Raw genomic sequence first — 72,089 nt, 5'->3', positions numbered from 1 at the left:
TGGGCCACTATGTGCCCAAATCATGGCTCATCTGGGTCACAGCGTGGCCACTATGGCTACTACGTGACTTCTGTTTGGAAAGTAATGGTGAAAAGTGAAAGCGGCTCAGTCAAGAAAAAAAACATCAGCTCAAATACAATTAGAACATGAATCCATTTTAAACTGTGGGGTCCTGAGCCCTTACACTCAACCTTTATATAGGGCACCATAGTCTGAGTGTTTTCAGATATGTCATTTCCCTAATCGCCACAACATTCCTGTGATAAATACTAATTAAAAACATTCTAAAAGTGAGGAAATGAAAACTAGTTCCCCAAAACACTCAAAGGCTAGTATCAGGTCAAATGGAGAACGGACTCTTTGGGACCCCATGGGCTATGGCCAGCCAGGCTCCTCTGTTCATGGGATTCTCCAGGTAAGAATACTGGAGTGGGTTGCCATTTCCATTTCCAGGGTACCTTCCCAACACAGGGATCAAACCAGGTCTCCTGCATTGCAGGTATGTTTTTTACCATCTGAGCCACCAGGGAATGTATAGTTTCAGGTCAAATGGAGAACCCAAGTCTCTGTCCTCAAACATAGGGTTTTTCATTTACATCTACAATTTCAGAGTGAGATAAGTATAGGAGCAGATCTTTTTTCTTTCTTTCCACAACATAGAATTTGTCCAAGATTTTCATTGGCAGAAATGAAGCCAGGTTTCTTATCTGCTCTATGTTGTTCAATAATAGTAAGAGTAAGAGTAAAATGAATAATAATAGTAGATATTTTTATTTAACCAGGTGCTTGGAACCATATTCTTTTGTATTACGTATAGCCTTCACAGAAACTCTAGAAAATAGGTGTTATCACCAGATGACATATAGGGAAACAGAGGCTTGGAAATGTTAATTTCCATCTTAGGTAATTAGATCAGGGATGTCTGACTCCTGAATTTAGGACTTCACTAAACTGCCGTGTCCGATTTAATTATGAATACTTGTTTTATTTGTATAATTGCTTGTTGCTTGTTCCACAAATAAGTCACTGATGAGGTTTAATCTAATTTATTTGTATAGAAAGTTTCTCTCTTATTCTTACCCCTTTCATATTCTTATCACTTATTCAACAGTGAATCTGGCCAACATATCAGTATTTTTTTCCCCAAAATATGGCCTCTCTGAAAATAAACTGAATGTGAATACTAAAATATTAGGTAGGTTTCATCCATACATTTCTTTCCAAATTTTCCCTCAGAAAGTTGTTGAGATTACCTAATTTGGCCACATTGTTCATACTGCTTTTCAGGTCTACTATATCTTTCTAATTTCCTGTCTACTCATTCTAGTAATTTTTGAGAGTTTGATACTGAAACTCCAACTAAAAATCTCAATTTATCGAAATAAAAAATAATTTTAATATATAGTGGAACTATATGTAACTTTGCTTTGTATTTTCCAAGTCTGCTGTAAATGTATTATCATACTTTTATAATTTAAAAAATAAAAAAATAATTTGACCACATTTACCAATATGTACACTGGTCACAAAATAGTAATTTAATTATACAACAATTACATCTTTATAGAGTTAGCTTACCCTCTCATTCATGAAGCTTTAAAATGTGGTCAAGAGGAATCCAGTTTATGAGCCATCACTTCAGGTTCTTAAAAAGTATATGTGTATTGTCTGAGATCAAATCAGTCTCTAACACCTCCTTTATTTCAATCTCAGCCAACTCCTTGTTCACTGAGAAGTTAGAATATATCAAAAGAGAACTCCCGCTATCTTCCACCACCATGTACCCACCTTCCAGTATCAGTGTCCACATGGCCCACCTTCCCTCCTGATACCAGGCTGAAACTGTCACCCATTCTCATTGTTAAGGCTGCCCGCTGGTCCACTAAACTCTGATCCTGAGATTCTCTCTATCACCCTCTCTCTTTTGTGGATTAGCGATTTTTAATTCTCGACTAGCAATTTTTAATTCTCATTAGCATAAAATGTACTGAGACTACATCAACCATCTTATAAAACAAAATCAAACAAATAAAACTCTCTACCTGGCTTTTCTCTTGAAGTAGTTGCCCTATTTATCTTTCTGTTACAGAAGGACACTCTGGAATAATAATGTATGCTTTCTATGTCTAAATTCTTTCTTTCCATTCTCTCTTGAATCTACTCTAATCAAGTTTTCACACACATAACTCCACCAGAATAGTTACTGTCAATATTACAAATGATCCCCATGTTACCAAATCCAATGATAAATTCTCAGTCCTACTCTTTCTTGATCTGTGTTAGTAGATTTTACGTGGTCAGCTATTCCTTCCCCTTGACATGGATTTTACATGGTCAGCTATTCCTCCCTTTTGGAGGGGTGGGGTGGCTTGGCCTCCAAAAGCACCGTTTTTGTCTCTTTTCCTCCTGCTTAACTATTAGTTTCTTCTTAATTGGCATATATGGATTCTTCTTATCTCTCAGATTGCATTACTGGAGAAATCCGGAGCTCAGCCTTGGACCTCCTCTCTGTCTATGCTTACTCCTTAGGTGAACTGATTTGGTCCAAAACCTTTAAATGCTATCTCTATGCTAGTGACTTCTGAATTTGTAAATTTGTCCAAGACTCATTTTCAACTACCAACCTGACATTTCCACTTAGTCCCCCAGAGTTCATGGATCTACACAAGCCCCAGCTAATACTCCTTAACCTGATCTTCGCCCAGTCTTCCCCATCTGAGAAAAGAAAACTCCATCCCTCAGTTGTTTTGACCAAAGTCATTATGGTCATCTTTGTTTCCCCTTTTTCCTCTCACATGCCACATCCAACCCATCAGCAATTCTGTTGACTCCAAAGTCACAGTATATAAACAATATTATCCTTACTTCCTTCACACCACAACTTTAGCCCAAAGGACTATCACATCTTATCTGGATTAATAAAATGGTCACATTATTAGTTTCTTTACTTCCAACATGCCCTCTTTAGTCAATTATCAACACAGCCATGAGAGAAATCTGTTAACATAGAGGTCTTTCCTCTGATCAAAGCTCTTTGAGGTCTTTGCCTGCTCCACTGAGAAAAGACCAAAGTCCTTGAAATGGGCCTGTGATCTGAGCCATGTGTTACCTCTCCAGCATCCTCTGCTACTCTTTTCTCCCTTCCTCTCTATCCCTACTCATCACCCCAGTCAAAGTCTCCTGCCTCAACACCTTTGTACTTTCAGTCTTTCTAATGAGTGGTCTGCTCTGACCCAAGATATCAACATGGTTGGATCCCTCACTTTTTAAGACAACCCAAATGATAGTGAATTTTCTTTGGCCACCCAATATAAGGGCTTCCCAGGTGGTGCTAGTGGTAAAGAAACTGCCTGCTGATGCAGGAAAGGTAAGATATGCGGGTTAGATCCCTGGATTGGGAAGATCCCCTGGAGGCGGGCATGGCAATCCACCCAAATATTCTTGCCTGGAAAATACCATGGACAGAGGAGCCTGGCTGGCTACAGTCTATCAGTTCAGTTCCGTTCAATCACTCAGTGGTGTCCGACTCTTTGCGACCCCATGAATTGCAGCATGCCAGGCCTCTCTGTCCATCACCAACTCCAGGAGTTCACTCAGATTCATGTCCATCGAGTAAGTGATGCCATCCAGCCATCTCATCCTCTGTCATCCCCTTCTCCTCCTGCCCCCAATCCCTCCCAGTATCAAAGTCTTTTCCAATGAGTCAACTCTTTGCATGAGGTGGCCAAAGCACTGGAGTTTCAGCTTTAGCATCATTCCTTCCAAAGAAGTCCCAGGGCTCATCTCCTTTAGGATGGACTGGTTGGATCTCCTTGCAGTCCAAGGGACTCTCAAGAGTCTTCTCCAACACCACAGTTCAAAAGCATCAATTCTTCAGCACTCAGCCTTCTTCACAGTCCAACTCTCACAACCATACACAACTACTGGAAAAACCATAGCCTTGGGTTGCAAAAAGTTGGACATGACCGAAATGACTTCTCATCCTCACCCCATGACAAGTATTAGCCACCATCCCTGATTCTGCTAAATACATTTGCTTCATTTTTCTTTTCAGTATTTTCACTATGTAACATACTGTATATTTAACTTATTTTGCTTATTGTCTGTCCTTCACATTAAGTTCAATGAGGGCAGCGACTTTCATTTATTTTGTTTCTCCTCATATTCCCTGCAAGTAGAATAATGCTTGACATACAAAAAGTAGTCAATACATGCTTGTTAAATAAATGAATGAATATAGGCAATTAATGCATTTTAGGTCTCCTCTTTCTCCTTTATTTTTCTTTCATCTTCCTGAAAACTCTTCCCAGGCCTCATCGCTAATTCCACTTCATTGATTTGTTCCCTATAATTTTGGCTCTTATCTACTCACTTTACTAGTTTTCTTGGTCTAATCGCCTCTCAGGGCTGAGACTAACTTATGTGATAATGATTTACACTTCTAAATTAGGAGCATTTTTCAGATTGATCATATTCTTTGCAGCCAAAGATGGAGAAGCTCTATACAGTCAGCAAAAACAAAACCAGGAGCTGACTGTGGCTCAGATCATGAACTCCTTATTGCCAAATTCAGACTTAAATTGAAGAAAGTAGGGAAAACCATTAACCATTCAGGTATGACCTAAATCAAATCCCTTATGATTATACAGTGGAAGTGACCAATAGATTCAAGGGATTGGATCTGGTAGACAGAGTGCCTGAAGAACTATGGATGGAGGTTCGTGACATGGTACAGGAGACAGGAATCAAGATGATCCCCAAGAAAAAGAAATGCAAAAAAGCAAAATGGTTGTCTGAGGAGGCCTTACAAATAGCTGAAAAAGGAAGAGAAGTGAAAAGCAAAGGAGAAAAGGAAAGATATACCTATTTGAATGCAGAGTCTAAAGAATAGCAAGGAGAAGTAACAAAGTCTTCCTCAGTGATCAGGGCAAAGAAATAGAGGAAAAGAACAGAATGGGAAAGACTAGAGATCTCTTCAAGAAAATCAGAGATACCGAGGGAAAATTTCATGCAAAGATGGGCACAATAAAGGACAGAAATTGTATGGCCTTAACAAGCAGAAGATATTAAGAAGAGGTGGCAACAATACACAGAAGAATTACACAAAAAAGAAAAGATCTTCATGACTCAGATAACCACGATGGTATGACCACTCACCTAGAGCCAGACATCCTGGAATGTGAAGTCAAGTGGGCCTTAGGAAGCATCACTATGAACAAAGCTAGTGAAGGTGATGGAATTCCAGTTGAGCTATTTCAAATCCTAACAGATGATGCCGTGAAAGTGCTGCACTCAATATGCCAGAAAGTTTGGAAAACTTAGCAGTGGCCACAGGACTGGAAAATGTGTTTTCATCCCAATCCCAAAGAAAGGCAATGCCAAAGAATGCTCAAACTACTGCACAATTGCACTCATCTCACATGCTAGTAAAGTAATGCTCAAAATTCTCCAAGCCAGGCTTCAGCAACACGTGAACCGTGAACTCCCTGATGTTCAAGCTGGTTTTAGCAAAGGCAGAGGAACCAGAGATCAAATTGCCAACATCCGCTGGATCATGGAAAAAGCAAGAGAGTTCCAGAAAAACATCTACTTCTGTTTTATTGACTATGCCAAAGCCTTTGACTGTATGGATCACAACAAACTGGAGAATTCTGAAAGAGATGCGAATACCAGACCATCTGACCTGCCTCTTGAGAAACCTATATGCAGGTCAGGAAGCAACAGTTAGAACTGGACATGGAACAATAGAATTTCCAATTGGGAAAGAAGTACGTCAAGGCTGTGTATTGTCACCCTGCTTATTTAACTTATATGCAAAGTACATCATGAGAAACGCTGGGTGAGATGAAGCACAAGCTGGAATCAAGATTGCTGGGAGAAATATCAATAACCTCAGATATGCAGATGACACCACTCTTATGGCAGAGAGCAAAGAGAAACTAAAGAGCCTCTTGATGAAAGTGAAAGAGGAGAGTGAAAAAGTTGACTCAAAACTCAACATTCAGAAAACAAATATCATGGCATCTGGTCCCATCACTTCATGTGAAATAGATGGGCAAACAGCGGAAACACTGACAGACTATTTCTGGGGGCACCAAAATCACTGCAGATGGTGACTGTAGCCATGAAATTAAAAGACGCTTGCTCCTTGGAAAAAACGTTATGATCAACCTAGACAGTATATTAAAAAGCAGAGACATCACTTTGCCAACAAAGGTCCTTGTAGTCAAAGCTATGGTTTTTCCAGTAGTCATGTATGGATGTGAGAGTTGGACTATAAAGAAAGCTGAGTGCCAAAGAGTTGATGCTTTTGAACTGTGGTGTTTGAGGAGACTGTTGAGAGTCCTTTGGACTGCAAGGAGATCCAATCAGTCCATCCTAAAGGAAATCAGTCTGAATATTCATTGGAAGGACTGATGCTGAAGCTGAAACTCCAATACTTTGGCCACTTGATGTGAAGAACTAACTCATTGGAAAAGCCCGATACTGGGAAAGATTGAGGGCAGGAGGAGAAGGGGACGACAGAGGATAAGCTGGTTGGATGGCATCACTGGATCAATGGACATGAGTTTGAGTAAACTCTGGGAGTTGGTGATGTACTGGGAGGCCAAGCAGGCTGCAGTCCATGGGGTCGCAAAGAGTTGGACACGACTGAGCAACTGAACTGAAGTGAACTGAACTTCACTCTCCTGAGCTATATGCTCTTTTGAACAGCCTCTTGAAATTTTCACTTTTCTGGTTAAGTTCCACCAAATAGTGTAAAATAAAATTCATTACCTTCTCTCTTCAAACCTACCACACTCTATATCTTGGTTAACCATACTTTGCTGTTGCTGTGTTCAGTTGCTTAGTTGTCTGCCTCTTTGTGAACCCATAAACTGCAGCACATCAGGCTTCCCTGTCCTTCTCTATCTCCCAAGGTTTGCTCAGTTCATATCCACTGAGTTGGTGATGCTATCTATCTCATCCTCTGCTTTTGCCTTCAAATGGACAAGATACACCAAGCAAATAAAAAATGCAATTGGTGTAGACTAGACAGATTGACATTTGGTCCTCAGATCAGGTTAAGCACTGAGTAGCAATATTTTTTTCCTTTAAAAAAAAAAAACACTTTAAATTTTATATTGGAGTATATCCAATTGACATTGTTGTGATAGTTTTAGGTGGACAGCAACGGACTCATCCACACATACAAATTTCCTTTTAAACAGGAGCCTTTCTGTTTTATCTTGAATCTCCTAGACACTTAGGCCATGCAGTACAATGTTCCGTGAAGAGTGACAAGGAGAGAGTAAGATGCTCAATGTCACTTATTATTAGAGAAATGCAAATCAAAACTACAGTGAGGTATCACCTTGCACTGGTTATAATGGCTATCATCACAAAATTTACACAATAAATGCTGGAGCGGGTGTGGAGAGAAGGGAACCCTCTTGTACTGTTGATGGGTATGTCTACTGGTACAGCTACTATGGAAAACAATATGGAGATTTCTTAAAAAAAAAAAAAAAAAACAACTAGGAATTAAACTACCATATAGCCCAGCACTGATTTTTAAGGAGTGGGTCAAGAGAGAAGATTCAGTGAAAGAGACCAAGAAAACCTGATCAGCAAAACTAGAAGAATGTAGTGATTCAGAAAGGAAGAAGCATACGACAGTGTATTGGTCTCATCAATAAGGACTGTAAAGAAGGTATCAAATTTGGAAGTTGGGGTATTGGTGATCTCTTTTGGTGATCTCACCAGAGGCAAATTCAACTAAAGATAAGCAAATTCCTATCTCCCAAGTCAAACAGGAATTCTGATTTTGAGAAGTTTGAGGGAAAATAGGAGAGAGGACTACCTAGAGGTGAGGTTAAGAAAGATGAATATTGTTTTATAATAGGACTCATGTAACTACAGGTTGAGAATGAAGAGATCAAAATGGAGGGGTGGCAACTTCTCTTTTCAGCGACATCTCATTAGCCCCCCACATAAATCACATTCTCTTTAACATGAGGCCTCTCACTGGTCCCTGAATAACCGTATACCTTCACCTCTTTTTGATATTGGTTAGTTTCCAGAACCTTGAATTTCCTCCCCTCTTTTGCCTGTTCTAATCTACTCCATTTATTCTTGCCTGGAAAATTCCATGGTCAGAGGAGCATAGTGGGCTAACGTCCACAGCATTGCAGAGATCTGGACATGACTGAACACACACACACCTGCCCCTCTAGACTCAGCTCAGATATGCCCTCCTCTGGTGAACGTCTGCCCTCTCATAGGTGGAGAAAGCCCTCCTTCTAGCATATCCATTACCATTGCTGCTGCTCTGTGCGACCCCATAGATGGCAGCCCACCAGGCTCCCCCGTCCCTGGGATTCTCCAGGCAAGAACACTGGAGTGGGTTGCCATTTCCTTCTCCAATGCATGAAGCTGAAAAGTGAAAGTGAATTTGCTCAGTCATGTCCGACTCTTAGCGACCCCATGGACTGCAGCCCACCAGGCTCCTCCGTCCATGGGATTTTTCAGGCAAGAGTGCTGGAGTGGGGTGCCATTGCCTTCTCCGTCCATTACCATTAAGTTGGTAAAAAGGGTCCATTTTTCTATAGCAATGTAAGATATTGTTTATAGATGAGATAGGAAACATCCTATCTATTATTTTTATGCGTCATTTCTAGATATGCTTCAAGCCATGGATTTCCCACCTTATAATGAGTCTTATTTTCCTGCTTCTTGTATGCCTGGTAAGATTTTATTGTCTATCAAATAGCGTGAATTTGACCATGTTCAGTGCTTGATATATTTCTGAATTCCTGTAAATATTCTTGATCTTTGTTTTAAAAGACACAAAAGTTCCTTGGAAATAAGTTGATCCTTTCAAGGCTTGCTCTTGCAGCCTTTTTAGGTTGAACAAGGACAGTCTTCAGCCTAGGGTTAATTGTGTCCAGTCCTGATGCAAGGTCCTTAGCACTCAACCTGCTGCCCACTGAACCATGAGATTTTCCACTCTGGCCAGTGGGAACAACTACTGCCCCTGTGGGAGTTTCATGAACTGTTCCTTCTAATCCTTTCAGATGGTTCTTCTTTCCCTGGCCATAGATAGTTGCCTCACATACAGATTCTCATTGGTATTCAACCAAATACTCCAGGGGGACCTGCCGCAGATCCCTGGGATTCCCTATCTGTGCAGTTCTCTCTTTTGTCATGCCCTAGTGGCCCTGGCCTCCTCAGACTCCCAGCTCTGCCTCCTTGACTCAAGATAGCTTCTTCCTCTTCCCTGTGCTACAACCTGGTACATGGGGTTCACCTGGTATCAAGGGCTCATCTCATTTGTTTCCCTTTTCTTGGGTATCACTGCCCTATGATGCCTGATGTATAAAATCTGAAAACAATTGTTCCAACTATTTTTTCAATAATTACATTTTAATGAGGAAAATCAGTAGAGGTCTAGGAGTTGTTTTCAGATAATAAAAAATGTCAATTATAAAGTTGTAAAGTTATAAATATATAAACTATAAAATTTAAATATTACAGAGAAAATTCTAACTTTTGATCACAAGATTTTGCAGACTAATGGTTTTTCTTTTCCTACACTGCTGTTATTACAATCAGAGTCAAGTTTCTTAGATATTAGCATCCATGAAATACATGTGAATTATAAGGCTACTTAAAGGAACTATGCTGTGTGAGCAACAGTACTTTTAATTTTTATTGTTTTTTGGGTAGTGATCAGTTGTGTCATAAGAAAGGCAAATCACAGTCACTAACTGTTGTTTAGTTGCTAAGTGGTGTTAGACTCTGCAACATCCACTAATAAACTGATTATATTAGTATATTTATTATACTAATATCTGGCTCTAATACTTTGGTCACCTGATGTGAAGACCTGACTCACTGGAAAAGACCCTGATGCTGGGAAAGCTTGAAGGCAAAACGAGAAGAGGGTGACAGAGGATGAGATGGTTGGATGGTATCACTGACTCAATGGACATGGGTTTGAGAAAATTCCAGGAGATAGTGAAGGACAGGGAAGCCTGATGTACTGCAGTCCATGGGATCGCAAGGAGTAGCACATGACTTAGTGACTGAACAACATCATCTTTTATTGCGAAAACACAGCTGTTCAGTAGACCTTTAGTAGATTGAATGTAAGTTGATTTTCCTGCTGAGTAATAGCCCAAAATACCTGGTGATTTTTTTGAAAAATATCCACTGATCTTTCATTTCTTCCTAGAAAATGTCCTATTGACAGACAAGTTAGCTGTTCTTAGTATTGCCCATACAATGACATCACAGCTTGCCTGTGGTTTTTCTGAGGATGGTTCATAGAAAATCCTAAGGGAATAAGTTGCTATGCTTGGGATAAAAGAAAATGCTTGGTTTGGGAAAGGAGCTGGATTCTGCCAGATAGGAGAAAAAACATTTCAAGGTGGTAACTTTGCCGTCTGTCTAGGAGCTTCTTAGGAGAAAAGTTTGTTTTAATGATGTTACATACAGCTCAAGCATCTAACACGGAGCCTAGTGTAGTAGCCACTTAAAGTTGCTGAACCAAAGATAAAATATGCACAAGGACAACTGATAACTGTCTAAATTGTATTGCTACCAAATTCCAAATCTGAGCTGTACGTATGTCAAACTAAAGCCACAGAGGGGCATGGGGGCTAGTCACAGGTATGTGCTGTACAAAAATTGGGAGTGGGGAGCAGTCATGGTTTGAAAGGTGGGCTGGGATCAATGTGTAAAAGGTCTTATATGTTGTGACTAGGATTGAAAGTTTAGCCATCAGAGGTTTATAAATAGGAAAGTGACGCTTTCAGATCTATTTTAGAAAAATACTTCTGATAAGAGTGAAACAATGAACTGGCTGAGAGAGACAAGGGACAAGAGGACACCGCTGCAAGAGACAGATAAGGGTCTGAACTTGGCTGTGGCAATGGGATAAGAGGGAAGATATAGACAGCCTTGAGAAAATTCAGGTGCGAGACAACAGGAATGATGACTGATGACTAAACAAGAAAAAAGAGGATGGGACCTGCAGTTGTTCCGGGATGCAGGTGGAAAACCCCGGTAATCAGCTTGTTCTGTGCCGTGCTGAGACTGCATGTAACGTGTTACAGTAGCTCAGTTAGGATTGAACACAGTCAGTGCCTGTGCCAGCTGTCCTGCTAACCCACAGCATTCAGTAGCATTTAACACACTGAACTGTAAGAATATATTTATGAATCTGCTTCCTGTCCCCCTGGCAATTAGGACAAGGATCATTTTTATCATTTTACGTTACCTGTGCCAAATATACAGCTAAATATGTTTAAAAAAAGTTTTACAGTTAATACTGCACTGTTACCAAATTTCAACTCTTTTGAGTTGTAGTTAGGTCCAAATAAAGCTATACGCAGGGGTCAGGAGGAATAAATTAGGAATTTGGGATTAACATACACACTACTATAGATAACCAACAAGGAACTATGATATAGCACAGGGAACTATACTCAATATTTTGTAATAATGGGAAAAGAATATATGGGAAAATAATATGAAATAAACATGTATATGTATTAATAAATCACTTGCTATACACTTGAAACTAACACAACGCTGTAAATTAACTATGCTGCTGCTAAGTCGCTTCAGTCGTGTCCGACTCTGTGTGACCCCATAGACGGCCTCCCACCAGGCTCTCCCGTCCCTGGGATTCTCCAGGCAAGAACACTGGAGAGGGCTGCCATTTCCTTCTCCAATAAATAATTAACTATACTTCAATTAAAAACATTTTTTAAGAAGATGGAGCTGTACATGATACATTAGAAAATATGGATACATAAATCTATTATATGTTGTTTTACTCTGTACTATTATTTACAGAAAAATACAGATAGAAGATAGAATGAGTGGGGGGAAAGCCATATACAGAGATACTATAAAACCACCACCAAATCAATGACAATACTCTCATGAAAGCAGTAGGTGTTACATTCAAACATGCTTTAAGAGAAAAGCTAAACTTATATTTTAAAAGCCAGAATCAACCATGAAGCCCAATAAAGACAAGAGAAAAATCATTGGAGACAAAATCCAGTAATGAAATTGGGTACATTTGTGACTTGCTTAGACTCATGCTTTGAAATGTATTCTCAAAATTCTTTAATTAAAAAAATAATTCTAATAAAAAGCTACATATGAATATCAGTTGTAATTTCTGTTTTCACAGGTATCTATTATTGCATGGGAAGGTATGAAATTCAGGATATAGAATTCAGATCCTTGATACTAAATAGAACAGAAATGGGAAACAGAATTTGCAATTCTTGCAATAGTAAGAATGTATTTGATAAGATGTATACATTTCACAAAGGTGACAGCACCCCACTCCAGTACTCTTGCTTGGCAAATCCCATGGACCGAGGAGCCTGGTAGGCTGCAGTCCATAGGGTCGCGAAGAGTCAGACACAACTGAGCGATTTCCTTTTCACTTTTCACTTTCATGCATTGGAGAAGGAAATGGCAACTCACTCCAATGTTCTTGCCTGGAGAACCCCAAGGCTGGGGTAGCCTGGTGGGCTGCCGTCTCTGGGGTCACACACAGTCGGACACGACTGAAGTGACAGCAGGGCAGGGATACATTTCAAACAATTTAAAACATTCAAAAAACTAAGATCATGGCATCTGGTTCCATCAGTTCATGGCAAGGGGAAGGGGAAAAAGTGGAAGCAGCGACAGATTTCATTTTCTTGGGTTCCCGAAATCACTGCGGACAGTGAGCGCAGCCAGGAAACTAAGACGCTTGCTCCTCGGAAGGAAAGCTATGACAAACTTGGTGGTGGCTTAGTCGCTAAGTCAAGTCCAACTCTTGTGACCCCATGGACTGTAGCCTGCCAGGCTCCTCTTTCCATAGCATTTTCCAGGCAAGATTCTAGAGTGGGTTGTCATTTTCTTCTCCAGGGGATCTTCCTGACCCAGGGATTGAAACCAGGTCTCCTGCATTGCAGGCAAATTCTTTACAGACTAAGCTACCAGGGAAAGCCTAGTGACAAACTTAGAGTGTTATTAAAAAGCAGAGGCATCACTTGGCTGCTGTTTTTCCAGTCATCATGTATGGATGTGAGTTGGACCATAAAGAAGGCTGAGTGCCGAAGAATTGATGCTTAATTGTGGTGCTGGAGAAGACTCTTCTGAGTCCCTTGCACTGCAAGATCAAAACAGTCCAACCTAAAGGAAATTAACCCTGAATATCCATTGGAAAGACAGATGCTGAAGCTGAAGCTCCAATACTTTGACCACCTTATGTGAAAAGACGACTCACTGGAAAAGACCCTGATGCTGGGGAAAATTGAAGGCAAAGGAGAAGGGGGTGGCAGAGGATGATGGTTAGATAGCATCACCGACTCAATGGACATGAATTTGAGCAAACTGTGGGAGACACTGTAGGACTGGGAAGCCTGGAGTGCTTCACCCACTGCATATTCCAAGAGCAGGAGACAGAGCAGGCATTTTGCAATGACATTTTGTTCTCATTCTCTTTGAAAAATATCAGGATAATTCATCTATTATTGTATTGTAATGTTGGTTATAAACTACTTCCTATCACATTAAATCAAAAGGAGTAGAACCCCTCAAGTGTGTACAAATACCAAGTCACTCTTTTTTCTATCAAGTTTTTCAAAGGGTACCTACCATTGGCTTTATTCTGAGAAGTAACTTTTGGTTTCTTTCTGTAGGAACACTGCGACAATAGATGGTGATGCTCCACAGGAGTTTAGTATTTATAAAATGTTGCCTACTACAATTAAGGAATATATACAGAGTGAAGTAAGCCAGAAAGAAAAACACCAATACAGTATACTAACACATATATATGGAATTTAGAAAGATGGTAACCATAACCCTGTATGCGAGACAGCAAAAGAGACACAGATGTACAGAACAGTCTTTTGGACTCTGTGGGAGAGGGCGAGGGTGGGATGGTTTGGGAGAATGGCATTGAAACATGTATAATATCATATATGAAACGAATCGCCAGTCTAGGTTTGATGCATGATACAGGACGCTTGGAGCTGGTGCACTGAGATGACCCAGAGGGATGGTACGGGGAGGGAGGAAGGAGTGGGTTCAGGATGGGGAACACGTGTATCTCTGTGGCAGATTCATGTTCATGTATGGCAAAACCAATACAATATTGTAAAGTAACCTCCAATTAAAATAAATAAATTTATATTTTTTAAAAAAGGAATATATATCCCTCAATATCTTAAAAAAACACGTAAGATTATACCCCGTAACTGTCCTTTCATTTTGTGTCAAAGGTGGAATTGAGGTAAAATATACTAAAGTTGTGAGAGTATCTATAAAGATGTGCTATAAAAGAATTAGTCTTGTATTAGAAAGCATGGAAAGATTAAACTGAAAATTTTAAGCATTCTCTTTCATAAATGATTTGATATTTATATACATCCTCTAATGAAGTCTGTGTTTTCTTAGGTATCTTAATACCTACTACATTCACTTTGTTAACTCAATCTGGAGTCTCAAAATTATATATATACATGTATTTTTTTTTTCAAATGTCAAAGAGAAATTAAGCTTCTGCTGTCTCTCCAGACCACTAAAATCATATATAATCCCTAAGTCAGCAGCATGCAAGAAGAGTTAAAAAAAAAATTATGTGAATGGAGAGTGAATCTAATTGTTGAATTTCAAGTGTGAATGAGTTAACCTTTGTATTTAAGTCTGGACAAATTAAATCCTTTAAAAGAAGTTCATAATCCTTGAGGAGACCCCTTATCACTGGATTACATCTGGTAGTAATGAAGACAAATTAACAAGATTTTGAAAATTCGGCCATATGATAAAGCCCAAGCATATGAAATCATTTTTCTGCTCTTAGTCACTGGTTGTCCCATGAAGGATCAACGTCCTGTCTTGGACTCTGGTGTCTAAATTAAAGGAGGGAAGATGTCATTGCAGTCTGGGTTCCAGGCTTCCGGCTCACAAAACACACACAAAACTCACTCGAGAGAGAAACTTCACCCCCAACATATCCTGTGAGATGAATCTGCTTTTCTAATATGTGTTTTTAAATTTAGTTCAAAGAACTGACAATGAGAAAGTCACACCTTCAATGGGTTAGTAGATTTTACAGTTTAAAGTTTAATGTACTGTATTAACTTCTTCAATGCCCATCTCAAGATTTGCTAAGGGGAAAACAGCTTGATCTAAACTATTAAACTTAATGCTTGTTTCAATTCCTTCAAACTACATTACTTCACTTTGGAAATGTGTAATTTTCTATATGGGTATGTATATATACCAGTCACATAACATTTTCACCTAAACACTGCTTAAAACAAGTGTTTAAAATAATTGTTCACGTTTAAGTAACAGATTCTATAGTGAGTTTTTAACAAGTACAGCCATGATGACCAAATTAGAAAAGTATTGTAATTCTTAAACAGTGTTGCCGGATAGCTGAAGAGTGCCTTTTCTGTAAGAACTGCTTGTCCAGCAGAAAATCAATAAGAACAGGAAAGAATTCCACCAGCATCCCATTACAACCTGGAACAGACGATGAAACCCCACATCTGCTACAGACATTTTAACTACAGAAATGGGCAATAAACCACTGTCTTGTTATAATTAAAGGGATGGGGTATGTGAAACTATCTGGAAATGCACAAAGCATTAGACCACATAAAGCATCATGATAATTAAGGAAACATGGCTTGAGCAGTGATTTAAGCAACGGTGGTTGTACTATATAACACTGGACTGCAACAACACATCTTTTTGTTTGTAGAGTTAAGAAATAAATGAATGTACCTCAAACCTTCATAGCTCCCTCTCATTTTACAATGGGCTTTCACATACACTAATTTGACTTGAGTCTATATTACAACAACCCTGTGAGGTATGAAGAATGATCATTTGCTCATATTTTAATGTGCTGAATATAATTTCCACCAATGTGAGACACAATAATATGAACTAATTATGCCTAAAATGTGCTGAAAACAATGAAGACTGTTATTGGATACATGGGGTTTGGGATCAAAATGAGACGCTTTATTAAGAAGAACGTGCAAAATAAAATGGAGTGACCTCTATTCAAAAAACGTACAAGACAGTTATTGTTTAAAATGCTTTAGTACTCATTTTTGATAAAAAGGAATCTGGCATTATAAAAATACATAAAATAGTCATGGATTTATACCATTAATTTACATTAAGATATTTTCTGCATAAAGCAAAGTTATAAAATAGTAAAGGTATTCTTATATGAAAGATACTCCCAGTATAAAATTTTTATGTCTTTTTGTAATTTTTGGCTATCTATATAAATAAGACATTTTACCCTTTTAAAATTCATAGTTCCATTTAAAAACATAGGCTTCTCTCTCTCTTTTAAATAAAAGTCCACTTGAGGTAGTATGTTAGATCTTGTCCTTGGTCTCATTAGTTTACGTGTCCAAGTCATAAGACTGAAAATTTGAAGTCCTGTGGCTTTCTAAGGTCTGTTTATAGGTACATGTGTGATTTTCTTGCTGAAAATCTGTCCTTTCTTTCCCATCTTCCTCTGACTCATAGTCCAAGTTCGGGGAAGAACGAGCTTTCAAGTGAAAGGCTCTTGGCTGACAATCCGATGACTGCCCAGAGCTTGAAAAGGCATCCAGGTGAGGTCTCCTCAGAGGCTTTCCGAATGTTCCTGAAAAAAAGAAACCCCTTGAGCACAGGGGGCCTTTTGGAGCAATCAACAGAATGCATTTCAAATGAAGGGGCATCTTTCCCCGTAAATATGGGGAGAACTTTCAAGTCCATGTTATGGGATTCCGGTAGATGACTATATTCTTGTGCTATGGAGAGAGACCTTATAGAGTGGGGCTGAAGGCACATGCACCCCTCTGACACATACATCCACTGAATATAAGCAGCCCTTCTTCTCCACTTTCAGGACCTATAGTAATGTTATCAGCAACAAGCTCCCCGATAGAAGTTCTTCCAAATTCTGTATTCACTAAAAGCCCACCATTCTCCACAAAGTGCATCTGGACAGTCATGTACAAGTAAACTGTGCCTCAGTATAGAAAGCTTCTCACAAAATAACCCGTATGTCTTGCCGTTTCTTCCTCAGTAGCAAATAATAATTCTATTGACTCAAATTCTCTCCTAGGCCCTATAAAAATTATTATTCATTTTTTTAAAAAGGGATATAAATAATTATACCATGAGAAAACATGACATTTCTTAAAGTTGGGTAAAATACTTAAAGATTCTGTTTTTTTTAGAAGTTGTGGTTCATTTTTCCGTATTTCCATGCAGCAAAAAGATGATCTCAGTTCTTCCACTCAATCGTCCTCATGCACTAGACTAGAAACTTAAATGAATCTCGGTGTCAGCCAGTGTCCACGGCCACCCCTGTGGGCTTTAGGATTCCAACAGCCTCCTCTGTAGGAGGCAGCCCAGCCTGGCTGACGAGCGGCTGTTGCCAGGTAGGACGCCGTCTGCACTCTGACTGTGGGTTTAGTTATAAGCCAGCAGACATCCCAAACCGCAGTCATGCCGTGCACACAACTCCACCCCAGAGGCTGCTGTAGCCCAAAACCACGTTTTCCACATGACTGGCAAACTGCGATCCTCAGTCACTTCTAAAACTCTTGTCTTCAAGACGATGCCACACACAGAGTTGCCCAGAAAGTTCCTAAGGCTTAGTCTTGGATTAAATACCTAATCAAGTAAAATCCCCATGTCTGCCTCTGCTTTTAGAAACAAGGATACTAATTAATAGGATGTCACGACAGCACAAAAAAGATACATATACACACCAGAAACTATTCTTCACCAGTCTGGCATTCAAAACTCATGGCTCTCCCCCATGCAACTTGCAATGTGGGTCTGGACTCAAGGTACCTAATAATTTAATAAACTTACCCATGAAAGAATTACTCAGAGTAACTGATGGCGGCTCTGGACTTGGACTAAAATCTGCAGAAGACTTGTTCAGACCTAAGTTGTTCATTCCGGGTCCTTCGTGTTGAGCATAAGAAGAGCTGAGTAACTTCTTTGCATGAGAAGGCCATCCTGTATCACTGATGCTCTGCTCGCAGGATTCCTCTGAAGGATGAGGACATGGGTAGCACCCCTTCTTCTTTATGTAACTGGGCTCGTAGTGGTCCATTAAAGCTGATCTCAGGTCAGGACCACAACCTTTTAAAAATGGGGACAGTATCAGAAGACAGAGTTAATGCTTCTAGGGGTCTCTCCAGGAAAAGAACTCAGAAATGAAAACCACATACCTGTATGACAGACTTCAAAAGGATCTGAGCCATACATGTTCCCCTTCAAATACACAGGGCCTGAGGGTCCCAAAAAGGGACAAAGGAATGGGTCTGTGGCAGCTTCCACATCAGCTTCACTGCTGTTGTCAACGTGGCATGTCCCTTTAAAACACATGTCTTAATCACTGAACCGTAAGCTCAATTACCATTCAGCCATCTCTTCACTTTTGACAGTTTCCATATAGATGAAAAGTTCAGACAGAATATTATACAAAGAAAATACTGCAGAAATTTACAGAAAGGTTTTTTCAAAATTTAGCGATGCCTATAGATTAGTGATTAAATAAGTTTATGGTATCTCACTAAAAGAGAAGTTGATGAACCATTGAACTGGGTATGTCAGCCTTATTGCTGACCCACCCCCTGGTTTCCAAGAGAAACCGATCTGCGCATGGACACTGCGGCTGAAGCAGCGATGGTTTGAACCACCCGATGCTACCAGCACTGCCTGCCTCCTCTAGAAAGTCACTGATGACCAGATGAGGTGCTGGCACTTAACCAATGACCTCTTAATGCCCAGCTCAAAGATGAAGTCGGCCAAAAAGAAAAAAAAAAAAAAAACAGAAACCCATCATGAGTTATCTGTGCTAAGCAATCCAGAAATGGTATTCTGGTTAGCAGTGGACCCAGCAGCTGAAGGACAAGAGACATCACGAAGGTGAGAGATGCCACAATGGACCATGTACCTGGGCAGCCGGAACTGGGCAGTCCTTGTGAGGGCTGGTCTCAGCAAGAAGCAAATGTGTAGAATGTGATTCAGTACCACTGGCTATCTCTAGGGCTAGTCTGAGAGAGGCCTGATCTTTAGCCTCAGCAGACATGGCACTATTATGCTCCAGTTCTGTCCCTTTACTTTTTAAAATGCCTTTTCAGTAAACCTGGCTCTATTCAAGTGAGCCTGGGCTTCTGCTCTTTGCAAGCAAATGAGTCTAATCAGAACAACTGCTTTTATGCTTCAAATCTTCTATCTCTATGCTCTCTATCACTGCCTTGTCAAGCTCTTTGCAATTATTTGTTGAATTTTTTGTCTCATTGCTGACTAAACAGTAAAACTGGAAACATTCTTCCCTCCAAACTATGGAGTCCACCACAGAGCATATACTCAATCAACATTTGTGAGAAAAAATGGTAAAATGTCAATAGCTTCTACTTACTAAGCGCTTAATATGTGGCAAGCCCCATATACTACCATTTTCTCTAATGTTCACAACAACCTAATAGGGAAGAATTATAATTGCCCAAGCATACACAGGGAGTAAGTGTCAGAAGTGGGTCTTGAACCAAGCTGATGCTCTTATATTGTGCAGCCTCCATTATAATTCCTTATACAGTTCTTAAAGTGAGAGTCAGAATTATAAGCCTCTAACAGAATGATTTTAAATCATTTGACTTTTGAGACCATGCATGAAACCAGTTAGTGTCACTGAAGTAAGAAGAACATTCAGGGCCAAAGGACATTTATGACAGAAAGAAAATACTACATCGCATGGAAGAATTAAATTTTACCTAAGCTACGTGTCTTCTTTTATTGCTAGAAACAAAGATTTTTCTAGTATTTAAGAGACAGGCTTAGAACTATTTAATATCAGCTTTGCTAGTGATTTGGGGCCAGGTCCTAAATATATGAGTGTATCAATTCCCTGTGGAAATTAACATTGTAATTTGAACTTTCTAAAGGGTTATTTCAAAATGCCAATAGCCCATGTTCGGTTTTAAACACGTACCATTACTATCGTGCTGTGGTAAGAAAAATCCGCCTCCAGAAGAAGTGATGAACTGGTGGTGGCTTCCGTTTTCGGAGGAGACGTACCCGTCCTGTCTGTCCGCTAATGTTCCCTGAGATGACAAATAACTCGGGATATCAGCTGGCAAGTTGGTCTCATCTGTAATCAACAACAGTGTTCTATGAACCAAGAATGGTCACAACTGCCACACAGGCTTCCCTGATGAATGGTATATACCCTTTTGTTTTGTTTTCTGTTTAAATCAAATCAATCTACCCTTGCAAAACCATCTTGATGGACAGCACACCAGGACTCTGCTGCTCTGGGGCACCTCAGCTGATTTTCTGCTCCGTGGCCTGTGGGATACTCCTCTCAAATTTCTTTACTTCTATTTTTATTTTTTTAAATTTTTGTCTGCACTGGGTTTTCGCTGCAGTGCACAGGCTCTTCAGCGCGTTGCCCAAGCTTCCCTAGTTGTGGCACACGGGCTTAGCGGCCCTGCGCCATGTGGGGATCTCAGTTCCCCGACCAGGAATGGAACCTGAGTCCCCTGCATTGGAAGATGGATTCTTGACCTCTGGACCACCAGGGAAGTCCCACTCCTCCCAACTTTCAAAGACAACAAATGCTTACAAAGATAAAAATAATTTTCATGAGACAGTATTTCAGATACTATCTAAGCTTGATTTCTGCCATATTCCTGAGTTTGTATTATTCACTGATACAGGAGTTTGCCTATTATGCAATCAAAGCCCCTTTCTCCTAGATGCCTGCATACACACACATGCACACATGCGCACAAGGGACAAGACAATGGCCGAGTGTAAGCCGCATGACTGAAGGCTGTTTCTGGCCCTCCACCACCATCTGAGGGTGTGCACTACCTGAAGCTCTGCATGGTCTTTCACAGCCAATATGCTGTTCTGATGAGGTTCTGACAAAAAGCACTCATCTTTAACCATCAGCTTTAATCTGGGCCAGGGTGTTATTTTTAGCTAACCACAGTTGCCCAGCTTGAAACAAATGAGTCACTCTTGTGACGTGGCCTCAGACTGCGACAGACACACTCAGAAGCGAATCTCGGCAGGACCACAAGCACACACACGACTCCTGCGCCCCGTGCCAGGCTTCCGTGGACACACCTGTGTTGGTGATGCTGCAGTCTTCGTTCCTCCGCCGTGTGTGGTAGATGATGACCACCCACACGAGTGACGTGCCCACCACGCAGCAAACCACCGCGATGATCACGATGCCCACGGTGGCCCAGCCGTCGCCGTCCAGGGACGAGGCCGCCATCGGAGGGGAGTCGCAGGTGGGGGTGGGGATCACGCTGAGGCGCACGTGGCCTCTCTCGGTGCCCAGGGTGTTAGACATCTCACACGTGTACTTCCCGGCATCGCTGATGTCAGAGTCCACAATGATTAGCAGCTGGTTGCCTGCTGCGAAAAAGTGTCTTTCGGTGACCACCAAGGGGCTGTCATCCTTGGTCCAGTTCAGTCTGGGGGGAGGGCTCCCCCCTGCAATGCACTGCAGGACGGCCGTCTCCCCCTTGGTTACAGTTCGATCTAACAGGGGCCGCAGGAACGACGGTGTCTCTGAAATGACAAGTTACGCTTTTAACCTCTGACATGAAGTTAGGGTTTACACAGCACAAGACCTTGTGCTTCGATTTATTCAAAGGGGAGCTGAAACTGGATTCTCCCACAGCTTCATGCCCATGCCTCTTTAAAACCTTGAACATGGATATGACATCTGGGCTTTCATTTCATCACTTGGCTGTCATCTCCTTATAACACCATTTAAGGATAATATTTACTGTTTTTCTCACTTAGCCTCCCTCATTCTTGGCAAGGTTGGGGAATGATGGAAGTCGGGCAAAGCAAAACATTTTAGACATACTTTAGAAATAGAAAATGCACAAAAATAATATTAAGCACAAGGGTGTGTTGATGGATGAAAAAAATCAGAATGTTTAAATTTTTAAAGGGAAACTTCCTAGTGCTAGATGTCCCCATCTGTATTACAATTCTGAAAATAATTTACTTTTATTATTTGGTTACCCTGATTTACTCTTTCAAAGATACACATATATGATTAACATGCGCACATTTTCAGAAGGCATCTGTTTAGGTAAATGATCCTGATGCTGGGAAAGACTGAGAGCATGAAGAGATGGGGAAGACAGAAGATGAGATGGTTGGGTGGCATCATCAGCTCAATGGACATGAGTCTGAGCAAACTCCAGGAGATGGGGAAGGACGGGGAAGGACAGGGAAGACTGACGTGCTGCAGCTCATGGGGTTGCAAAGAGCTGGACACAACTGAGTGACTGAATAACAACAAAGTAAATGATAAAGGGTGAACTCATTTACAGAGTGGTATGGGAGGCTGAGAAAAAGGGGTCCCTCTGAATTTATTCAGATACTTTTTTATATTCTTTATACTGTTAAGACTTTAAGTACAGACTGTATAATGGAAAGAGTAGAGAAAGTTAATTCTAGCAAAAAGAGAGAGCATCAAAGCATTACTCTTCCCCCTCCTCTGAAGAGAGGGGGCAGATTCATTTCACTGCCCACAGGTCTGAAGGTGTGATGTATTCCCCGACCTGAAAGTTTCTGAGAAGCCACTGTCGACTCCAGGAAAGGGCACTGTCCCACACATCAGCCCTCACCCTCTAGAGTTCTGACACTTCTGAGGGCCTTTGGGTGAGCTGGTATCCTAAAGCTAACATGTATCACAGAATCTGAGAGCATCCACTCACCGAGGACAGTTAGAGTTGCATTTGCAGAGATGCTGCCGGCACTGTTTTGAGCGGTGCAGCTGTACACCCCGATGTCCTCTATCTTCACATCCACAATGAAGAACACATCATCCTCAGGCATCACGTGCATGCGCCTCTCCCTCGCGGCCGGGAAGTCTGTGCCCCCGTCTTTCTGCCAGGCTATCTGAGGGGCTGGGTGTCCCAGCGCAGCGCACTCCAAGCGTGCCATGGCCCCGGCGCGGATTGTGAGGTCCATGGGGGTTTTGGTGAATGAAGGAAGCACTGAAATAAGAAACATAATGTGGGGGCATTAGCATTCTGGAGTTAGGAAGTTCATTTTCATCCCCCCCACGCCCCTGCTTTTTTGGGATACTTACAAATGTCCCTGACATAGTAAGGCAGGGGTTGTTTCCAACTGCAAGAGTTGGAGTGATCAAAAAGCTCCTCAAGGTTACACAGGTACCGAAATGACAGAGTCAGGATGAAACAGGTCACCTGAGCTTCACACTGATGGTCTTTCTGCTATTTTCCAGTCACTTTTTAGTTTCCTTAATAATAATCTATGAGACCTTAGGCAAATCAGTTCATCTGTTTGTACCCTGGCCATTCATCTTTTTTTTTTTTTATAGTTGCTTCTGGCTCTAACATTCTATGACTTTAGACATGCGTTTTGCCCTACAATTTTCTGTTCTATGTGTCAGGCCTCAGCAGTTATTTGTGGAATGAACACACTGATGAGCCATATCTTCTACCAGGGACAATAAAAACAATGAAATGATAAACTGCAAAACTGTCTACTTGCCACACAAAGCACAGGATGAGACACTTGCATCAGCAGCAGCTAATGCTTACTGCATCTACTGAGCACTTACTCTATTCCAGGCATTCTGCTGAGTCCTTTACACAAATTATTTTATTTCACAATATAGGTAGGTATTATTATTCCCATTTGAAAGATGTAGAAATGGAGATACAGCGAGGTTAAGCAACTTGCTGAGAGTCCCACAGCTGATAGCAGGAGAGGCAGGACTCAAACTGAGATCTCTCAGCTAAAGGTGGTGTGCTTTCTGTTGATGGGAAAGTAAACCGGTGTAGCCACTACAGAAAACAGCATGGAGGTTTCTTAAAACACTAAAAACACAGTGACCTTATGACCCAGAAATTCCACTCCTGGGCACATGCCTAGAAAAGACGAAAATTCAGATTCTAAAAGATACATGTACTCCAATGTTCACAGCAGCACTATTTACAATAACAAAGACACGGAAACAAGCCAAGTATCCTTCAGCAGATGATTTAAGAAGATGCGGTATATACATACAATGGAATATGAGTCATAAAAAAGAATGAAATAATGTCATTTGCAGCAATATGGGTGGGGACCTAGAGAGTCTCATACTAGTGAAGACAGACAGACAGACAAAGAGTGTATCACATGTATCTGGAACCTAAACAAATAATACAAATTCATCTATGTATATAAAACAAACAGACTCACAAACACAGAAAACAAACTTATGGTTACCAAAGGGGAAAGGGGCTGAGAGAATGGGATTAACAGATACCAACAGCATAAAACAGACAAGCATCTAGGATTTCCCATAAAACACAGGGAACAATATTCAATATCGTGTAATAACCTCTAATGGAAAATAATTTGAAAAAATACACATATAACTGAATTACTTTACTGCATACCTGAAACTAACACAATGCTATAAATCAACTAGATCTGAATTTTTTAAAAAGTGTTATCCTTTAACTGTTCTTCATGGTCTTCCTCATCAGACCAAGCACACCACGAACTCTCAAAGAACAAAAAGTGTCTGGTTTATCTGGGTTACCCACCATGCTAAGCATGGGGTCTTCAATACAATAACAGCTAGCTCAGGTACACATAACCAAGAATATCAATAATATGGAGTGAGAGGTAGGGAAAGGCAGGGTTTAGGTAGAGAACTCTGAGAGCAGAGGACAGGGTTGGCAATAAGAGAAAGAGAAGAAACCAGGTACTTTCATAAAAACATATCTTTAAATGCAAGAGGAAAAGTCAGATCACATACTATTTACTGTGAGCTTGGCTTTGACAGAGTAGGATGAACCAAAGTGATTGGAGATGACACACTGGTATTTCCCTTCACTGGTAAATTCCACGTTACGGAGTCGAAGAATGGTGGTGTACTCCATCACCTCGCCACCTTGGGCCCGGAGGTGTGCATAATTTTCCATTTCAGCATCGTGCAGTAGTTCATTGTCTTTTTTCCAAGCGAAAGTCATTGGGGAATCACTGCTGCTGGCAGCTGAGCAGATAAAACTCAAATTGGAACCTTTTATTGCTGACTGTGTTTCTGGCTGAACCGTGATCTGGGGTTTAGGAAAATCATCTGTTCAAAATGGAGAGGAGGAAACAAAACAGCTTTAAAGCTTGAGAGTCCAAATGCTACTCAGATTGGAACACCAAGAAACGCAAAACCAAACAGTGGCTTAGGTTTACACTTTGTGCATGTTTCACAGATGGACTAGCAGTCCCAGTGTTGAAGCAACAGACTGGGAGAGCGTGTATAAAGTCAGTCATTCATTCCAAAGAGAGCCTGAGGCCTACTTACACATCACTAACTGGGAGACTGATATTTTGGAATACAGTTTACTCCAGACCTGTGCTTTTCTTTTTTTTCTTGCAGAAATACAAGAAGAAATTGGTTAAGACACGTTCAGGCTCCTGGATCACCTTTAAGTGCTACTATCAGGAACTGCATTTTTCCCCATGGTCTCCACAAATAAGAAGCAGAAAAATGAGAAATCTAATGTCAATAATGATAATCAGTATCACTAAAGACAGCAATAAACATTCCATTTACCAAAACTAGAACTCTTATTAAATGTTAGTCACTCAGTCGTGTCCAACTCCTTGAGACCCCATGGACTGTAGCCTGCCAGGCTCCTCTGTTCATGGAATTCTCCAGGAAGGAATACTGAATTGGGCAGTCAGTCCTTTCTCCAGGGGATCTTCCTGAGCCAGGGACTGAACCTGGGTCTCCTGCATTGCTGGCAAATTCTTTACCATCTGAGCCACCAGGAAACCCAAAGAGCAATCATTTTTAGGTAGAGCAGGAGAAAACAAAGCTGCAGTGAAAGACAAAGCATCCCTCAAGCTCTCTGTGGGCCCCTGGTTCCAGCCTGGAGTTTAGGGTGGACAGTCTATCAGGCCGCTGCGCTGCACTGTCAGAGCTACATTATAATTACAGATAAGCAGCTCTGTCATTCCAAACAGTTATATTTAGTTCTGTTACTTTTTGGAAAAGTTACCTTTCTGAACTTCAGTTTCTCAGAGATGGTCTACACCCAGAAGGAAGCATCTTAAATCAACCAAAACATATTATTTGGGTGCATTGAAAAAATGATGCCTGCATGCACGTGTGTGTGTGTGTGTTTGAGTGTGAGTGAACAGGGTATGGAGGACCCTTTGACAACTCCAATGCAGCTAATTTCCAATGGCACACCTGCATGTTGTAACCAGGATGGTTTCTTTTTCTGTAGGACTATTCTAGAATTCTCATCTGGTTAATCAAGGTCCCGACTCACAGTGGAGGGAGTGAGAGATCCATGGACGTGACACATACACAAACACACACCTACACCTATGTATTTCTCAGAGTAACAGAGAGTTGCATCTTGAGACTAGAGAACTGAGAAATAAAGACCACGGAAAAGGAACAGCTCAGGCCCTTACAAATGAATGCCAAATGCTCATTTAGATCCAAAAGCTACATCAGATATTTTATTTGCACAAACTGTTGGCACCACTTAATGCAGCAATGTAAAAAAATATATATGTTTTTCTTGTACCTAACTAAACAATTGGAGGCAAAGCAGTTTTACATAAAATTTAAAGGCAAAAGTAGAATTGGGCTCTGTAATATCTTAACACACATACTAAAATTCAAGTGAATTTTGATTTCATGTTCTATATGCAAATTTAGTTTCACAAAGGTCTCCATGACATCAGATAGTAAACAGCAGAGTAATGCAGTAGACCAGCTGGGAGAAGTATCAATTGCCAGGAGAAACGTCAATTGCTGGGAAAAATATCAATAACCTCAGATACGCAGATGAGACCACCCTTATGGCAAAAAGCAAAGAAGAACTAAAGAGCCTCTTGATGAAAGTGAAAGAGGGGAGTGAAAAAGCTGGCTTAAAACTCAACATTCAGAAAACTAAGATCATGGCATCCAGTCCCATCACTTCATGGCAAATAGATGGAAAAACAATAGAAAAAGTATCAGACTTTATTTTGGGGGGCTCTAAAATCACTGCAGATGGTGACTGCAGACATGTAATTAAAAGATGCTTGCTCCTTAGAAGAAAAGTAATGACCAACCTAGACAGTGTATTAAAAAGCAGAGACATTACTTTACCAACAAAGGTCCATCTAGTCATAGCTATGTTTTTCCAGCAGTCATGTATGGATGGGAGAGTTGGACTATAAAGAAACAGAGTGCTGAAGAACTGATGCTTTTGAACTGTGGTGTTTGAGGAGACTCTTGAGGGTCCCTTGGACTGCAAGGAGATCCAACCAGTCCATCCTAAAAGAAATCAGTTCTGAATATTCATTAGAAGACTGATGCTGAAGCTGAAACTCCAATACTCTGGCCAACTGATGTGAAGAACTGACTCACTGGAAAAGACCCTGATGCTGAGAAAGACTGAAGGCAGGAGAACGGGACAACAGAGGATGAGATGGTTAGATGGCGTCACTAACTCAATGGACATGAGTCTGACAAGCTCTGGGAGTTGGTGATGGACAGGGAAGCCTGGCGTGCTGCAGTCCATGGGGTCACAAAGAGTCAGACATGACTGAGTGACTGAACTGAACTGAATGCAGTACACAGGGGACTTCACCAGAGAGATGGAAACTGGGCGTCTGAGCCAGATCTGCTAACTAGCTCTCTGAATTTGGGTAAGCAGACATCTATGCTGAGAGGCTTAGATGTATAATAAAACAATGGCCCTTAAATTTATTTACAATAAACTCAAACTTTCTGTTACTTGTAATGTTTTATTCACCAACAGTAAAATATTAGATAGCAACACTGACTCAATGGACATGAATCTGAGCAATCTCCAGGAGACAGGTGAGGACAGAGGAGCCTGATATACTACAGTCCATGGGGTTGCAAAGAGTTGGACTCGACTTAGTGACTAAACAATGACAATAAAATTTTTAGTAGTCTAGAAATTACTAGCTAATAATTGTCTCTTTCTATTCCCTGTAAACAGCATCTGCAAAAGATTCAAGTCAGTCTCTTCACTGAACTCAAGAGAACCTCTCAACAACCCCTGGATCTGGGGAGGACAGACAGCAGTATTCCCATTTCACAGATTAGAAGACTGAGTTTTAGGACTTGCAATTAAATAGCAGGGCTGCTACTATCCTCCAGTTCTCTCAAGATAACGTCACTCTCTTTCCACTAGACCACCCTGATGCCAACACAAAGAGGAAGAAATTATAGAAAAAAAATGTTTTCATCAGTAAAAACTGCAATCATCAGCAAACTACAGATCCATTCTCATCTACCTCAGCAGAAATAAGAGCTTCATGTAGGGTATATAAATTTATGCAAATCCATTCTTTGGACAAATGGGAGGAAAAAAAAGAAAAATGAATAAAAGGCAAAGACCACAGTTCCACTCACCACACACAAAGCCATCTGGACTAACAGCAAAAATACTTCTTCCCTTCAACAGCTGAGGATGGGCACAACTGGCATTTACGAAGCTCTGAAAGTTGTTTTCCGCCACCCACTGTGGGAGCCATTTCAGTTGGCAATCGCACAAAAGGCTTGATGTATTTAAGTGCCTGAGGAGAGTAATTACATTCAATCTGTTTTGTATGAAATGCAGATTTCTACAAGTAAACTAAATTCAAGTAAATATTAACAAAGCATTGAATGGAGAAACCAAATACACACATCCCATGGAATAAATATTCTATAGTGCATCTTAAAATGCAAGACGGGGAACTAGCACCATTTTGTTGTTGTTGTTCTTATTGATGGGAGAGACAGAAGCATAGCAACGCTGAAAATATCTCAGTACTGAAAACTGGTTACGATGATGAGGCATTGCGCTATACTGGGTCTCACAAATTTAAATCGCATATCTAAGAAAAAGAAACTCCTCTTTGCAACAAATGGAACAAAAACCCCACTCCTCCTGCTTCTGTTTATAAAAGTTAGGTAATGTGATGAACGTGCCACACACTTTCTACAGATATATAATCCAGGATGCCCCATCCCTTGACAGTTGGCCCCTCAATGCTTTATGTGAAACTCTTGGAAAGAAAAATGCTTACAGTTGTTGAAGCTTCTTCATTTGTGAAAAAGCATTGCCTTGTAATGACATGATTGCGTTGTCACTCAGGTCTCTGAAAAACCACCAAATAAAATACATTAGAGGAAATTATAGTCACTGTGTGCCTGCAGGCACAGGTTGGGCCCATGATGCCTACCTCCAATTCACCCCCAAAATATTCTATGTGCTGAAAGGCACAGATAGGGTGATCTGAGAACTCATCAGGAGGCTTGTGTTCAAGAACAAGGCTATCTGATTCAGAGGCAGATTCTGTTACAGTGAGAGAGATTTTATATCACCACACACAGATTTTTTGGCTCTTAAGGGCCTAACCCATTCTGCCGTGTTATTTTCTTGTATTTCTCATTATTCAAATTAGTAAACTTTAGAAACTTAAATGCACATTTAAAATTCCTCATAATTATGCTTTTAAAAAACCATCACGTGTAGAATATCTTCTGTGACATGCAACCATGTTAAGTGATTTTTGTTTACACATTATTACATTTTATTCCTCACTGCAACACAAAAAAGAAGATGGTATAACCACCTTGGCTCAGCATGAAAGGGGCAGATAAGATCTGAACTCAATTATTTTCAATTTCAAAACTGATGTTCTTAGTCACTAGCCTCTCCTGATACACACAACTTACTAATGGGGAGACAGGTAGGTGTTCAGACAGGGGCTACTTACTGAAACAAACAAACCAAGAAACAACCACTTCAGGCAGGACGTTCATAAAAGGAGAGAATATTCTGGGCTGATTTTTTTTCCACTGGTGCTAACAAGCAGTCTGAATTAAAGTCCTCCCCGCCTGTACTACTGATTTCCTTTAGAGGGTTCAGAGTGGATAAAGGGGATTCTGAATGAGATGAGGGGCAAGAGAAGACAGAATTTAGGTCCCAAACGTGGGCAAAGAAAGATGCTGGGAGAGTTAGGAAGGTTTAACAAACTAAAGGAGATGTTAATGCTCCACGGATCCACTAATTTCACTTTCCCAAAAGTGGAAGGCTCAGATGACAAACCCTTTTGGCTAGTTTCCCTTTGAAAATAACTTGTTTCAGGAAGCCCAGCAATACTGGCCCGCCCTCTGCACAGTCAACCCACTGTAACCCGGACTGCGGCACTGTGGCCACGGCTGGCCGTCCAGAGCCCTCTGCAGCCCAGGGCTCAGCAGGAAGACGACAAGAGAGTGGTGCAGGTAATCACTATGCACACAGCACCAGTGACGGTACAAACCAACTGTGCATTTTAAATGATTAACTTCTACTGTCTAGGTTAATAGATAATAAAACCTTTGGCTATAAACATTAAAAGTCAGGCTGGACACACTGTAAACTGCTTCAGACTCCCACTGTACATATCAATATGTACATTCACCCATAGTTATCAGAAGCTGAGTGGCTCTGTGCTCCTGCAGGTGTTGACTCCCACTGAGGCTGGCTAGCTTCCGCTCTTCGTACCTGAAAACATCTGAGTCCCTAACTGTCATTTCAGAAAGGTGTGCCTCCAGCTCCCGGGCAGGCAGAGGTTGTGAAGGAGACAGCTGCTGTGATGGGAGAGGCTGCCCTGGTTTCAGCCTTGTTCCTGCCAGCTGCTAACTTAGAGCTCAGTAGCAAAAGAGAATGAGAACAAAAGGAGGAAAAACAGGCTGCATGCTTTTTATAATTAAACAACAGCAACAACAAACAAAAGTTCTCCAAGTAGTGCCACAACTCTCCAGTCACTCTCAGGAACTGGGGCTGGGGGGTGGGAATCGTCTTTATTGATCTTGCAAGTCACCCTCTTAACTGTTCAATTTAAGCAAGGAACTCTTAGAACCTCCATGTCTTAAATTAAAAATTGAGATACCAGCAGCTATTAAATAGTTTTCTCATGAGGACTGAGAAATATAAATAAATACCTGACATAATGCTCGATGTGCAGTGGGTACCTGAGAAATCGTAGTTTAAAAGAAATTAAATATGCCACTGCTTGAGAAACATAACTAAAGAAAACCGCAAAATGATGGAAAGAAATACCCTTCAATGCAAAAGAAACATGTATCTGTGCACTTACACTTTCATACAGGTATAGACAGAGAAGTAGGTAGGTAGATAGACAAAGGATGGATAGATGTGTACATTTTATATGAGCGGATATCAACAAAATTACATTCTAGTTTGTGTTATCTTCCATGACAAATAAGGGGATAACCATTGCAGTCTTTCAGGTAATGAACTCCTGCTACTCACAGATGTTCTAATGCATCCAAACCAGTGAAGGCTTTTTTGGTAATGGATCGAATCCGGTTTCCCTGAAGTATTCTTAAAAAAAAAAAAAAAAAGTTATAATAGAACAGTTAGTAAAAAGCCATTTTGGAGTGCAATTCTCATGAAAAGAACTGCTTTTGAAATCATTTGTGAATATTCTATTTTCTTCAATTAAACAATACATCCTTAAAAAACATATCCATGACACTGATTTCAGTTCAGCATGGTTGCAAAGCATTTGACAAGAGAACCCAGCAAAAACAGGTATTCAAAAATTACTCGGATGGGTAAAGTAAAGCAGTGATTGTTTTCAAAGAGGCAGAAACCTATTCCAAGAAAAATGTCTCAGAACACTCATAAATAAAGCAGGTAACAGTGGAATCTGTCTCCTTACCCACCCACTCCATGGATACCTTCATCACTCAAAGAAGTTTAGAATTAAATGGATGTCAATTTGAAAGCTACTCATTTAAAACAGAATTTGCCCATCTGCAAGGCCATTTTGTGGCCAAACAGAAACATGTTTTTATCCTGTACTGCTTGGAATCCACTGATAACCCACCAATGATCACTGGTCACGGGATCACTTCATTTAAACATTCCTGTGACATTTCAAATGCTAACTTAGTAAGTGCACTAACCTTTACACAACGGTAATCCCAAGAGTCTAAGTTCTCAAGACAATTGAAAATTCTTATCTGGATATTAAAATCAGCTGCAATAACCCAGTTGCAGAGTAAAAGCACTATAACCAAGGAAGAAAACCTAATTAATACACTTCCTGTATAACCGTAGTCATTTGGGGAAATGACAAAAGGTAGCAACCGGATTAAGCACCTTTTTTCACAACTCTTTAAAGATGTCAACTTGTATGTGGAACTGAGTTTGATTAAGATAAAATGTTTAGGGAACACCCTGGTGGTCTAGTGGTTGGACTCAGGGCTTCAAATGCTGTGACCCCGGGTTTAATTCCTGGCTGGAGAACTAAGATCCCTCAGCCATGCAGCATGGCCAAAAACAAAACGTTTGGGTCAAAGAGTGACACAAATTATGAAGCAAATCATACTCACAGGCGCCTCAGTTTGTCAAGCCCAGAGAAAGCACCATTCATGTCTTCAATGGTCCAGGAAATTTCATTATTCTTCAGATCTCTAGTTAAAAAGGAAAGATACTGAAATTGGTACCAGATACGTAACAAAAGATACAGGCCTTTTTTTTTTTTAATCAAAGTGGCCCAGATGAGATTGGTTTTTTATTTGCGTAATTAATTAATTTACAGTTGCACTGGGTAGGTCTTCACTGCTGTCTGAGGTTTCTCTGGGGTGTGTGGGCTTCAGCAGTTGGGGTTCTCGGGCTCTCAAGTATGGGCTCAGTTGTTGTGGCTCATGGGCTTAGGTGCTCTGTGGCATGTGAAATCTGCCCGGATAAGGGATCAAACCAGTGTCTCCTGCATTGCCAGGTGGATTCTGAACCACTGTGCCACCAAGGAAGCACTCCCTATTAGAGACATGCTAAGAAAGCTGCTGCTGCTGCTGCTGCTAAGTCGCTGCAGTCGTGTCCGACTCTGTGAGACCCCACAGACGGCAGCCCACCAGGCTCCGCTGTCCCTGGGATTCTCCAGGCATGAACACTGGAGTGGGTTGCCATTTCCTTCTCCAATGCATGAAAGCAAAAAGTGAAAGTGAGGTTGCTCAGTTGCGTCCGACTCTTCGCAACCCCATGGACTGGAGCCTACCAGGCTCCTCCGTCCATGGGATTTTCCAGGCAAGAGTACTGGAGTAGGATGCTATTGCTTAGAAAGCTAAGATCATGTAATTTCTAATAAATCCCTCATAACTCCCAATATCATCTCTGCCCCTTTCAAAACAATAGAAAACTCTTTCTCTCTTCAACATACTTCTTACCTCCTCCCTCAACAACATTTTACAGTTTTGCCTGAAATTAGGATAGTTGCCTCTGGTCCTATGAACTCCTCTGTCAAGATGACTAAATTCTCAAAGACTTGAATAGCCTGAAAAATACGGTGAACTTTAAAACCACCATTCCAACCACGCAAGAAGCAGGTTGCCAAAGCATACAACATACTTTTCAATTACGTAATGCTTCAAATAGTGAACAGGGCAAAAGTTTCTGACAGTGCAAAAATCCAGAGCCCATTGCACAACATTCAAATGAATATTTGAGAGCTTTTTCAAAGGTCAATTAATTCCACTCTCTCTTCCTTCTCTTGGGACAGAGATCAAGTCTGGATAGAACTGGTCTCACAAACAGGCATCTTCCTTTGCTGCCTTTTATGTATCTTTCATGCTCTGGGTAATTTTTAATCTGCATTTTTACAAAGAAAAAATTAGTGGATTTAAAATTGTTTGCCTCTTGAGCAGTTACCAACTTCCTGGAGATCCTGAGAAGGCTAACTGTAATCACCTCACCAATCTGATCACTGTTCCTTCTAATCCCTCTAAGAAGCACATATGGATGAAATGGACTGATTTTAATCAAACTGATCTGGGAAAGATTAAGACACTTCTTCTGAGGCTGTACACATTTCCTTCACAACAAAGGAAATCTGCTTGGAGAAAAGTAGGTATGCTTAGGAACCAATTAGCTTCATGCATGGAGAGCAAAATGTGTAACTTCCAAACTGTGTAACTTACAAAGTCTTCAAGCTGGAAAGCCCCCGGAAGGCACAATCAGCAATGTAGCTGACTCTGTTATTTCCAATGTGCAATGTATTTAGCAAGCTTAGGCCCAGGAAGCTTGAATCATCCAACCTCGATAAGTGATTGTACGTTAGGTCCCTGTAAAGAGAAAATGAATAACAACGAAAACTCAACAATAGCTTTTATTTTCCAATTCAAAGCAGTGATTTGTAGGAAAAACAACAACAACAACAGGTAATATATATTACCACAATAATCCTTATTTTAAAACTCCTCCTTCTTAATAATACTCAGGTAAACATTATTTCTAATCCTAGTAATTAAAATCTTTTTATTTGAAAGTCACCACCATTGCTTTAGCCCCTGTGCCACAGAACTGAAACGGCAGTTGCTGAAGTTGAAGCTAGCTTCAACTTCTCACCAAAAAACTATGCCTAGGTTGCATGTGAACAAAAAAGAAAAAAGCTGTCACCTTGGAAACTCTGTTATGAAAATTTCACAGATCAGTGCTAAGAAGCTCATGCTCTGGCATGATTCCTGCTCTCAAACCTGAGGAGAATAGCAGGCTACTCACAGCTCACTGAGTTTCTGGCAGAACTCCCAGGCATCAGGGCTGATCCTGTTGATGGCATTCTGACTGAGATGAAGTTCCTGCAGCATCAGCAAACCGTAAAGCCAGCCTTTGGTAATCTCTGTTAGGTTGTTATGGTCCAGCTGCCTACATTGACAGTAAGAGTCAAAAGCAAGATCCTAAGTTTATTATCGAGACTCTTCAAATGGACACGATTACAACCTATTACATATGCCTACTGAAGTGTGTAGCTTCTGTTATACAGAGAGATCACCAGAAAATACTATGCTTCTACATTCCCAGTCACAACATCGGAAACAAATCTAAATATTAAATTATAAGATTATCAATGATGAGGCTATAACACAGGATTTCAAAGAAAAGCTGCTGAATGCTTTCTGAGCATTTCAGGATCATACTGCCTGAGCAGGAACTGACCATCCACACTTACAAGATTTCCATGTTGCTCAGCCCCCAGAAAGCTCCATCCATAAGTCTTGTCACTCCATTTCTTTGCATTTTCAGAGACTTCAGAGCACCAAGCCCTTGGAAAGTGAGCCCATCTACGTTTTTAATCTTGTTTCGGTTGAGTTCACTGCATTGGATGTTAAACAGTTAGCTTATATGACAAATTCTGGAGATAGTAATGAAATGTGACATTACGACAATACAGTTAAACTAGCCTGCATTAAATTACAGAAGATATTTTAAATTTCTAAACATTTTCATTGAGAAGAATTTTGATTTATTAGCAGTGAACAAATTCCCTTCCAACACATGGGATGCATCTTCAGAACGATAAAACATGGACACCAGACTGCACTTGAGTTTCTAAACTGTTGTCCATTCACTACAGAACTAAACATATTAATATTGGTTTTTAAAAGTTATCCAGAATGGGAGTACTGAATATCATGTTAAAACACGAGGTCTATTCAGGAGCAGGATCGTCAAGCTTATCCTGTTCAGCTGCTTACAAAAGTTGATTCCCGTCTGTCACGATTTGCCCTGTGTTTAATACTTTCTCTTTGAGGCAGTCATTCTTAATCTTGTTGGCACCCTGGAATTACCTGGGGAGTTTTAAGAAATTATGGAAGCCTGGATCCTACTCCCAGAGGTTCTAATGTAACTGGTGTAGGGTGTGGCCTGGGCACTGGTATTTTTAAAAGCTCCCCAAGTGTCTGTAATGTGCAGCCAAGGCTGAAAACCACTATATTGGAGAAGCCTGTTCAGAGGGCTCCACCGTTATTAATGAGACAGTTCTTTATAGCTCGTTAGCTACCAGGGCCCCTGCAGTCAGGTGCTGGTATTATCCTCGCCCTCTGCAGCTCCGTGGAGAGAGAGTCACATCTTCACTGCCATCATGATGTCTTTGTATGGAGGTTGTTTAATGACTACACTCTCCACTCTCAGAACACCCAACTTGCCTTCGCAGGCAGAAGACTGCACTGGGTGATTTCTAAGGCTCTTTCTGATTCAGATTCTACACCTCCAGCTCTCAGAAGAAAGGTAGCTGCATCCTTGCTTCTAAACTCCTTCTGCCACGTGGTGGCATTTAGGGGAGGAGATGCCAAGGGTTTAGAGGAGGTGAGGACACCATATCTAAGAGAACATTTTACTTACAGGTGTTGCAGTTGGGGCAGTTTAAACATCTTGGGCGGAAGAGCTGAGATTCGGTTCCTGTTCAGCTTCAACACCAGGAGTGTGCTAGCCAAATTGTCAAAATACCCGGGTTCCATGGACGTGACTCGGTTGCTGTTGATATACCTGTTGAAAGTCTGAAGCTGAGTTTCTCTTCGGGAAGTTAAAGTGCATGTGTTCTCTGTATAAAAACACTTGTTCAGAGGGCTGAGCCATTATTTGTTACAATGGACATTAAAATAATTAACTCTTTAGGTTGCTGAAGGCCAATATCGACTATGATTCACATATTTCTAGGGAAAGACTGATTAAAACATTTGAAGATTACAAACATCTGTTAGAGACGCTTATCTAATTTTTGTGAAATTCATTTATTAATAAAACACACCAGCGGCTTACTTTCAATTAATTTTTTAAAGAAGCACTTGGTTCCTCTATAGTAGTCAAAGGAGATCTCATTTTTCTGCAGTCCAGAAGTGTAAGAAGTAAATGAGGACGGTGGTTAAAAAAAGTCTCTATCTGGTCTCTATCATAAAAGTTGTTTCTTTTTTAATATAGCACAATATTTTCATCATAGGTGAAAATTTTGTTAAAAACAACTTGACTTACAGATACTTGAGTTGTAGGGGTGGAAGTGCAGTTTTAAGTTCTGAAATATTATTGCCACTCAGGTCCAAAGTTTCAAGGGACTGAAATTGTCTCAGATGTTCAGGTAATATTTCCACAATTTTGTTTCCAGCTCTGGATTTAAAGAATGGCACAGATAACAGGATGAATGGTACAACAATCTGAAAGGTGAAAAATACTATTTCTAACTTGTTCTTCACAAATATGGAAAACTGACTGCTCTAAAGAGGACTTTTAAAACAGCAACTCTTCAGTCACTTCAATGTTTCACTAAATAATAGATCATAAAGTTAGAAATATGAAAAACATTCCTATATAAATCTGGGCATGTTTAACAGCTATGGTTATCTAAATGCAATGCACTTAAACTGATTTTTTTCTGTTATTTTGTTAATGGTCTTTCTTCCTTATCGTTTTATGAAATGAGATGTGAAATGACTAGCACGAAGTTGTCACTCTGGACACTAGTCTGTTAGCTTCCTATTAATCCATCTCTACTTCTTTTCTTGAAAAGCATACATACTATAAGTACAAATGAACTTAAAATACTCATTAGATTGGGCTTTTTAAAAGCCATCACGGACAAATTTCTTTTTCTTTAAGAAACAACAAGTTTCAAAGCATTGCTGTATTCTTCAAAACCAGTGGACATACTCCAAGGTTTTGAATATTACAAAAGTATTAGTTAAGAGCACGCCAGTCTAAACAAACCCTGGGAACAAGATTTTTAAAAAGCTTGACACTGTCTTAAACACCAGATCATGGTGTCCAATATGGAAGCCACACAGCTACTATAGCTCTTTACATTTAAATTAAAATTAAATGTTAAAGTTCAGCTCCTTAGTCACAGTAGCCACATGTCAGGTCCTGAATAACCACATTTGCCTGGTATCAGTCAAATGGATCACTACACATACAGAACATCCCCACTATCATGGAAAGTTCTTCTGACGATCACTACACTAGACCACAAATGAAAAAAACAAACATAAACAAGACAGAGGCCAAGTACAAAGCTATTAAAAGGTCATCAATACAACAGTTTTCAAGGGGGAGATTCAACATCAAATGACAATCTTGCTAGAAAACAGGAACCAAATTGATGTGCAAAAATCATCTTAACTGTCGTATCAGACCAGGCAGCTTGGGCTTCTTAGATTATCTACTAGGCAAGAGAAAAAAAAATGTCAAGGGAGAGAGGCTTGGATGATGGCAGAGTGTACTTAAAAAGAAGGGTCTTTCTTCACAGCCCAAGGACAATGAAACAATCTGAAGGCTCCAAGTGGAACTTCGTATGTCATATAAGTCACGTGCTGCCATTCCAAAGCATTCAGTTCAGTTCAGTTGCACAGTCACGTCCGACTCTTTGCGACCCCATGGACTGCAGCATGACAGGCCTCCCTGTCCATCACCAACTCCTGGAGTTTACTCAAATTCATGTCCATTAAGTCAGTGATGCCATCCAACCATCTTATCCTCTGTTGTCCCCTTCTCCTTCTGCCGTCAATTCTTCCCAGCATCAGTGTCTTTCCAAATGAGTCAGTTCTTTGCATCAGGTGGCCAAAGTATTAGAGTTTCAGCTTCAGCATCAGTCCTTCCAATGAATATTCAGGACTGATTTCCTTTGGGATTGACTGAATCTCCTTGTAGTCCAAGGAACTCTCAAGAGTCTTCTCCAACACCACAGTTCAAAAGCATCAATTCTTTGTGGCTCAGCTTTCTTTATAGTCCAATTCTCACATCCATACATGACTACTGGAAAATCCACAGATCTGACGATGGACCTTTGTTGGCAAAGTAATGTCTCTGGTTTTTAATATGCTGTCTGGATTGGTCACAGCTTTTTTCCAAGGAACAAGCATCTTTTAATTTCAGGCTGTAGTCACCATCTGCAGTGATTTTGAAGCCCCCGAAAATAAAGTTTCTCACTGTTTCCACTGTTTTTCCATCTATCTGCCATGAAGTGATGGGACCAGATGCCATGATCTTAGCTTTCTGAATGTTGAGTTTTAAGCCAGCTTTTTCACTCTCCTCTTTCACTTTCATCAAGAAGCTCTTTAGTTCCTCTTTCCTTTCTGCCATAAGGGTGGTGTCATCTGCGTATCTCTAGACATAGTCTTAGGTAAAACTCACTTAAGAGGAAAATTTAGAAATGAGATTGTATGTGTATCTTTGTTACTAATAGCCACATTCATAGAGTGCTTTGGTTTCATTAATATATTTCTGACCAGAGGATTCTTGCAAATACTAATGCCCGTGGCCAGAGATTTGTTAATACTGAAACACTTCACTCAATAATGTTCAGGTAACAAAAGATGCATTAAAACGTTTCTGGGTCTGTAAGTTGTTAAGTTCTTTTGCATTATTATGACTCATGTGCCTCTCACCACAGGAGCACCTCTCGTGTATTTCCACAGAATCCTCTGCTGCATCTGACACAGCACTTTTTATGCTGTTGGTCTCTTCTGCCGTACTGTGAGCTCCTTTGAAACTGTGTCTCTACCCCTCAGTTCTGGAATGTGCATGGGTGCGTGCTAAGTCGCTTCAGTCCTGTCCAACTCTTTGAGATCCTATGGACTGCAGCTCACCAGGCTCCTCTGTCCATGGGAATGTCCACGCAAGAATACTGCAGTGGGTTGCCACGCCCTCCTCTTTAGGGGATCTTCCCAACCCAGAGATCGAACCTGCGTCTCTTACATCTGTGTTGGCAGGCAGGATGGGAAGCCCATTTTAGAATATATAAGGAATCTAGTAACACTGCTGCTGCTAAGTTGCTTCAGTCGTGTCTGACTCTGTGCAACCCAATGAAGGGCAGCCCACCAGGCTCCCCCGTCCCTGGGATTCTCCAGGCAAGAACACTGGAGTAGGTTGCCATTTCCCTCTCTAATGCATGAAAGTTAAAAGTGAAAGTGAAGTCACTCAGTCGTGTCCGACTCTTTGTGACACCGTGGACTGCAGCTACCAGGCTCCTCTGTCCATGGGATTTTCCAGGCAAGAGTACTGGAGTGGGGTGCCATTGCCTTCTCTGAGGACATATTAAAAGCCAAGACCTATGCTAGACATTTTTCATATATTATGCCATTTAATCATAACAGCATCTCTCTGGTATTTAAATTAGGAAACTGTAGCTTTTAACCTATTAAGCCTAAGCTCTCCCACCTCGCAGAATAACTCCCTATTGGTCCCATAGCACTCCCTGAAGGCTGTTTCATTGAATACAAACATATTTTGGTATGAAAGTGCTTACATGAAGATGTACCTCCAGAAGGGCCTGCAACTTCTCACACTTGCAAAAATGCTGAACTACTGATTCCAAACTCCCCTGGGGGTGCACACCAGCTCACTGAGCCAACATCATGCCAACACTGTGTGCCCAGTCACTCAGCTGTGTCAGATTCTTTGAGACCCTGTGGACTGTAGCCTGCCAGTCTCCTCTGTCCCTATGATTCTCCAGGCAAGAATGCTGGAGTGGGCTGCCATTTCCTTTTCCAATGCCAATATTAAGGAGGCCCTAAAAATGGGGTTTCACCTCAGGTGGATTAAGAGGAACCCAGGAGTTTGCATGTTTGGCACCCAACAGAGTAGAAGGCCAGCTTCCCAAATACCTGCAAATGCCAGGTGCTGCTTTTCCCAGTAAGGGGAGAAAACAGGCCATATATTTTAAATCTATTCCAATAACAAAGAACTAACAAAACTCTCAAAACATTCTTGAAAAACCTCCATGTGTTACCTCTAAGGACTGTCAGGGAATTGTCTTTTCTAACCCATGTCATCTGAAAATCTAATGCCATTTTTAAGATAATCCTACATAAGGCAACAAGCATGGGTGATTTATATCCTAATAGCTGAACTCTGTGAAAATAGTAAGGTTCAGCAAAAGGCGGGGGGATTAGCAGTCCCATGTGTAAGTTACAATTATCAAGCTCCTGAGATACCCATAAAGTCTTAACAGACTTTGTTTAGAGTTAAGTCAGCCACGACCTCTGATTCTGACCATTTCCCGCATCTGGAACCATCATCACGTAAACCCCTTGATCTAGCTGTGAGGTACAGGGTAAGGCAAGTGAGACAATTAGTCAGTTTCCACGTCCCGGAGATGGATTCAGTCCAACAAACAAGCCACAGGGCCACAGGGTCAGGGTGTGTGGGTTTAAAAAAAACCACATTTCGGAGGACAAAAATGTTCTCTTAAATGCATTTAGCCCAACTGTTTGCATTACCAGGATGTCCCCTCCACCAAACAGCATAGTAACCCTGAAGCACCCCCTCTCATCTCCTTCCCTCCCTGTCTGGTATGTAGGCACTGCCTCCCATCCAACTCTGCATCTGGTTTTGGTCCCCAGTTTGTCTGGGGGTAGCTAGCAGAGCTACGCTTCTATTTAACCAGAAGAAATAGCCACAGGTTCGCAATAAATGGAGCAAACCAGTAACTGGTGGGAGGGAGAGGGAGACTCACAGGTGTCTATCACATTGCTCAGAGAAGGCTGCAGGTTAGATAACAGGCCACACAATCTTTGGTTTGTGTATTCGTTTGTTTATAAGGTAATTATGAACAAGGTATTAAAACTGCCAATTACTTGAGTGACGAATAAAATTTTCCTTGCAGTTAAAGCGTGCTCCGGCCAAAGCCGGCAATTTCCTGAGCTGCACACCTCCTAAATTGCAGTGTGAAAGTGCTCAGTTATAAATGGAGCCTGTACAGTGCGTCTTTGTCAGTGCTAGGTCCCAGTACAAAAATCCCTCACAACTGCCAGGATAATGGGCCCTGTATCACAAGATTTTAACTCTGTTCTAATGGAACTGAATTAAATCCAAATACCAGTTTCATATTAGCTCTCAGATTAACTGACAAATAACCACCTGATATGTACGAGTTTAAAAAAAACAAACAAACTTGTTCTCTACCAAACAAGAAGGGTTTTTTTAAAAAGACAACCCCATTAAAAAAATGAGTTTAAAAAATTTTTAATCACTTAAAACCCTCAAAATAAATGTATTTATTTATAACAGAGTGGGGTCACAACCACTTTTAGGAGACAAAGATTCAATTCAACTCCAAGTTTTAATTTTTCTCCAAATATGGATAAATGCCAAAATTGATGAACACATTAAAAGCACTGCAGCTAAATAATATTTCTGGCAGAAGATGTCCAATCTTTTAACAAATAACAAAACTGTGTATCTTTTTCCATTGCTTAATGTGGAAATGCCATCCTTCCATTGTTCAAAAACCTGTGCTCTTAGCAATGGAAGGCATCTCAGCCTTGTGCAAATCCTTCTTAAGGACCACGAATATTTTGGTTATTTATGCTTGTTGATAGTACAAGGCGTTCCTTGGTCACATCATTGCTGAGGTCAAGTATAATCAGTCCCTTGTGGACAAATACAGACTTGGGGGCTGGGTCAGCTGGAATGCAGATGGTGGCCTTAGGCTGCTGAGGCCATGGGAAAAACAGGAGGCCCAGGTATTTCAGCCTTGGCTTCTCAGGTCCAACAATAATGGTTTCACTTTGTCGCCAACTTCGTTTTTCAGCCTACTTTGCCAAATACCTTTAAGCAGAACCAAACCCAACTTACCACTTTTATATGGTGGTATTTACTCTGAGTGTGCTGATGGCCTGACAGGGAACAAGAATGGATGTCATCCCTGACCTCACAGCACTGAAATTCTAGTTGGGGGAATAGGCTGGCAAGAGGAAGCAGCCACCACAGGGACACGTGAAGACCAAAGGACAGACTCCTACAAAGCGCTGGGAGGGGTGTGGCCACCAGCAAACCTCCCCTGGCAAAGGGGAGGCTAGTGTTCTGAACAGAAGCAAGGGACCTAGAGACTGTCAGCAGAGTGGAGTAGCCAGAAAGAGAAACATAAATAGCGTATATTAATGCATGTAAGCGGGCAAAACAGAGTCACAGACACAGAGAACAAACATGGGCACCCAAGGGGAAGGGGAGGTGGAACAAACTGGGAGACTGGCTTGACATATTTACAGCATTATGCATAAAACAGATGACTAACGATAACCTACTGTGTAGCGCAGGGAACCCTACTCAGTGCTCTGTGGTGACCTCAATGGGAAGGAAATCCAAATGGGAGGGCCTATATGTATACGTACAGCTGATCCACTTTGCTGTATGGTAGAAACCAACTCAACACTGCATACTCCAATAAAAACTACTTTAAAATAAAATATAAACAAAAGGCAATATTAAAAAAGTGAGAGCAAGGCAAAGCTTTTTCCCTCTTAAAGAAATGGAAGAAAGCCTTGATGGTGGGAGGTCCTGAGTGGAGACGGGAGAAACAGGAAGCACAAGAGTGAGGAGCTGGGAGGAGATGAGAGAAGGTCAAGTGGGACCCTGTAAACCGTGTTAGTCATTTGGCCTTTATCTCAAGATTGCTCATGTAGGGGGGGAGGACAGAGGATTTCATATGGCTGACAACATCAGACGGACATGTTGGGAAGGCTACTCTGGCAGCAGTGGGGAGAAAGACAGGGTTGGGGGCAGGCAGGAGGTGCAGAGGAGGGATGGTGGGGAACAGCGACGGGACGGTCTGCCTGGACACCCATTTTGTGGGGGATAGCCCCATTCTTCCCCTGGTTTGCAGGGCCCAGGCTGTGCTTTCTCCTCCCCTGACATATGGGTTCAGGTTTCAAGCTCTGCAGCCTCTGGACACTGGGACCCAGTTCCCCTCCACGTGACTCGCTGCCCGTGTGTTGTCTTGGGTATACAAGAATCCTCAGGGGGGGTCCCCTTTGAAAGCAGACTAGGGCCCCCTCTTGCTCAGATGTGAGATGCCACTGACCAGAGTAGTCCAGTTCTGGCATTTCCATGTCTGCAATCCCTAGGAACATGGCAAAATATGTAATTCTCATGTGTGAGAAATGTGTCTGTTTGTTCTCATACTCTGAACCCTGCGAAGAATGCAAAGGTGAGGAAAAGTGTTAGTCACTCAGTTGTGTCTGACTCTTTTGAGACTCTCTGGATTGTAGCCCACCAGGCTCCTCTGTCCATGGGATTTTCCAGGCAAGAATACTGGAGGGGATTACCACTTCCTTCTCCAGATGATCTTCCCAACCCGGGGATTGAACCTGTGTCTCCCATGCTGGCAGGCGGATTCTTAAGCACTGAGCCACCTGGGAAGCCCTCATGCAGTCTTACGCGGATATAAACTGTGTTAGTTTATTTCCAAAGTTGGAGAGGAGAGTCCCAGAGTGGAAGACTCTTTGTGAGGAACCAGAATATCAAGTTCTATCACACTGGAATTCCTGAAACCAATTAAACTGTAGCTTCTTGGAGAAGAAGAGATATCTGTCAATGGTCTCAACTGTCTCCTGCCTGTTGGACAACATAGAGGCAGCTGAGTGTTCTGCAGTTTGTTGTGTAGAGTCATGCAGGCTTGGCTGTTTAGAGAAGGTATGCACAGGTGGCATTTTCCTTTGAGAGAGGGTTTGTGCAGTGAAATTTAACTTGAAAGCTTTTTTTTTTTTAACATGCTGCAATGCCCTTTTCTTAGAATACATTACTTTGGCCACATCCACGGTTATTGCAGCCAACAAATTGCTGAGTCCATGGTCATTCCATACAACCAGGGAGCAAGCACGTTAGCTCTACGAACGGGGACAATCGGCCAGGCCCCAAGGAAATGCCGACTGCTCTATGTAACCTGTAAGTCACCAGTTTAACACCATTTATAAAGGTATTACAAGTTGTAAAAGAAAACATTACATTTGCAAATACATTAAAGGTCATTTGTATTTCCAAAAATAACCTCTCTTTTCTCCCTATCCCCACAAAACAAAACAAAACAAAACAAAAACAAAAAAAGCTTCCTTGAAAACTACCTTGCCTGGAATAACTAACCCCGTAATATTAGGCTTCTTTTAGCAAAGAGACTTGGCAAGCAAAGAACCTCTCCCGTGCAGATAAAAATAAACTGTCTCTGCTCATCTTTTTTCTAAAAAGATAATTAAGAAGTTTCATTAAAAGAACACATGTTTAGACTGGTCCACTGGGTCCTGTAGCATCAAAGGATAAAGCCAATTGAGGAAGCTTCTGCAAGGAGACAGATTCCTGATGAATCATTAGTGATCTGTAAGGAGCACAGAATCTATTCTTTCAGCTAAAAGCCAGTTCAACAGAAAAATATAATTATCTTTGGGATCAAGAACACGATAAAGATGCCCACAAAGTTTTAATACAGAGATCCTCCAATAATCAGGGCCCGGGTGGCTCCAATGGTAAAGAATCTGCCTGCAGTGCAGATCTGGGCTCAGTCCCTGGGTTGGGAAGATCCCCTGGAAGAGGAAATGGCAACCTCCTCCAGTATTCTTGCCTGGAGAATTTCATGGACAGAGGAGCCCTGGCAGGCTGTATGTAGTTCATGGGGTCACAAGAGTTGGACAGGACTAAGCAACTAACACTTTCACTTTCACAAGCATGAAAAAAGAATATAGGTAGAAAATGCCCTTGTGCCACACACAAAACAATCCTTTTTTTGATCCCCCAAATATACATTCTATTCAGTCCTTTCATGTAAACAAAGTTTGAGGACAGGTCCTAGAAGACACCAGGATCCTAAACAAGATACTTACTGAACAATTGTTTGAATTTGAAATAATTGAATTATATATGATAAAAATTAACTCTAATAAATTAAAATTTTTTCCCCTACCTCTCTTTTGAGGCAGGGACTTCCACAGTCATTTTCACAGGTCAGACCACTGCTGTGACTAATCTGTGAGTTTAAGTCTTCCCACAAGCTTGTGGTTTACTTGTGATAGAAGAAAATCTCTGATTCATCTTTGGTTCTCAAACTCAGAATTAAATAAATGGGTTCAAGACCATGAAGTGACCAAATAAATCGATCAGTCTTAAAACTCTAGATCAAGCTTTAGATTGGCCAGTAAGGATGTACCTAAACTGTGGTTCAAGATGCATATGTACATCAGAAAGCAGCATCACCACTACAGCTTCCAGCCAGAAAAAGTAAACATACACTGGGGCTGCACACGTCAATCAACCTGCCAAAACCAGAGTCTCTTTGAAGCAGCAGTTCATACGACAGTTCCCCAGCAAGGAGATTTTGATTCTGTTCCCACTCGAGTGCCTTGATCTACCATACTGTGTGAACTGATTTTCTCACTGTCAGTGGGAGGAAATGGAAGGAAAAGTCCTCTTCCAGCTCTAAGGAGATGTGGACTGGGATGACAAATTCTGCAAATGACCAGATTTGCTACAGAGGCTTCACACAACCATCCTATAAAACCATAGCCTCTTACAGAACCTGGTCTCACTTTAGCAGGGGACTTCTTTCCTGTGGGAGTCCCACTGTGTGGTTGCCCAGTCTTTCTTGGTTTATTCTCATTTTCCTGGAGTATATCCTTCACCAGCTTTCTAAAAAATTAAGTGTAGAGACATTTTCTTTTTTCATACTTGGTAATGTCTTTATTGACAGCTGCGTGTGGACAGAGTTGAGACGAGGAATCCTGTTCCTTAGGATTCTGCAGACTGTTTTACTCCGTCACAACACTCAAGGATGTGAAGTCTGGGGAGCAGAAGAAACGCTGCTTCTCAACAGCAGTGTTTCTTAAACTGCAGCAGGCATCAGAACTGGGGCAGAGGCCTGCTGAGGTACTGACTGTTGAGCCCCACACTCAGTGTTTCTGTTAGTAGGTCTGAGGGTGACCTGAGAATCTGCATTTCTACCAAGTTCCCAGGTGACACTGATGCTGTGAGGTTCACACTGGGAGGACCACTGCTCATCCTTACAGGTGACCTGCTTTGCATTTTAATTTTCCTCCTCTCAGAGCTTCTCCTTAATCATGATATTCTAAAATAGCACAGTAAGATTCCCTCCCTATATGTCATTTTTAAAATTTCATTTGTGGGGACTCAGTATGGTCTCTCAAGTTAGAAATGTGTGTTCTTTGGCTCTGGGAAATTTTTTTGTCTCTTTGATAATTTCCTCTTTTCTATTTCCACAGATGTCTCTTTGTGAACTCTAATTATATAGATTTCCTAGTTGATCCTCTAAGTTTCTTATTTTTTCCTCTCCTGTTTTCCATCTTTTTGTCTTTTGGTTCTTCTTTTAGAAAGGTTTTCAACCTTCTTCCAACATTTCTATTATCTTTTTAAAGTGTCTGTTTTACTTACTTTTTAAAAAATAATTCCCATTTCCTCCTCAGTTTCAGTCTGTTACTGCATTTAACTTTTAAGAGTCCCGTTCTTCTTTTCTGAAATATTTATTATTATTTACCACACTTTTCTTGTTTAGTGGATATAACATGTTCTCTCTTCTTTCTAGAGATACAGGTTGTTTCAAAGTTCCCATCTCCCTCCACTGTCCCTGGTTCCCTTTTCCCATGTATTTCAGACCCTGACTCTATTTATAGGAATTCTATCAATGATTACTATGTATAAAGTAGATAACTAATGAGAACCTACCGCATACCTCAGGGAACTCTACTCAATGTTCTGTGATGACCTAAATGGGAAGGAAATCCGAAAGGGAGGGGATATATGTATACATATAGCTGATTCACTGTGCTGCATCACAGAAACTAATACCACATTGTAGAGCAACTATACTCCAATAAAAATTAATAATAATAAAAAAAAGCCAGGGATCACTGGCTATCTGCTCATATTTAGAGAAAAGCAGCCCCCAAAAGCTGGCTGAGCAGGGTGTTTCACAATGGATCCACACACATCCGTCTGATAGCTCAAGCCCTCCAGCCTCAAGGTTGGTGAAATAAGCCTGATGGCTAGTCTATAGGAAGGTGAACAGAAACATAACCTGAGAGGACTGTCACCCTCATATCCAGACTGGACTTAACTTCCCTGATTGCAGAAGATGCTATCCTCAAGCCTCACCCCTAGCCCCAGCTGGGCCTGTGCCTCATATCCCCAAGAAGTTTTTTCAAATCTCTAGAAAGTAAACTTCCAGTTTTCTGCCTCCGTTAAAGGAAGGGCAGTCACTTGGCTTTAAGTTCTGGAGGGGGAATCTGGAGGTCCATTTCACCAATCCCCCATTTTCAGTCCTATCCTGCATCCCTTTCTTGATCGGCTTTGAATTCCTGAAGCATTCAGAGAAGCATTTTTGCAGCAAGAAAAGTGTTTATTTTGGGATCCACTCTCACTAAGCCATTTGCAATTCGTGCTCTTGCTTGAAAAATTGTTGTGGCATCTTTTGTTTGGACTGTCTCCCCTCCTGTTTGTCTTTATTCCTGTCTGTGTGCACTTTAGTCCTTTATTTTCATTTTAAGGGGGTTCTTGATTAGAACAGAGTGAAGCAAAAGTGCTCAGTCCACTAGGCCTTATAGGATGTCTTCAATAGGCATCTATCTGATCAGTGAATAAAACCAGCTTTTCTCTAAAAAACAAAATAAAACCTTCCTTCATAAAAGTTACTGTAATTGTTTTAGCAAAACATCATTCAACTTAGATATTCTAACAAAAACATTAGCCTATGTAAATTTTACCTTAAGATGATACTATGAACCAGAAAACATGGCATCATTATTCTGAACGTCAAATTAATAAAGAGCTATCATACAGAGGATTCATCCTGTATGAACACATCAGGCTAAATGAAAGTCATTTTATTGTTTCTGATACGGTCCACAGACCAATGGACTAGGAACATCACAGAATGTTTTGGTTTAATAAAGTACTTAACTTGTCCTTGTGAGCAAGAGAAAGTACACATGGTGGTGATGATCCTATAGGCAAGTGACTTCACACGCTGAGTCTTTTAGCCACAGACTGGCACGGACCTTTGGGGAAGACGCTAAGTGGCTGCTGCTAAGTCTGCTGTCCATGTGTGTATGAATACAGATAGAGATGTCAATAATCATGTGTCATGATCTCAAGCCTCTCAACAGACTAAAATGATAGTCTAGAAGAAACTAGAGAAATTAAGCTGGGGAAAGGCAGTGTTTCAAACTTTTAATCAAACATTTATAAAGGCCTACTTGGAGGCAGTTCTTAGAACAATGACAATAAACTTGGGGATCTTGGCTGACCACAACTCAATATGCGCCAACAATACATCACAGTCCTTAAAAAGCTAATTTAATCTTACACTTCATTACCATCCCATATTCTGGTCAAGAGACACAGCCCACCATATTCTGCACTAGGCCACACCTCAGTTATTTTGCTCTGAGCACTGGGTTTTAGCGTCGTCCTGGAGGATGAGTGTGAGGGGAAGGCTTCCAGGGTCTAGATCTGCACTATCAGCACACCAGCCACAGGCCACGTGCGGCTCTTTAAATAAAATGTAAAGTTCCACTCCTCAGTCACACCAGCCACATTTCACACGTGCCATCTCCACGTGTGCAGCAGCAGGGACACGTGGAGGCCACACGGTGGTGGACCACACACGTTTCCATTTTCACAGAAAGCACTCCTGCGCTGCACTGGTCTAGACCCCTTGTCATCTAGAAAATGGGAATTGGAACTTGTGCTGGAAGAGCAAGCTTTAAGCAGCCCTGATAAGTTAAGACTTGTAAGTGCTTGAACGCAGAAAATAGACTGGAGTTGTTCTCCCCAGTGCACAGAACTAGGAGTAGAGGAAGAAGCTGTTGAGAGAAAGAGCCCAGCTTAACAAATAAAGATTCCCAACAATTAAAACTATTCCTAATGGAATGGCTCCTCATGCAGGAGTGAGCTTTTGTCCCTGAAAGTGCTGAAGAGGAGGCTGGATAATCTCTCTTCCAGAGATCTCTCCACAGGGAGAAATGTCTCTTCTAATTCAAAGTTACAAAGATTGCATGCAAACACTCAAGACTAACAAGACACGGGTTCTGACCGATTATATAATCTAGCAAAGCATTTCCCTCACATTTTTACTGATATTTACATATGGATGGTGACGAAGTGAAAGCAAGATAGATAGGAGGAGGAGAATAAAAGAAAAGATGGATTTATATGGTGAACTGACGAATGTCCTGATTCTGTAAACATGCATTTGTCTTTAAAGAGTACTGCCCCTCTCTCCCAGGTCAATACCTTGTGCAGGACATCACGGCCATCGGTGATGAAATACAAAAGCATCTTACTTTTTCTAAAAAAGTTATGCTCATTTTTATTCTAACTCTTTATGTTTGTTTTGTTATAAAACCATTTAAAATTGCTTACCCACAGTAAACCTGACAGTCCAAGAATGTATACCAGGCTTATCCTGTGCTAGATGGTACTTGCCGCGAATATTACCTTCATATTTTACGCTGCCTTCAATCTCACTCTAGAGACTACTCTATCAGCTAAAGGTTTCTGGAGAGGGAAGGAGAAGCAAGGCAGTTACTTGGAAGTGCTAGAAAGGAGGTGCTCATATTTATAACTGCCCCTTTTTTCATGTTTTAAATTTAGTAATTAAGCAACTTGCAGACAGGGAGAGAAAGGGAGGTGCTGGCCAGAGCCCTGTGGCATTGTTCTGGTCTCTCTAACCAACGATGAGAGCCTGAGCGTCGTGACTATGGACGACAGCACAGACTGTGAAAGAAGGAAGAGAAGGAGGAAAAGTAATGAGGCCAGGAGAGAGACACATGCTCAGTCTTGCCTCCCCAAACATGAAAAGCAACCGGCTGTAACTTTACTGTTTTGTCTGTCTTGGCAGCAAAAGCCTCATTCAGCAGAGAGAGGTCTCTGGCAGGAGTTGCATTTGATACTTCAAAGCAGCCAACAAAAGGCTAATGTAAAATTGAGGGAAAGGATGAGAAAATGGTATAGGTTCAGGATAAACACCGGTAATACAGGAGCTCTTGCAGCAAGCTATACTGGAAAATCAAGTTTGAGGGCTAGGGGGTCAATTTTATGGGCTCCTAAACCACCATTGAAGAAACGTGCCCAATGGGCCACCAAGTCAAATCTAAGAATGCTGTCACTTTGGAAATAAGTTATGCTAATATAACAATTTTAAGTGTGCACAGAGAGATAAGAACAAAAGAGTTAACTGACTAGTTTCCTTTGCAATTAACTGTATGTTAATTTGAACTGGGAAACTAATTTAGTCATTCATCCAACAAACATGGACTGTTTACCATATGCCAGGCGCTGAGTTCCATAGCAGAGTAACAATGGGGATGAAGAAAGACACCATCGCAGCTTTTGTAAGGTTTCACTCTGATGGGGGAAATGGATATGAAAGAATCACAAATATACAACAGAAAAAAAAAGAGACTGAATATATAACAAGGTAGACACTATAAATAGAGCAGATGTAACAACGTGGAAGGAGGACTTAGCAAAAGCTGGGGGAGAGTGAACATTCCAGGTAAAGGGATTTGAGGCAGGAACAAGCTGGCACATTCCTAGAAGTGAGAAATGATTCTAGAGAAGACTCAATGGGAAAAGAAGACTCAGGTCACGCAGAGCATTGCTTATCTTGAGAGGGATTTTTGCTTGCTCATGACCCAACAGCAATGAGAAATTCCTAAAGGGTTTAAAGGGCCAAGTCATGATCACATATTTATGTTTCAAACACAGCCATTGTAAATCGAAATTCAAAAACCTAGCAAACGTGTATTCTGGGGATCAGTTTATGACTAAAAGTGAGGATAAACTTAAGAGTATTACACATATGGCTCTGTGTACAGTAAGCTCTTTTGTGTGCAAAATAACATATAAACATTTTAAAATCTAATAAAAGATTACAACTTATCATATTAAGATGCTTATGTGTTTGTTTTGTAAGACTTGGGCTTAGGGAGCTCACTGCCATGAAACACAATAATGTCTGGTTTGTTTGCACTGGTGAAGGTGGTGGTCCTCGAATGTAATATCCTTCACATGAAGACACTGGTCCTTTTTATTCTCATATGGAGAGCACACATTTGGGGATGAATTTTTCAGTTAAGGTGCAAATTCTTTAGGCTTATCTACACTCACATGTAGGTAAAGATGGGATACAGTTTGTGTCCACTTTATCAGAAGCCTGATTCCCCAGAAATTTAAGTTCTAATTTTGGCTGAAGCTTCTCCACAATTTCCCTTAATTTATATGAGAAACTGATGACCTCGTTTCAAATACTAACTTATACAGACTTTGATTAAACAAATAAAAACAAAATTGTTTTTACCTTTGAGCTTTTACCTCATGGTTATAAAGTTACTTAGCTACACCATCACTTGAAACCATATAAAAATGCTTGTCTTTCCCACAAGCAGCTTTGTTTCTGAGCTGTGGGCTACTAAAATATCAATATACTTTAAAAGTTATAAACTGAATGTGATGAATCATTTAAATAAACTCTGTGCCAAGAAACCAGGCAATAGTCTCTTAAGCCTCCCAAATTGATTTTTCATTAATCTGATTTTGGGAATATAACGAGAAATGCATGCTCATGGACAGAATTTGCACTTGATACAGTTCTGGATCCAACACACAGATAACGTCATACTGCATTATTTGACTTCTAGTCATTAGTTCAACTCCACTCCTTTTAGCATACTGAAGTCAAGGCTCACGTGATTCCCACTCCATGTCAATTTCCTTTTGTGAAAAACTAGAAGTGTGGCCCTCGCACATAGCAGGGCTCAGGGGACAGACGGCCCTAAAGGTGGATGGATAACAGGCATCTGGCAAATCATAACTGCTAATTATCAAAGCTGCGTTACTGAGTTGACTATGGCCCTTGACTCTGAATATGAACACCGATTAATGACTACTTGAAAAACAGTAGAGAAGCAGAATCTGCACTAAACTGAACTGTAGTTATTTTATTCCCCTGCTTTAAAAAAAAGTCAACTATTCCCCAAACCTGTAAAACACTTGAGCCGATCCCTGTCAAAGTACCCAATCTCCTTTCAGGTTTAGACCTCACTCACCCTTTCACTCTACACACTGAAAGGACAGCCTTCCTCTGCTTCTATCATCCAAGGCATCTCCTCCTTGGAGATGTCTTTATTCTTTACTGTGTCTGCCCATTACATTTATTCAAAGCCCCTGGACAGCAGAGCCCAAGTGTTTCTTTGTTCTCCAGCATTAGGAACATAGAGCTTCCTCAGAAGCTCAGAGGTAAAGAATTCACCTGCTAATGCAGGAGACACAGGTTTTACCCCTGGGTCAGGAAGATCCCCTCGAGAAGGAAATGGCAACCCACTCCAGTCTTCTTGCCTAGAAAATCCCATGGACAGAGGATCTTGGTAGGCTAGAGTCCATGGGGTCACAAAGAGTCAGACACGACTGACCCATTAAACAATGCAGCACATTGGAGTGCTCTGAATCCCTCTTACAGTTATGTAAACCTTCAGGCTGGGAATATTGTTCATTTATTAATTGTAGTTGAGGGTAGTCTTGGTTTAGCCATTAAGTCATGTCCAACTCTTGTGACACCACGGACTATAGCCTGCCAGGCTTCTCTGTCCATGGGATTTCCCAGGCAAGAATACTAGAGTGGTTGCCATTTCCTCCTCCAGGGGATCTTCCCAACCCAGTGTCAGACCTGGATCTACTGCATTGCAGGAAAATTCTTTCCCAACTGAGCCACCAGGGAGGCCTTTATTTGAGTGCTGATTTTTTTTTAAAAAACTATTTGAAGAGAGCAAAAGTTTTCCTTAACCCCTCATCCCAAATGCCAAGCTCTCTCTCCCTCCCTCATTTATCGCCTGCAGGATAATGTTTCTAAATTCTTCCTTCCTCCTGTGACCCTCCTGTTTTAGACTCCACGGCGCACGGGCCCCCTCCCCACTCCCCAGTGCACTCTGACTGTATCAGCAGCAGCTGTGGCCACTCACGCTGTCCTGAGTCCTTTCATGTACAACCTGACATTTGATGCTTCACCGGAACCACACGAGGTGGACTGGCAGACATCTACACTGCTCCTCCCGATAAACAAAGCAGAGTTCATTAGCTCTGCTTCAGGTCAGGTGGGTCATTAGCATGAGTCAAAGGAAACCTGGGGGCCCCATTCCTCGCTCACAGCTCTACTTCTACACAAGAGCTCTCTCGTTCACTGAGACGTTTAATCAGAACCTCCTATGTGGCAGAGAACGGACGAGGCTGCTGAGGGAACAGACGTGAGTCCTACCCTGGGTGAGACGGGGGACAAATGGCAAGGAGAACCACACAGACTGCACTGGTGGGAGTTTCCTATCTGAAGAAAGAAAGATCATCACCATTCTCCAAAGTCTACAAGAACAACTGTTCATGCCACAGGAACTGCTAAGACTCCCTATTACCCTGGATTATTGTCTGTAGCATATAAATCTGACCAGACCTCTGAGAGAAGGTGGGACTCTCATACCTTCCTGCATCCCAAAGCATCTCCCATGCAGGAGGACATGTGATGAGATGGTACCACATCTCAGGCAGCATCAGGTTCTGAAGCCCATGGCAGGGTGGAGGGGGTGGGTGTGTCGGTGGGGGGGGGGGAATCATCTATGATTGATATACCCCTGAACCCTTATCCAAGTGATCCAACCCAGCCCACAAAAACATATGCTCATGCATGTGCGTGCCAACTCGCTTTGGTCACATCCAACTCTTTATGACCTGATGGACTGTAGCCTGTCAGGCTCCCCTGTACATTTTATTTATTCAAGAATACTGGATTCTCCAGACAAGAATACTGGAGTAGGTTGCCATGGCCTTCTCCAGGGGATCTTCCTGACCCAGATATTGAACCTGTGTCTCTTACATCTCCTGCATTGGCAAGCAGGTCCTAGCATCACCACCGTGTGCTCAGTTGCGTTCAACTCTTTATGACCCCAAGGACTGCAGCCTGCAAGGCTCCTCTGTCCATGGAATCTTCCAGGCAAGAATATTGGAATGGATTGCCATTTCCTACTCCAGGGGATCATCCCAATCCAGGGATCAAACTCCCTTCTCCTTTGTCTCCTACGTTGCAGGTGGATTCTTCACCACTGAGCCACTGGGGAAGCCCCTGAACCCTTCAAACACTAGCAAAGGTATTTTTATGCAGACACGTATCCTGTGTCTCAATAATTCCTATAGGGCCAGTTTTCCCTTTGGTGTTTGGATAGATCAATTTTGTGTTTTGTGGTTTTGTATTCTGAATTTTTACTTCAAGCCATGATGAAATAGTTCATTCACATGCATTTCAGGCCCAACAGGCTAGAAAACATCTCTATTTCTGAAGACCAAAGTCATCCTCCATGGGCTGAGACAGACAAACTGAGAAAGACAAACAGAAAGGGAGCTTTTATCTACTGCACACTTTCATTTCACACACACTCCAGGACATGTGATCACCACTTAAGATTGGTGAGTTGAATCCTTTGGCTACTTAAATTCTCTTGTGTTTTTCTTTCCTTTAATCATTATTATTGTGGTTATCATTTATTTTATTCACTGCCAAGCATGCATAACTGAACGTCAGTAAGATACAGGTACTCTTTATCTCCACTGTATATTTTTAGCCTTTGCTATGGACTAAGTCTCTAGGAGATTTGTTTGAATACTACTAAGTATAGGTGCTGTTCCATAAATGCTCCCTAATTCAATTCATATATTAATTAAACACTGATTGTATGCCATGGGGGATTCCCAGGTGGCACTAGTGGTAAAGAACCTGCCTGCCTATGCAGAAAACATAAGAGAGGCAGATTCGGTCCCGAGGTTGGAAAGATCCTCTGGAGGAGGGCATGGCAACCCACTCCAGGATTCTTGCCTGGAGAATCCCCATGGACAGGAGCCTGGCAGGCTCCAGTCCACAGGGTCGCAAAGAGTCGGACACTACGGAAGCGACTGAGCATGCATGTGTGCATGTATGTATGTATGTATGCCATAAAACCTGCATTAAGCGCTAGGAAAAATAAGAGTCAACCCCAGAGGCGTCATGATAGAGGAGGAAAATAAGACAAAGTCATTTTATGGCCATGTCACAGGTGAATATACAAGGCAAGAAGGGACTGGAACAGGACAGGGGAGGCTTAAGGACAGGGCCCCTTCCTCCCCCCACATACCACTCAGGACACTTCTCATGACTCCCTCCCTCACCTGCAGGCTCTGAACCAAGTGTTACGTTCCCACTGAGCCGCTCCCTTCAATCCCATTTAAAACTGTAAACCCCCCTCCTTGTCTACCATACACACTCCTTTACATCCTCTCTCCCCAGCACTTAGCATCTTCTGACCACATCTTCCACTTATTTTATCTCCTTTCTCTTTCCCTGAGCAGGTCAGCCCCAAGATGGCACAACTTCTAATTTGTTCAGTGTGGAACCTCCATCTTCGAACAGCACCGGGCACAGAGCAGGTCTTGGAAATCTTCAGAAATCAGCCTTCCCGACCACCCTAAAGGGCAGCTGACCTAGCTCTCGATCCCTCTGCCCTTTCTTTTTCTTCACAGCCGTTATCGAAGAACTGAAGTTATCTTTTAAAGTTTGTTTACTAATTTTCTCTCATCCCTCCACTTGGATGGAAGCTTCACAATAAGAGGAAGCTTTTCTGCTTTGTTCCCTGCACACTAAGCAGAAGCTGGCACCATTTGTTTCTTCCATAAATTCTGGCTGAATGAATGACGTCATCCCCATGCCTGTGGCTCATTTCCACTGAGCACTCAGTCCATGGTAGGCCGGTTTCACTGTATTCTCTCCCCCAGTCTTCACAACAATCCAATGAGGTGGGCACTATTATTCTCCTCATTTTACAGAGTAGGAAGTGCAGACTGTACCCTGCCCAAGGTTGCAAACCGGCAAAGAAAAGAGCTGGCAATTAACTGTAAGCCATTCACCTTGCGTTTTGCTTCCAAGCGCTGTTCTGCTGAACTGATGGCAGCTGCACTGCAGGAGAACGGCGCCACCATCGCTCCGGGGCAGCTGTAGTGGCTGCTTCATCATCGGGCTCCTTTAAGCCCCTCTCCTGGCCACTGCCATTCTCCACACTAGAGTCTGAGTGATGTCTTCCAACGGCAAAACCGATCATCTCACTTTTCTTTAAATCTCTTCAATGGCAGTCCATCATCCATAGATCACACATGTTGAGGTCCCACTGGCAAAGTGATCCATATTTATGATAACCTCCCTAGAAGGATGATACTGTCATCTCTGGGAAAATGACAGGTTATGAAGAAAAGGATGGACTTCAGAGAAATGATCCACTTTTGAGATGATAATGAGAAAAGGCTTGTTTGGTCATGATAAGCTGACTCTATCAGTAATTCAGAAGTATTTATGTAATAGCAGAGTCTCAGCAAGGTAGAAGTCTTAAATGGATCTACTTGGGCCCCACCAAAAAGCATTAATCTGGGTACATCTTTGACATTCCTTGACTTAAATCTTTTCAGGTCTTAAGATACCAGGCAAAACATCTGCATTTTGGACAGTATCATATAAACCATCAATCAAGATAAGACCCAACTAGCTCTACTGAATGACCAATAAGGCCTCTTTGGTTCAACAGTAATGCTACATAACTTACAGATTCAAATCTGCCCTAACTCAGGCCACAGGTTTCAAAAATGTCCAATGTGCGACTTCCCGGGCAGCCCAGTGGTTAAGACTGCCGCAACTTCTAGTGCAAGGGGCCTGGGTTTGATCTCTGATAGGCGAACTAATAAGATCTCCCATGGCTGCTCCCTCCAAAAAGAGAAAAACAAAAACGTCCAATGCTTGGACAGCTTATGCCACATGACAAGAAGCCAGAACTATTACATCTGATAAAATCACCTTGCTTATGCCAGGTCAACAGTTTTAGTACAGAATATGCTCATTCCGAAAATTTATTCCATTTCTTCCCTTAAAATATACCATCCTGCCATGTGTGGCTAGGAAATGAGGAGAAGTAAACACAGAACACAAACCACATTTTGCTCCTAGCATGTCAGACTTCTGAACTAGTGCTTTGTGGGATTCAGAGGAAAGCAAGCCTACTCAGGTCTCTCACATCCTGAAAGTTCGCTAATATGGTGATGAGCTTTGCTAGAGGGGAAGCTCAATGCTCATTCGCCCATCATCCCAAGATGCTGGCATTTTACCAGGCTTCCTTGACATTACCAGAACTGGTCCCTGGCTGAAACCATCTCTGGCCAAGGGCTGACAGTTGACCCAATATTAGCTGCTGGCTCTTGCGTCTGAGAGAAGAGGAGGGTCTTACCAGGCACAGTCTCCCCTGCATCTAACCTCCCCAGCTAGGAGGAGCCCCCACCACACAGAGCAGCAAGTGTATGGGCACAGACATTAAACCTCAGGCTCAGGCTTCCCTGGTGGTCCAGTGGTTAAAAATCTGCCTGCCAATGCAGGAGACATGGTTCAATTCCTGGTCAGTGAAGATCCCACGTGCCATGGGGCAACTAAGGCCACGTGCCACAACTAATGAAGTCTGAACACTCTAGAGCTCGAAGCCACCACAAGGAGAAGCCTGAGCACCACAACGAGAGAGTAGTCCCCGCTCCCTGCAATTAGACAAAGCCCATGTGCAGCAGCAGAGACCGAGTGAAGCCCAAAAATAAATAAATAAAAATTTAAAAAATCTTATGCTCAAGACTACAATTGAGTTTTTTTTTTAACACATCTTCAAATTATTTAACTTGTACAAATTACCCAGAAAAATGTCTTCCCTCACAAAATGTTTCTTTAAAAATCTGAACAGAAGTCAAACAGTTTGGGGACCTACTGAAAAGATATGGGATTTAATGGTGATGCCATAGCAAATTTCCAATCTGAGCCACATTATGCAGTTTAACAATTTTCTTTTTTTGAAATTTCAGAAATGTATTTAAGTACTGACTTTCAGCTCTGGTTATTTTTCAAGTGCATCTATATAAACTGAAACAGTCTACCCTATGCCAGACAGAAATTAACAGTGCTTTAGAAACAATGACTGTGTATTACAAAAAAAAAAAAAAAAGCCTACAGAAGAAAACAAAACATTTATAGAGGGGAACAGCCAGGAAAGTAAATTTTTCAAGACACTTCATAAGTATAAAAACAATTTTTACTATGCACATTGAATTAGCAGGCCCATGAGGTAAATTACTCTTTACAGAGTCTATGTAATCTAGGTAATAAACAGGATCTACCATTTTATTGGAGGAACAAAGCAACCCCTGGTTAGATGCACTACAACAAATTAAGGGAAAAGAAAGTGAGATTATTCAAATTCAGGAAAGATTACTCAGCATTCACTCAGGTGAAAGGCAAACAAAACAGAGAAGAGCTCAAATATTGAAGGTTTCTAATTTTCCAGATGTCATTTCAGTTTTCTAATTACAAAATTATAGCTTTAAAATGTAAAACCACCGGGTTATTTACTTCTGATAGAACTTTCTAATTTCCTTACAAGTTCTTTCGCTTTCAACTCTATACCATGCCCAAATGAATACTGTTTTTTCCTCAACCCACCCAGATTCTAAAACCCCACTGCAGACCCTCTCAACCATGAAGCATGCAAGGACCCTCAAGACCCTTTCAACATGCTGACAGGATCTGCCAATACACAGGGCAAGGACAGCGGGGCAAAGAAGTGTCATTCCCTGGGGTTTAAATAGGCCCCCTTGGTCAAATGAGAACAGCGAAAGATATTAAAGACACCAAAAGCAGTGCTCCATTCAGACTCCAACATTTTAAGCAGTTGGGAAAGACAAAACAGGTATGTACGCTAGCATAAAAATCTTTCTTTAAATTCAGTGTTTATTTGTCAAATACCAACTTTTTTTTTTATTCCTTTCTGTTTCTGATCTTTGAAAAAACCACATCAGTATCAAATGTCACTCAGTTCTTATTCAAACAGAGGAAAGCAGACACAGCGGCTGCACCCGTGACTTAGCTGACCTGGGCTCTCAGTAAAAACAAACCTCTATAAATCACCAGATGTAAGCAATTGGGTAGTGATCACTTTAATTAATTGAACAGCTTTCCTGAAATTTACTGTATAATTTCAACCCTCCCAACACCTTGCCCAGATGCAACTAACAATGGTGTTTTTTTCCCTTAAGTTGTTTAAAGAAGGAAAACATTTTTAACTTCAGTGGCTTCAATGTATTTTTAAATTAATCAAGATGGATGTGGTAAACTACTTCATTTCAGAAATCAAACCATGCTCCTTCGAAATGACTTTAAAGGCTGAAAGTCAAAATTATTCTAAAACATCTCCAATGTGTAAGTATAAACACATCATGACCTAATAATACAGAAAAATGTAACACAATTTTAATCTTATCTGAAAACTCAGATATGCAAAAAGACATGCAATGATACTTCTAACTTAATCACCTATTGAATTTTAACTGTATAAAGTGGATAGTTTGATGTTTCTCAACTTGATTTCCACTGCAGGTGCCACACTTAAAAGAGGACACCCCAATGCTTTCAACTCCATTTCTCCTCCCCAAATAGCTTATTCTCCACAGAACTATATAATGCTGGATCTATAGATCCCATGCCAAATATTGAGCGATACCAGAGTTTAAGTCCTAGACTACCATAATCAAGCACACATCTCTGGCGTGTGAAGGTGGCTTCTCTGAATCTTGGAGGTCACAGCAGCGAAGGATAGCAATGTATAAAGCATCCTTGCTACAATGATGCTCAAAATTTAGGAGTGAGAGAAAGAGAGAGAGGGGCTGGGAAACAAGTTAACCAGTTTAAAGGAAGCATATTGTGCTTGTAAGATCTGTAGTCTAGCCCATATGAAACTGCTCGCCACGGTCCATGCAAACATACATGTGAAATCCTTCTAATATCCACTTACAAGGAGAGAAGTGTAATGTTTGCTGTAACTGGTCCTAAATTTGGAATGGTCTCCAGTTCATTGTTGTTCAGTTTCCTATAAATGCCAAAGAGAGAGAGAGAGAAAGAGAAGCTGATTACACAATCTGTATTCCGTAAAGGTGAAAACATTATAAATTCATTGAAAGATCCCTCTCCCAAGTTAAAGGTTTTAAATATTGGGTTGACCAAAAAGTTCACTCCAGTTTTTCTGTAAGATGGTATGGAAAAACCTGAATGAACTTTTTGGTCAACCCAATAATTATTGTAACCCAAATACTCTTTACAATCAAATACTGTGATGGGTAATATATTTGATTCAAACCTCAAAACAGGAAAGAGCTGAACTCACACTTCTCGAAGGCTGTGAAGGTGGCTCAAGGAACTTGCCTTGATGAAAGACAATCTGTTGTGACTTAAGTCCCTGTTGGGGGGGCGGGGGAGGGGAACAAAAATAAAATTGTAAGTAGTTTCCAAAAATCACTAACAGTGCTTAATGATGTGCAAGACAGAGTGGATTTATGAACTCTCTCTCTCTCAACACCAGCTACAACATGAGAAATAATTGGTCTATCCTGTGCATAAACTAAAGGGCAAAATCCAAAATACAAACTCTGAGGACAAAATTGGTTTAGGAGACTGGCAGATTCAAATGCTCCAAGCCCGCAAATGTTTTAGGAGATGGTTTTTGGCCCAGGGTGAACAGATCTTTGTGAACTGGTTGTTTTGCCTCACCCTCCCCACCCCCTGCCATCTCCTCACTTCCAACTTGATATGATGAAGTCATAGCTTATGAAAAGTGGCTAATTAGGCAGGTTGCTGAAACTAAAATGTCTAAAGAAACCTTTTTATTATCGTAAAACTAAGTATCAAAGTCCTTATTACAGTCAAAGTAAAAATTGCTTTTCATACATGTTTCCCTGGTTTTAGACACCGAGTTATTTAAAGTACTGGGGTGTGAGAGTGTGTTGAGAGGGTAGGAAACAACCCAACTTCTGTGTGTGTATGTGTGTGCGCATGTATTGCGAGGGTAAAAACAACCCAACCTTTGCTTTCCTGAATTTCCCCAAATCTAAATATATCAATATAATGTGTAATTTAAAGCACATCAACCACCTAACACAGTTAAGCAGACTGTTCAGTTCAGTTGCTCAGTCATGGCCGACTCTTTGCGACCCCATGAATCGCAGCACACCAGGCCTCCCTGTCCATCACCATCTCCTGGAGTTCACTCAGACTCACGTCCATCGAGTCAGTGATGCCATCCAGCCATCTCATCTTCGGTTGTCCCCTTCTCCTCCTGCCCCCAATCCCTCCCAGCATCATCAGAACCCGTGATCAGGTTTCTTTTCAATCATTAAAATAAAACTGCTTCTAACTCAGAGATTCCTTATAACTTAGTAACATTTCTACAGGACATCAGTATTTAAAAGAAAGCAAAACCAAACTCCTAAATGTTCAGTGTTCTAGGACAGGCCATCAGCTCAGCATTCAAGAGTCAAAGTGTGAAACAAAATCTGGCAAAATACTTACTTGGTAACACTGACTATGTGCCTTCAAACTGGTCTAAAGAAAATGACAGGGCTGAACATCTACTGAAGGCCAGCCTGACAAACAGGATGGGCGAAAGCTCTCCCACTGAAATATGTGTATCCAATCCTACCAGATTAATTTTTTCAGTGTTTAAAAGTGAAGATTTTTAAATAACCCAAGTTAGAGATAACCAAACTTGACTGGAGAAGAGCAAGAACCATGCGCTATATACATAAGTATGCCACTCCCCCTGCCTGTCCCCTGCCAAAAAAAAAAAAGGGGGGGGCAGAGAAATCACATTCAGAGAAGCCCAGTGTTACTCTGTGTACATTCATTAACAATTAGAAATCAGAGATCCTTTTTCAGTCTTTGCATTTTTTGTTTTGAGAATAAACCTGGATCTATTTCACCTAAAAGGAAAAAAAGAGTAATTTTTTTTTGCAAAGGTTTTATTTGAAACATGTTTGCCCAAAGACCTACCGGACAGTAACAGACATGAGTAGATTCGTTCTGGTAGAGTTACAACATGAAGGAAAAAAAAAAAACCTGGCACAGTCTTTAAACTATAAAAGTCCTGCAATTACAACCACTGCCGTGCATGCTCCCCACGCTGGAGCCAGACACTTTCCCTCACAGCCCAGCTCGAGTCCATCTGGAGTTCATCAAGGAAACCGTGAGTCCAACAACTCACATTCGGATTCAGACAAAAACCTGTGTGCTTTTAGCACCACAGACAGTCACAGATTTCCCACGGGCTTTAAAAAAAACAACCAAGGAAAAGAGGCCTTCACCTGGGAGGTAGCCTGAATCAACAGAAAGGCTCATTTGGACTCACTTAACTAAAGAACGTTGCACTCAGCCTATTGGGCTGCATCCCTATTGTTCAGAGGAAAGGGGGCACCCATCTGGCATTTCCAGCTCACACAGGTGATTTCCTTTCTAATGAGAAAAAAACAAAAATTCCACTCTCTCATTTTTCTCAGGGCCACACTGTGAGAAAAATAAAAGTTAAAAAAAGATGGAATGCTTCAACTTTTTTCCTCCTCCTCACCAGTAGTGGGATGAAATCTCCAACAAAAGACCTTTAAAATGAGAGACTGTCTTCAGAGAACACATGCTGGGGACCCCTCATTTCTGATCCATAAGCAGGAGCAGGCAGCCTGAAACAGTTACTGCAACACACTTCCATTCCTGAGTTTTGTGTACTATTAAAACCACAGTATATGTGGGAGAGAAAAAGAAGTGACTGAAGTGACTCTTACTGCTAATAAATACTTGAAGCCTTGAAACTTTTAATGCACTTAAATTTAGGTTTCATACAGTTTGTTTCAGAAATGATCCAAGGATGTCACATTTTTGTAAATCTTCCCTTGTATTGTTTTTTATGGCTAGATCACTAAAAATACCACTAAAAACAGATTCAACTTATAAAACGTCAATGTTTTCTGAAATCCCGTTACAGTCAGTAAGGCAGGCAGATTCTTTGTTTTTAGAGTTCCAGTAATGAACATCCTCCCCAGGAAACCTTTTCTAAAAAAACTTTTTGTAATGAGGTTAATAAATGGGAAAGGTGGTGAGGCAGAGAGGTGTTAACTATTTACCCAAAACTCAGCTGCCCAAACACCTGAAAACCAAACTCTACACAGGAGAGAGAAGTCTCTCTTCTTGCATATTAGAAAGCAGGTAAATATATATGAAAATAATTCATTTACAACATTTGGTCCCAGCACTCATTTTCTTCCTTTTAGCATTTGGAAATCTGACTTCCAAGTCAAATTTTAAAATGCAAATCCGGCACAGCTTCTTAATCAACCCCACTGGGGCCTGTAGAGCTGCTAATTCAGCAGAAATCTGGAAAGCTGAAAAACAAAAAGCCAGGGCTGTAGCTGTTTTAAGACACTGATCCAAAGTGACTCATAAATCAGCCAGCTATGTTCAAGTTTTCGTCTGGAAAATACAGAAAAACAGCTGTGAAAACCAGAAGGACTATTACCCCCCAACCCCAGCCCCAGTTCTGGTACGGACCAGAGGATTTATAACAGGCAGACACTAAAGAAGTCACACCAGCAAAGTACCTTCCAGACTTTTTTTTTTTTTGGCCTGAGCTCAGCTAACCCAAACCTTTCTGTTGTGATAAGACAAATAATTCTGAAATTCCAGTGAGGTTTTAAAACTACTTGAAGCTCTTACTGACAACTGGGCAAGTTTTCCCTCCCTTGCCTAAGTAAACATATTCTAACTAGCCCTCCTCTTTGGGTTCAGAACTCCTTGCAAGCACACAGTCTAGATGTAAACTCAAGTCTGCCTTTAAAGAGAGTTGTAAGGGATGCTTCAAATAGTGACCGTTTTAAGAGCCACTTTCATTAAAGTATTAGAAGTTCCTTTGTTTTTAAAAAGAGAACTGTGATATTATTATTTTACAGCTCAAACAATTCAACTTTTCACCCATGGGATTCTTATGCCCCTAAATCACAAGTGAATAAAGTGGAAAAAATACATACACACATGTGTATTAAAGAGATTACATTTTTAACTTGCCAATTGAACAAATGAAACAAAAGCTATGCACCAAACTTTTTCTGAAGAACGCTCTCATGAAATATTTCTAAGGCAAACTGACTTTCTTAATTACCTGAGGAAAAGGAAGTTAAGATGTGGGGAAGAACATGCATTTTGTTACGTATTTCTAAAGTCGGGGCCAGTCTACCGAAAAGCTTTTCTAATTAAGTAAAATTTAAGCAGCAGCTATCTTATGCCTCCTGTTCCAAACACCAAATAACAGAGAAGTTAAAGCTCAATTCTATGCATTTTTCTGCTCATTTCAAAGGTGGAGAGAGGAGACCTCTAGAGCTTTAGGCACAAAGAAAAGAAACATTTACAATAAAGAACCTGGACCACATGGTTTGGTGACAACTACAAAGTTGGTTAAAAGTCACACATGTACAAGAATGACAGAGCTGTCCAGTGAGTGATCAGGGTGGGGCTTCCGACAACAGACCTAGCGCTTATTTGCACAAGTGGAACTTATTTTCACATACATTCAAGGAATGTGGACTTGTATTGAGACAATTTACTGCTGGCGGAAATGTTATTAAAGATTGTGCTAACCAAATAAACTGTAATTTGTTTTTAGTGTGCCACCAAATTATCTGGAAAACAAAATCCTAATTAGGTCAACTACTTTTAAGACAATGTTTAAATAGGTATCAAGCCCCTTTTGGTTTAACTCAACTTCTAATCAAGAGCACTACAGTTTTTTTTTTAAGATGTCCAATTTTTTAAAAAGACATTCACACAAAAATATATTGCACGCCGGCATGATCCGGCAGGTCACTTAACTCGGGAAACGACTGAAAGTTAGAGCACGTGAATGATCTGAGCCCTTCTAAACACACCCCAGGAAGCACTATGTTCATTCTTCCTCAACCCTCTATTATTTATAAGTGTTCACCTCCAGTCATTCAAATGTTCAGTTCCACATGTTGTCAATAGAGCCATTCACATCTCATGAATAAGGCAGCATGACCTCCACAAGAGGCAATTGAACAGAATTAGCCGCAACTAATTGAAAGTCTCCCTGTTTTAGGTTAAAGTCCTTATCTCCTTCTTCAATTGTAATAAAAACTACTAAACAAGACATCCCACGATAAGAGATTACATACCAATCTAAAACTCTCTAAACTTTTTTTAAAAATTAAGGCACATCAACACAAAGCATATGCTTTCCCATAGTTGACAATTCTATATTTCACAAAAAAAGACTTCGGTGAGCATAGAGATTTAAAAACACAGTTTTTTAAACAACCTGTCCAAACTTTCTACCACTACTATTTGGAATGTTAGGATAGTTGATAAGTTTCAAAAGTTTCAAATCTCCACTACTACTCTGTTAGGCCCAAATCTGAGTGTTAACAATGGACTGCACTTTTGCTTTTTTTCAACAGGACAGCTACTTAAAAAGAAAGAAAGAAATACAAGTTTTGACTGTTAACATTTTGCGCCAGTCCCCCAATTTTAACAAAACGAGGGCTCGGAGAGAACAAGGAGACGACATTTGGAAAAAATTAGCCTTTCCAACTAAACGACATTTTCTTCCTTGTTCTTTCACGCAGTTGGCAGTGATTTCAGGTTTTTCAGACTTCATACCTAGCATCCAAAAACTTGCATAACAGCACCCAGCGCTCTCTCCTAAACCGCCTGGTCGCGCTGAGAAGCCACAGAAATCACGCCTTCGGTTCTGAAAAAACTCTAGTTCCTTCCCTTCCATATCTACTGCTCAGTCTTGCCAACTTCTTACCGGAATGGGGATGTACTACAGTTTGGTCGAAGAGGGGAATTTATGTAATTTACTAACGCGAAATTAAGCGAGGGTAAAGAACAACAAAATGATGTCTACCATTGCTTGGTTAAGGGCCATAACTGTTGAAAGGGCTTCCCAAACGAAAGAGCGCGATCGATTACTAGCGTTGGGAACGCAAAAGGTGACTTAAACCTGTTAGAAACTATAGTGGAGCCGCAGGATCATACTCGTAAAGTGAGAACAGAGAAATCAGGGCGGCCGAAGGGTGTCAGCTCTCCCGCCCCGGACTGGCAAGGCGCGCATCTGAGCCCCCTAGGCGAGCTCCGCGCAGGACGCAGATTCTGCCCGCGGGAGTTGTCAGTGGCTCGTCCCGTGGCCCAAGGGCGGCCGGGTGGGGCAGGCCAGGGCCCACCTGCGCGGTCCGCCAAGCGCCGGGGGATGGAGAGGGACTGAGGCCCGGTCAGCTCCTTTTCCATCCCCGCGGGGCGCCGCTCGAGGCCTGGGCCGAGAGGAGGTGCCCCGGAAAAAGCTGCTGCGCGCCTAGCATCCTGGCCCCTAGCCTGCAGTCCCGAAACTCAAGCGGTTCCCCCTCCGCCCGTTGGAAGAATACTTACAGCCGAGCGATCCAGGACGGAAGCGGCTCGGGAAGGCGCGCCAGCCGCTGGCGACTGCAGTCCAGGAGGTCCCCGAGGCAGCGACACGGAGCCGGACACTGGTGCTCAGCGCCGACCCCAGAAGGCGGCCCCAGCGCCTCGAGGCCGCCGCCCTTGGCCGGGCCCGCGTGCCCCAGCACCTCGCACAGCAGCAGCCCCAGCGCCGCCGCGAGCGCGCGGAGCCTTGGCGCGCCCATAGTGGTCCCGCAGCTTCTCGCTCGGCCCGGGTCTCCGCAGGCGGTGGGCACTCGGGGTCCGGCACCAACTTCCAGCCGGGAGTGGACGTCGGCGCTTGGGGCCGCGTGCGCGCGCCCCCCTCTCGCGCTCGCAGGTAAGCCCCTTTTTTCTCAGTCCAGACAGCAGAGCTCTTTCGTGCCCCGGGGCAGCGACAGGGAAACCGAAAACAACGGCCAGCTGTGGCAGAGTTGCAGTGGGAGCAGCGTCCGCGCGCCGAAGCCCTTCTTGCCCGCAAAAGAAACTTTTTCGCTTCCTCCTTTCAGCGGAGCGCCAAGTCCCCGTGCGCCGCAGCCGAGGGGCGGTGCTGCCCGGACCCGCGCGCGCCCATTGGCCAGCCCGGCCCGTAGCCCTCGCGGCCACGTGACAATAACAAGGTTCCCGCCCCCGGCCGGAGCGCGGGAGAAAGTGGAGCTGAGATTGTAGGAAATTCGGAGTTATATTTTCCAGCCTCTCGGGCTACAAGTCTCCACTACGTCCTGGGAAACATATATCAAATGGTGCTGAAGAGAAAAAAGGAGTGAGCAAACAAGTGAGCACATTTTAGGCCAGCTTTCGGAGTAGGAGGTATTTCGGGGCACTTCAGGGGAGCAAAGTTAAGTTCTATTATTAGCAGACCTTGCATTCCAAATTTTAAAAAGAAGTATAAATTATCTTACTATTCACACAGGAAACAATGGTTTAAATAAAAGTACTGTTTTGTTCTTTTTTAATCTTAAACACTGGTTGGGTTTTTTCCCATATGTCAGCTCCAATAGTAAAACGAATTATACAATGTAAAAATCATGGTATTAGAAACGGTATACTGAGTTACATACAAATAGCCAGCCTTACTGCATTGGATAGAGCTGGGCGGAAAGTGTGGGGAATGACCTCGTATACCGCAGTGGCAATCATAGATTGCATGCAATAAGTAAAAAAATAAGAGTAGTCACCATAATGTTTTAAAGCCAAATGAAAACAAGGGACCTTGGAGGAAAAATTAATATATGCACCATGGTTCACCTGTGCCTTGAGTGATGACAAATTATAATTGAAAATGCTCCCAGGCTAGAAGTAGTACTTGCCTGTTCTCTCTGCTGGGGGACAATTCAGGCCTACAGGACGTATATTGAAGTCTGTACTTTGACTTACCCTTGCAGGTGACTGCGGCCACAGGAAATGATGGAGACCTCAGAGACCAAATGGGAATGCCCTCCTCCTCTGGGTGAGGAGATACACCCATGGAAAGTAACTAACTTCTTTGTAGCAACAACTGAAAACACACTTTAAACTTTCAGGAATTCCCTGGCAGTCCAGTGGTTATGACACCATGGGCTTCCACTGCAGGGGGCACAGGTTTGATCCCAAGTCAGGGAACTAAAATCCTGCAAGCTGTGTGGCCATGGTCAAAAAATAATAAAGTACCACCAAATCAGCAGTGAGTTCACCATGTGGACGTCCCTGGCAATGCAGTGGTTGACTCCACATTTTCAATGCAGGGAGGCAGGCATCAGACTGATCCCTCGTCAGGGAAATAATATCCCACCTGCTGTTTGATACAATCAAAAGCTAAAGAATGAAAAAAACCCAAAAAACCGTTCACCTCCACACACTGTTTCTTGAGTGTCATCTACCAAAGCATCCCTTGGGGCTGCTTAAACTGCTCATTACTGAGGAGTGGAAGCCACTGGGAGAGGTGAGTTTAACTGCAACTCACACTCATTGATTTCCACTGTAGCCAATTACCTGAATGAACACTCAGATTCATGAGGGTGGGGAAAGATTCAACTCAGAAGTTGAAAGCCACCAGTTTAGATGTGACATCCCATTCTCTTCTTTCCAGCTACCATTGACATCCACCCCACCACTTTTTTTTTTTATGAGTTCAATTAGAAAATATTTATAATGAAGGCACTTCAGTTTTGAGTGATTATTTTGCCTACTTGGGAGTGGTCAAGGCTGGTATAGATTTTCCAGCTCAGTCGCTCTTGTCTATTTTATATATGGAAAATCAGGCTTAGTGAATTGAATTGGAGTTTTTAAAAAGAAGAAAGATGCCATTATACACGTGCCATTAGGTGTAGGCATGGTGCCACCAGTATGGTGGCTTGCTCATTGATGTGTCACGCCTGTGACAGATAGCTACCTCTGGGGGGTGGGTTGGCTTGTTTTCCTTCTGCATTCTCTACTCTCCTTATACTATTTCATCTTCTTTTGTGGAATTCCATTTACATCCATATGCTGATATTTATCACATCCATATTTGTAGCCCAGATCTTTCTCCTAAACTCCAGACCCATATATTCAACCACTCATAAGGTGTCTCAAATTGGATATTCAAATATAACATTTCTAGAATTGAATTTCACCACCTTTGAAGCTTATTCTTTTTCCTCCTGAATTTACTATCTCAAGGAAGGATATCTGCATCCATTCAGATGACTACTGCCCTTTAGATTTCCTCATTCTCACCACCACCCCTGCAATCAATCAATTAGCAAGTCCTAATGAAACTAACAGCTAAATACATCTCCTATCTCCAAAGACATTATGCAAACTCAGCCCCTCATCAGCTCTTGCTTGGTTGACTGCCACAGACTCTTTCCCATCTGGCATTCTAGTCCTTTCTCCACAGTGCAGTCGAGTGATATCACAAAAGCTCAAATCTGCTCCTGTAATTCCACTTCCTGGTTCCTTTCTTGGGCTCCCATTGTCCTCAAAGTGAAGTTTAAATTCCCTAGAGTGACTTATGGAGTATTCGTGTGTGCTTGGTCTCTGCTTGCCTCTTTAACTCATTAAATTTGCTCATCTCTCTTTTATTCTAGGACTTACTTGCAGTTCCCTTCCTGTGCTGTGCTCTTTGCCTTTGGCCTTCCTTCACATACTGGTCCCTCTGTCCAGATCACTCTCTGCCCCTGTTCTGTCTGATTGGTTAGCCCTTCAACTTAAGCATCCTTCTTTTGGAGATGGTTTCCATGAGTCCTGTTTTGGCTATCCCTCTAATGCATTCCCAGAACATCTAGTATTCACTGGAATGTAACTGGCCATTTCTACTCTAGTACTTCCTAACTGGTGCTTAGAATTATTTCCGCATAACCATGCTTCCTGTATATCCTTTAAGGGTTTACCAAGTATGTGCTGTTGATTAAGTTACTTAAATTTTCAGTACCTCCGTTTCTTCATCTGTAAGTTGGGAATACAATAAACACTCTCTTATTACATGATTTCCCTTCATCAGTTTACTGCTTTAGCTGTCATTCTCCGCCCTCCTCTAAGATTTATGGACTAATGCCCAAGACAAGCGGAAATCCAGTGGCTACTAGCCCCTCCCCAGTACTCTATTTGCATGTTTTCTCCTACTCACTGTAGTTCCAGACTTGTTCATATCTATAATTACTCAAATTAAATATTGCATCAACCACATACAAGTGCAACCAGAAAGTAACTTCATTTCTATGATAATGAACTTGAAGCTTGGGAAAGATTCTTTACAGATAATAACTAATACCCAGTGCTATCAGATTAGATTTGCATGAGACAATTGTAAAAACTGGGGAGAAATTAGAAATCTAGATTTCTTCACACAGATTGCTTTGCAAGCATCTTTAAGTTCTTGTTCCACTTTAAATTTTAAATTGGGAATCAGTTAGCAGGGGGTGTTTTATGGGTGTGTTTTGTGCTTATTCAGAACTTCACGTGGTTTTTGAGAAAGTGGACTATGATGATATGGAAAGGATGTGTTTCACATTAAATATGGCTATTCTCCATCTCAATGGGCTTCCCAGGTGGCTCAGGGGTAAAGAATCTGCCTGCAATGTAGGAGACCTGGATTTGATGGTAGGGTCAGGAAGGTTCCCCAGAGAAGGAAATGGCAACCTGCTCCAGTATTCTCACCTGGGAAATCCCATAGACAGAGGAACCACAGAGGAATCCCACGGAACAGGGTCCATGGGATCACAAAAGAGTCAGATACAACTTAGCGACTGAGCAATAACACCATCCCAGTATATCCTGAGCCATGCAGTCAATAGAAAGAGGAACTAGTCCTATGTGGGAACTTTAAATCAATGTAATGTTTTCACCAACTTCCCAAACTCTTCACAAAGTACAAGGCAGAACCTCCATGGCTTGTCTCCCTGAGCAGGTGAGAACAGATTGCTTTTGAGGTCTCTCACAGCCCTGTGTAGCTTCCTTTAGTATTGATATCTGAACAATAGGGATGAAGGCACAGCGCCAAGAAAAATGGTCTGTATTGGAGGGAAAAAAGCAACATAAAATTTTGTGTAATTTCCCAGAATTTGTCAGTGAATAACAATGATCCCCAAAACACCCTTTATGTGTCACTGAATTCTCTGACCCTCTCATGGTGTTGTTATTCTGTACACACACACACACACACACACACACACACACGAGTATTGTAGTATCAAATGGCAATTCTCAGCTCCTGTGTCTAATCTTTCATAAATAAGGATTTAGTGTGAGGTGATCAGATTCATTTTGAATGTAGGTCTTTTAACATTTGGATTAAAACGCTCAAGTGTTGAATTTCTCTACTCCTTAGAGGTTTATACTGGTTAACTGGGCAGTTGAAAATTGACTCTCCATTGGAAATAACCTAAATCACACCAGACAGTTTCTCATTTATAACTTTGTCCTGGAGAATGGCAAGGCCCATCCATTTTCAAAACAGCCTCCTACCGTCCATTCTGTGGTTAGTACAACTCAGCCCCAGTGCTCTTTTCAGTTTTCCTGTTGTTTTTTTCTCTCCCTCTGGCAAGTGTGAGACTTTCTTATCTTGAGTGCTGGCAAGGGCAATGACT

General features: G+C 41.6%; 1 protein-coding gene across 1 annotated transcript; it reads right to left on the bottom strand.

Annotated features, from left to right (window-relative positions):
- Nucleotides 1-16,016: 16,016 nt before the first annotated feature.
- On the bottom strand, nt 16,017-68,855 carry LRIG3 (leucine rich repeats and immunoglobulin like domains 3). The gene is made up of 19 exons (XM_069584788.1): nt 67,012-68,855; nt 60,917-60,988; nt 60,548-60,622; nt 36,879-37,010; nt 36,252-36,395; nt 35,080-35,223; nt 34,632-34,775; nt 34,052-34,195; nt 32,468-32,548; nt 31,380-31,451; nt 29,146-29,217; nt 28,487-28,650; nt 24,857-25,177; nt 22,794-23,075; nt 21,175-21,627; nt 20,033-20,191; nt 18,267-18,410; nt 17,902-18,177; nt 16,017-16,678 (listed from the first exon to the last, which is right to left on the bottom strand). The coding sequence occupies exons 1-19, from the start codon at nt 67,245-67,247 to the stop codon at nt 16,434-16,436; spliced, it is 3,360 nt and encodes a 1,119-aa protein (XP_069440889.1). The 5' UTR covers nt 67,248-68,855; the 3' UTR covers nt 16,017-16,433.
- Nucleotides 68,856-72,089: the final 3,234 nt, after the last annotated feature.

This window comes from Ovis canadensis, chromosome 3, assembly GCF_042477335.2.
Source record: "Ovis canadensis isolate MfBH-ARS-UI-01 breed Bighorn chromosome 3, ARS-UI_OviCan_v2, whole genome shotgun sequence".
NCBI lineage: Eukaryota > Metazoa > Chordata > Mammalia > Artiodactyla > Bovidae > Ovis > Ovis canadensis.
The sequence above is the reverse complement of the archived record's forward strand: the minus strand, read 5'-3'. Positions and strand labels throughout refer to the sequence as shown.

Excerpts from the sequence above, each read along its gene's own strand:
- LRIG3 (XM_069584788.1), bottom strand. The coding sequence starts at position 67,247 with ATGGGCGCGCCAAGGCTCCGCGCGCTCGCGGCGGCGCTGGGGCTGCTG. Across the intron at positions 60,623-60,916 it reads CTTCACAGCCTTCGAGAAGT|GAAACTGAACAACAATGAAC; the intron begins GTGAGTTCAGCT and ends TGGCATTTATAG. Across the intron at positions 37,011-60,547 it reads AACATTACACTTCTCTCCTT|AGCTGGAAACAAAATTGTGG; the intron begins GTAAGTGGATAT and ends CTTTAAATCCAG.